The sequence below is a fragment of the Xenopus laevis genome, chromosome 9_10S (genome assembly GCF_017654675.1).
Source record: "Xenopus laevis strain J_2021 chromosome 9_10S, Xenopus_laevis_v10.1, whole genome shotgun sequence".
Taxonomy (NCBI): Eukaryota; Metazoa; Chordata; class Amphibia; order Anura; family Pipidae; genus Xenopus; species Xenopus laevis.
Window position 1 is genome coordinate 39,758,343 of NC_054388.1, and position 65,651 is coordinate 39,823,993.

The 65,651-nt window shown below is 41.6% G+C and overlaps 2 protein-coding genes across 5 annotated transcripts in view; one reads left to right on the forward strand and one right to left on the reverse strand.

The window, feature by feature from the left end:
- The first annotated feature begins 5,780 nt into the window (after positions 1–5,780).
- itgb4.S (integrin subunit beta 4 S homeolog) lies at positions 5,781–55,755 on the forward strand. Of its 3 annotated transcripts, none has more exons than XM_018238526.2 (41): positions 5,781–6,186; positions 17,007–17,099; positions 17,900–17,982; positions 19,818–19,919; positions 20,674–20,878; positions 21,184–21,280; positions 21,693–21,864; positions 22,287–22,550; positions 22,925–23,014; positions 23,757–23,879; positions 24,624–24,791; positions 24,944–25,020; positions 28,182–28,393; positions 28,795–28,898; positions 31,932–32,030; positions 32,188–32,317; positions 32,792–32,911; positions 33,165–33,271; positions 33,840–33,873; positions 34,026–34,211; positions 34,557–34,660; positions 34,854–34,912; positions 34,999–35,022; positions 35,124–35,272; positions 35,366–35,545; positions 36,156–36,304; positions 37,564–37,771; positions 37,854–38,002; positions 45,585–45,765; positions 45,928–46,065; positions 46,259–46,441; positions 47,019–47,150; positions 48,747–48,941; positions 49,266–49,430; positions 52,360–52,476; positions 52,556–52,705; positions 52,906–53,094; positions 53,374–53,529; positions 53,719–53,883; positions 54,579–54,695; positions 55,253–55,755. In XM_018238526.2, the coding sequence occupies exons 2-41, from the start codon at positions 17,015–17,017 to the stop codon at positions 55,390–55,392; spliced, it is 5,508 nt and encodes a 1,835-aa protein (XP_018094015.1). In that variant the 5' UTR covers positions 5,781–6,186; positions 17,007–17,014; the 3' UTR covers positions 55,393–55,755. The 3 variants fall into 3 exon arrangements, with proteins under 3 accessions (XP_018094015.1, XP_041434267.1, XP_018094013.1); XM_041578333.1 differs by lacking the exon at positions 48,747–48,941 and adding an exon at positions 49,993–50,139; XM_018238524.2 differs by lacking the exon at positions 48,747–48,941 and having other exon boundaries at positions 5,782–6,186; positions 55,253–55,754.
- Positions 55,756–63,616: 7,861 nt separating this feature from the next.
- Positions 63,617–65,651, reverse strand: part of h3-3b.S (H3.3 histone B S homeolog) — a 13,163-nt gene continuing 11,128 nt past the window's right edge. For both annotated transcript variants that reach the window (XM_041578909.1, XM_041578908.1), the window contains exons 3-4: positions 65,383–65,536; positions 63,617–64,338 (exon numbers count right to left, since the gene is read on the reverse strand). In XM_041578909.1, the coding sequence (XP_041434843.1) occupies positions 64,210–64,338; positions 65,383–65,536 (283 nt within the window). In that variant the 3' untranslated portion in view covers positions 63,617–64,209. The remainder of the gene's footprint in view (positions 64,339–65,382; positions 65,537–65,651) is intronic.

The following is a 65,651-nucleotide window of genomic DNA, read 5'->3' on the forward strand; positions in this document are numbered from 1 at the left end:
AATAACGACGATAGTTTTTTTCCCCAAGCAGATTCCATTTGCAGCTTTCAACTGCCATACCTTCCACGAAGGCTCCTTTGATCTGTTGGTTATAAGAGAAACACATTTCCACAGGGTTCTCGGGTTAAAGTGGTAAATTTAGTGGCATAATAAAGATTAAATTAGAAATGGTCAAAGACTACCATTTGGATGTAGAAAACCTTTGTCACTGGAGCAGCTGAACACTGACAATGTAGAGGATCATGGGTATTGCTCAAGCCTTGGACACTGTTTGGTCTGTAAGTTGTGCAAGGAATGTTCTGACTCCCTGAGAACAAATGACAGTTGTGTGGGAGACTGGCTGTCAGTCGTGTTGCATTAAGTGGGAGCAGAAGTAAACAAAACAAACCCAGCCCTGTTGGTAGGGGGAGACTTGAGGAAACCCATGAAGAATCGGTCTATGCAGAGAGTCTCTTGACACGTGTTAGAGCTGCTCCTCCCTCATTCCCCGAATCTGTCATCTCTGGCAGCACAAGCCTGGGCACATAACATACTCTTAGCTCTGATAGGAGGGAGCATTCAGTCACACTGACAGTTGGCATAAGTTTCTGTGTGTGTTACAGGGAATATCTTTATTCTTTTGAGATGCAACCAGTCTATAGTTTTTTTTTTTAATGCATACCAAATCCTTCACAATGTATGTCCGAAACCCTAATTTGAATATTCAAATCTGCGAAAAAATACAAAAACTGTGAACATAACCATTTTGTGGGGCCCCTTTAGTTACGCCAGTGACAGTAACCAAGATTAAGTGATGTACAGTTGTGTACAGAATAATAGCAGTCTAACCACTAACCTGATCAATCACTGTTTTTGGTAGAAATTCTATTTCTACATGGCAAATAATTTACTAGTAGATGTAGTAGAGTAATAGAAAACCGACAGACCCAACAGTCATGACATGCTGCTGATTTTGTGTAATTGAATCATTAATTGAGGCATGTTCCAAATAATAGCAGTGGTCCAAATAATAACTTGTTCCAAATAATAATAGCTTGTTCCAAATAATAGCAGTGCGCAGTTCAATTAGTGAGGTCATTCATTCTGTGAAAAAACAGGTGTCAATTACAGTTAGGGTTGCCACCTTTTCCGGAAAAAAATACCGGCCTTCCTATATATTTATCATTTTTCCCTATTAATAACATTGGGATCAATCATCATTTTTACCAGCCAGGCCGATAAAATACTGGCCATGTGGCAACCATAATTACAGCCCTTATTTTAGAAAGGAAAGCAGCAAATGTTGTGCATGCTGATTATATTGCATTTCTCTCTGAAAATCTGAGTAAAATGGCTCGGTCCAGACATTTTTCAGAAAAACGTAATTTAATTAAAAAGTTGATTGGATTGGAACATATAAAGAAGAGCAGAAAATGATCGGCTGCTCAGCTAAAATGATCTCAAGTGCTTTAAAATGGCAACCAAACCCTGAACGACATGGAATAAAAAACAGAAAACTGCCATTTGAAAGGATAGACAAATAGGCAAAATAGCAAAGACTCAGCCAATGATCAGCTCCAGGAAGATCAGACAAGGTATAAACTTAAGAGTTAAATGGCTCGTTCCAGACATTGTTCGGAAAAACAACAAACTTTGATTGGAGAGGGGAAAACATATAAAGAAGTGCAGAAAATGATAGGCTGCTCAGCTAAAATGATCTCAAATGTTTAAAAAGAAACCATTTGAATGGAGAGAAGAATAGTCAAAATAGCATAAACTCAACCAATGATCAGCTCCAGGAAGATCAAAGAAGGAGTAAAGTTACCTGTGATACTGTTACAATTAGAAGACGACTATGTGAAGCCAAACTATCGGCAAGAAGCCCCTGCAAAGTCCCATTGTTGAAAAAAAGACGTGCTGAAGAGCTTACAATTTGGCAAAGAACACACTGACTGGCCTAAAGAGAAATGGCACAACATTTTGTGGACTGATGAAAGCAAGATTGTTTTTTTGGGTCTAGGGGCCACAGACAGTTTGTCAGACGACCCCCAAACACTGAATTCAAGTGACAGTACAGTGTTAAGACAGTGAAACATGGCGGCACACGCATCATGATATGGGGATGTGTCTCATACCGTGGTGTTGGGTCTATTTATCACATACCAGGGATCATGGAGCAGTTTCAATACATCAAAATACTTAGTCATGTTGCCTTATGCCTAAGAGGAAATGCCCTTGAAATGGTTTCAACAAGACAACGACCCCAAACACAGCAGTAAATGAGCAACATCTTGGTTCCAGACCAACAAGATTGACATTATGGAGTGGCCCAATCCCCGACCTTAATCCAATAGAAAACTTGTGGGGAGACATGAAAAATGCTGTTTCTGAGACAAAACAAATAAATGCAGAAGAATTGTGGAATGTAACAGGTGCCAGAAGTTGGTGGACTCCATACAACACAGATGTGCAGCAGATCTCAGAAACACTGATTATACAACTGAATATTCAGTGATTCAAAGGAAAGCAAAATATTGAAACATTTTTCAGTTTATACAGTGAATGTTTGAGTTTGTAAAGAAGAATGCAGACACTGCTATTTTTTGGAACAGCCTAATATTTCCTTTTCTTCACTTTCTGTAAAGGAATAACACAAATGGGATACATTTTTCTTCATGTTTTGATTTGGAATAGAACGTGCAGTGTTCCCAATGCATTTGCGTGTATGGAAAGAAAAGCTGTCTATTTTTTAAACACACTGCTATTAATCTGAACACAACTGTATATGGAGTTCTATGAAGATGGAGGTCTAAACTATATTTCCCAGGTTTGGCCCACTGAGAGGACCCGACATGAATTTGCTTTGAAGTCGTTGGTTATAGTTTGGAGTGAGTGTGAATTCTGCCAGTGGATCCCTATCTAGAGACATTCCATCACTCCCTCTTATAGGCCAAGTAGCTGCACTGGTCCCTCCTGTTCCCATACATTCTCTTCCTTGGCTGCACACAAAAGGTCATTGCCCGATCAGCACAATAACTTCAAGCAGTTCAATTGTGATTCAAATGAGCCACCCTCCTGCTTCTTCAATGGCTTCAGTGTGCAGTTAAATCCAGCGCTTTTGCTCTCCCCCTGCTGAAGGCAGAGCCCCTCACAGTTTGATTTACTCTTGACAGATTAGATGTGAAGAACAGTGAGGCCTAGAAGCTGCACATCCCAGCCAGTAATGCTGGAGCTAAACAGCAGCAAAAATTCACAATATTTTCAGTAAATATAATTTTTTTTCCCTAACTGCCCTTAAGGGTGGCCCCCCCTTCTACTAATTTGGCCCAGCCATACAATTTCTATGGAGACAGCATAGTATGACAATATCGTTCATTTTTTACACTAAACATGTTTTTTGGTAGGGTTGCAGTTGTGTTTGAAGTAGGTGCCCAAGCCTTGGAGAGCAATATGCTTACAGTTTATGTTTAATTGCAGCAGTGCGGAGAAGCATGAAAACACTATGGGGATGATATTAAATATCAAGTTTGAGTTTTTTCTACAATGCAGAAATACAAAGATAGAATAGAATTCAGTGGGAATAGCCTCTAACAACTTTTTTATTTCCCCCCTTAAAGGACCAGTAACATCATTTTTTTTTTTTTAATACGTTAGTATAGAGAGGGAAAAAAAACACAAAGACAAATTAAACTTTTAAATCTCGAAGTCTTTATTAAGAAATAACTTGCCTAAACTCAGATTGCGCTCCTCTTCAGAAAAGGCGACGATCCATCATGCGGCGCTCGATTTCTCTGGCTATCTCCTATAAGGAAGGCAGGGTGGACAAATCGAGCACCACACGATGGATTGCCTTTTCTGAAAAGGAGCGAAAGAGGAGTTTCGGTAAGTTATTTTTTAATAAAGACTTAAAATTTTAATTTGTCTTTGTGTTTTTTTTTCGTTCTATACTAAAGAATTTAAAAAAAAAAAAAAATTGATGTTACTGGTCCTTTAAAACATTTGAAGTTTTTAGCCTCATTTAAATGAATGGAACAATGTGATTGTCACTATTCCATCAGTTAAGATACTCCAGCACTTTATCTTTTTTTTTTTTCATAATGTACTGAATGTCCTTTAAGGGTAAGGGCACATGCTAAGATTCGGGGAGATTTAGTCGCCCAGCAACAAATTGGCTCTTCTTCGGGCGACTAATCTCCCCAAACGGCACTCAAGAGTATTTTATTTTCCAAAGTTGCCTCGCGAGGAAACTTCAGGCGATTTCTCTATACAAATCGCTCAGAGTGCCATCCCGCCGGTGATTTAGATTCTAGCCGACGGGAAGGCTTTTCAGGGAGATTAGTCGCCCGAAGAAGAGGCGATTTGTCGCCGGGCAACTAAATCTGGCCCGAATCTTAGCGTGTACCCTTACCCTAAATTTCCAAAAAGGGTCTGGCTTGTAAAAGCTTTTATGCCTAATTAAAAAGGCCTGCTATAGGATACAGATGAATATGTACTGTATGTATAGTCTGTAAACATCTTAATCATGATAAAAGGGTCAGCCAATAAAGAGGGGGGTAGGTGTTTGTGTAAGTCTTTATCTTGTAGTTTTTTTTTTATGGATCACTTTTCCCCAGGATTCACTGATAAGTGACTGAGGAACAATGGCAATAACAGTGCATGTCCAATTAAGATCAGAGGACTGGGATTTGACGAGACCATGCTAATTTACAGCCAGAGGGCAGATCAGGATCAGGAAGGATCAGGTAGCAGATAGGGTACACTATCCAGATTCTAATAACTTAACTACCCCGGCTTCCTGCCGTCTTTACTGAGTTGGAATTAAAAACCAAGTCTCTTCCTCTGAGAGCACTCATTTTTATTTGTGACCTAAATTCTAAATTGAGGACAATGTTTTGTGGAATTGACACTGCCTGGTAGGAAATGGCAGGAGATAATGATGAAAGATTACTCTTTATTACTGAATCCCTTTTTATTTAACTCTTACAGTATATTTTCCCATCTGACCCAGCCTGGCTATTTCCTACCAATCATTTCATTTTTATATGCAGAATGAAATGAGAACTGGCCCTGGGGGTTTAGATTTCCTTTCTGTGTTTTCTTTACCACTTCTACTCACACATTATTCCATATTTCCACCACGCCACAAAGTCTCTTTTCAAACTGCTGAGTTCTTTCCTGACACTCTATTATGCGTCAAGTTTAATGGTTTGTTTGTTCTGCCTTGACTATGTTTTCTTATCTCACCCACTTTTATTGCTGATCTCTTGAGGCTCCATTGCGGTCACATGTACACAGATTGCATTGTACCAGTAGGCTGTTGGAGAATGCTAGGAATTGTTGTCCCACAAAGTCTGCCATTTTCATCATCTCTTCCACTTTAGTTTTTTCGAGTGATGCTGGGACTCTAGTCTAGAGTCTAGCAATCTCTAGTCTAGAGTCTAGCTAATCCTTTGCATTTGACCTTTATCTGTGCACTTCTTTGCTCACCTGAGGAATAAACCTGCTGCTCATGTCAGATCTTCTGCTTCCCTGTTAGTTGTTGTACAATACATGATCTAAAATAAACTAAACACACAGTTATCACAAACAGGTTGGCACTGTTGCCAAGTTGATCCAAAATCTGTATTAGTAGGGGAGGGAGGTTGGTGTGTCATTGCCTGTTTTGCCTTTGTTCTGTCTCTCCCTCTCTCCCCCTGCCCTTCCCTTCTCTTACTCTCCACCCCCCCCCCCAAACAATCACTTTTCAGTAACTCTAGTCAAAGAGGCTGAAACCCCATCTCACTCCCAGCTTAATCCAACAACAGCATGGGTGTGGAGACAAAGTGAGCGGGCGCAGAGGGGGGGGAGTGTACAGAACAAGAGTGGAAGGGATGTTCCAAGTGCTGTACCTGCCCTGCAGGTGTGCTTACAGTTCTCTGGAATGTCAGAAACAGCAGTGCAAGGTCTGAGTTACGCACAGAAATCCATAAAACTCCTTTTATTCTCTCCTTGTCTGTGCATTCTCCCAGGAGGGGAGGGAAAGACCTCTTCTCTTGCAGATCTTGGACTGGAGTGGGATACCATCAGTAGGGACGGATTTACCCAAGTGAGATTTGGTGTTGATCCGTGCACGCTGTGGATTCTCCAGTTCTGTGTGGGATTGGAGAGGGAGTGCGCTAAAGTATATCCTTTGGACTTTGAATCTAAATCTCAGGAAACCCACATTCGGTAAGTCCAAAAGAAAATATTATTTGTTTGACTTGCAGGGATTGATATATGTTTTTTGCAGTACAAAGACAATGCCATTAAAATATTGCTTTATTGCTGTTTTTATTGCCTTAAAAACATATCCGCTTCATCCACAATGCTTCTGATTTTATTTGTAAAGAAAAGTAGTTAACTGCAAATATACTGTATATGAGAATGTTCCACTGACTACATAGTTGTTACTGGCATTTGGCTTTGACTCTCTTCTCTACTCCTGTGGCTTTAGGCATGTCTATCCATTCCAAGCACCAAAAAATAAGATTGCAATCTCCGTGAAGCTTGTGACAACTGGAAGCTTTGATTTGTTGGCACTGGAACCACTGCTCAGCTTTACCATAAATGTGATATATAATAATAGGTTGACAGTGACACTCTAGTCTTTGGGTTATTTGTCTGATTTCTTCATGTGACAGGCAGTCTGAGTTGGCCATATGGTTGACTAGAATGTGTAGGTTAATCAAGTGGGCTGCAAATTAGGATTTCAAAAGAAGTGGCAAAAAGGTGCAGCCCAAATTAATTTCATGGGATCATAGAGGGGAAACTGTTGAAATTGCCATGGTGCATGTAAATGTAGCCAGAAGTTCAGCAATTTGGTCAAACTGTCCCTGCTTGGTATGGGTAATTCGTATAGTATACACTTTATATCAAGAATGAGGAATGCCAAACTCTAGGGCAGCCCTCTGTATTGAACTCCCAAATCTCAGTGAGACTTCTGTAAGATGTACAGTAGTTCAATAGGAATTCAGTTCCAAGCATTACTCCTTTCTGCTGCAGACTGTAAGCTCTTATGACCAAAGTGTCTGCTACCTCCTGTTTCATTCTGAACTTGTCATTTAGTTGACTTTGGATAAAACTGACCCATATCAAGAGAGACATAGAAAAATTTGACTGTAAGCTCCACTGAGCAGAGACCAATGCAAATGATTAACTTCTCTGTAAAGAGCCATGTGTATAAATAAAGGGTTGTGCTCATTTTGTGGCTTAGTATTGAGGGTTGCAATCCTACAGCACAATACAAAGTAACTGCAATAAAACTCCTGAAGGTTAAACAACCACAAACTAGAGATCCAGTAGTAAAAGACCTGCAAGATAGCCCCTAAATATATTAGTTTGCAGGTAAAACTGAAGTTCTGGGCTTGAGATTATACATCAGGTTTAGCAATTGATAAATTTACTGGGACAAACAAGCAGGTTCTTATCTTTTATTATTATTCCTGGTTTCTGTATATACCTGATTGTACAGCAGCCACTTTATAGAACCCTTTTTGATTGTAGATAAGGCAAACTTTTCCTTGGTACAGCATAGTAACCCCAAGGTGGACTGAAGCTGGGTCCCATTAAAAAACAATATTAAAGGGGTTGTTCCCCGTCAAACACTTTTTTCAGTTAGTTGGTTTCAGATAGTTCACCAGAAATAAAGAATTTTTCCAATTACTTTTTATTTTCTATTTGTAAATGTTTTTCTAATATTGAAGTGTAAAGTTTAATTTTTTACCTTCTGAAGCAGCTCTGGGAAGGGGGTTGCCGACTCTTTAACTATTTTAAATCTATTTTAGAATCCCTGAGTTATAGTGCTGCAGCGGGTCGGGTACCCGCTGGTTACCCACAAAAACCTGCGGTACCCTGCGGGTTGCGGATAGAACTTCCGGGTGCAGGTATAGATGCGGGTCGGCGGTTCTGCGGGTTTGCGGGTTGTGGGTCGGGCTGGGGTCTTCTCAATAGCGATTTTTACTCTTTTTTTCTGATCATGTCTACTTCCAATGATGTCACTTCCAGTTTATAATGACAGCACTTCCTGATTCTTGATGGCCAGCGGGTCGCGGGTCCGGGTTGCGGATAAGGTACTTGCGAGTCGGGTAGCGGATCCAAGCGGGTAAGAATGCATGTTGCGGGTCCGGGTTGCGGATTGCAGGTTGCGGGTATGGGTCGGGTACGGGTTCCAAAAAATGGACCCGCGCAGGATTCTACCCTGAGTTTCATTACAGGCAGCTGTTAGAATTGATACAATAGTTGCTAATATTCCACAGATACTGCTGAGAAATGAAGTAACTGATTGTATTAACTAAATGTCTCAAATTGTAACAGTTCAGATGCTCCTGGATCACTGAAGTGCCAGACTGAAACACCAGAGACAGGAAACTTAAATTTCAATATTGGGAAAACGGTAAAAAATAAAAGATGGAAAGCATTTGAAAAAAGTCTTTGTTTATGGTGAACAATCTGAAAACGACTCAACTGAAAAATGTGTTTGGAAGGTGAACAACCCCTTCAAGGAACCTTGTGCTACACCCAGGATGTGAAAAAGGCCAGGAATGCTGGGAGTTTCAAACAACAGTGGGGTGGCTACAAATTGAAGATGACTAGCTAAACAAGCAACCATACTGTTGGTGCCTCAATCATCAGCAAATGTAAACATCAACATAAAGAGATAAAGTCAGCCATTGTTAGTGCACTGCATAACAGAGACTTTTGGGGGTCAAGTACAACATTTAGGCTTTCTCTTATGGAACCTGTAAAACGGAAGAATAGCTAAAGCATACCTTTGAAACAATGTCATTGCTTTGCTCACCTTTCTGTCCTGCACCATAGTGCACATATCCCAGGCTGCACTAAAGATGGCCATACATGCACAGATATTATCGCATAAAACAAAATTTGTACAATATTCAGGAGACAAGGGAAGCGATATCGGCAAAAGACTTTGGTTGTCTCGTTGCTTGGCCAATATGGAAAATTTTGATCTGGTGCCTTTGATGGTACCCAAACATTGGCCAGGGTTTACTACTGAATGGTCATTTTGCTATGGTTCATAATATGGTGTTGATCTGTTGATTGCAGACAGAGACAGTGAGTCGCCTCTAGCACCCATTTCAACCCCCTACTTGATACTTGACACTTAGTGGGCGTACACCGGTGCCCTGTGTGTGAGAGACAAAAACTTCCCACCATGGAGATATTGCTAAAAGCAACACCTGAATTCATGCTAATAGTGTTGAAAATTGGGTACAGGAGAATAAGTGGTGTTTAGGGATTTCTGGGAGTTGGAATACTCAGGATACAAAGCTTTTTGGTGTTGGGAGATGGATAACAGTTTATAAGAACCAAAAAATATTTTTTTGGCAGCAGGATTCTTTAATTATATACAGTATGTAAAACTCTTCCTGTAAAATGTATGTTCCAAACCTGTAGACAGGGCCACCAACAGTAATCATAGTGCCCAGTAGGGCCCTCCCTCCAAAGAGACCCAGTTATTGGCCCATTGGTCACCTGGGCCCACTGCTAACACTGTCAGACTGGGACACCAGGGGCCCACCAATTAATCTTAGACCAGGGGCCACTCTCAATACTATTTTTCTTCCTCTCCTCACTCAACCTCTATTCTCCTAGTCTCTTTTCTTTACATACTATAATCTATTATTCCATCTATTTAGCTTCTTTGTTCTCATAGAAATAGGGAATGGCCATGAAATAGGCCATATGTTTAGCAGCACAAGGGCCCACTGACACCTGGGCCCACCAGGACTTTTCCTGGTATCCCTGTGGGCTAGTCCGACACTGCCTGCCAATAAGTAAAATGGGGCCCCAATAAAAGAAATGCCCCTTGCACACAGTCACACCCATTATCCACCCAGCCACTCCCCAAATAATGCCTAATCCCTACCCATGATCCACCCAGACACCAGACACTAACCCATAAACCCCACCCCTTTTGAGTCCTATGATTTATACTTTTCCATCTCAGGGCCCCTCTGCCAGGGTATCCTGACTGCTGTATCCCCCTAATGGAGACCTGCCTGAAGGGCTGCTATTCTTTGGTGAAGGCAAAGAAATCTATTTGGGAGGGGGCAGCCTAAAGGCCAGTTAATGTGAGATTTGGGGTATACGTTTTGCTACCATTGAAAACCACAGACCCAGGGATTTGGTTGTGTTGGAAATGTTAATATGAGGGAATGATTACATTGTCACTATACATTGTGGGTTGGTTGACTGCTGTCTCCGTAGACCAACTCATAACTAACAATCCTCTGCTGAAATTAAGTACATTTGCTGCTCAGCAAGAGGATCTGCGTGTCTTTAGTAATGACGGGGTCCATAGCGACACAGCCATGGTGGGCTTTATTATAAATATAAAGTATGACTGTGTAACCTGTAGCTTTTCATCTGAGGGATAACTGCCTGCAATCCATATAGTCACCTTCTGTCATATGGAACAACTGAAGGGCAATATTAATATAATGTTTTAGAGTTACCATCTTTTTATGCTGTCACTAGGGGTGGATTAATGAACAGGCTACCCTAGGCTATAGCCTAGAAGCCCATCGTGATCATGACCCATCGTGATCAGGGCCCATCTTACTTTTTTCCAATTATTATTTTTATTTTATTTATTTGTATTTCTGCTGCTGGGTCCAGTCCGGGGCACCTCCTGGAAGAAGAAGGCAGGAGGGGTGCCAAACCCAACCGGGTGTAGAGAGCTTGGGTGCACGAGTGCCTGGATCTGCATGCATCTGGACCCAGCAGTTGTCTAGAAGGGGGGTATGTGTGGATGTAGCCTAAGGGACACATATGTCATAAATCTGCCACTGGTCTATTCTTACAACCTACAACTGTTGTTTGGCAAGCCTGCTACAAAAATTAGTGGAGTTGGGCAGTTTTTTCTATTAGGAAAAATGCTAAACAGAGCTCTGGTCTGATTTACTGCACAAGAATAGAGGGGAGTGCTTGATATGTAATTAGCTCTAAAGAACAGATTGGTGAGTACATGATATGACTATTGTACAGGTGTCTGAATTCTTATTGTGGGTGTGATCCATTTAAACCTATACTCCCACCGAATTATTTCCTGCAGTACCTGGATTGTATTAATGTTCTTCACCCCCAGCAGCAGGCCTCTAACAAAAAATCTTAAAAATGGCTCTCAAAGTCAAACACATCTGTAGTGAGCTCAGTTACCCTGCTCCAGGAGAGCTACAAAGCCATTTAAAGTACGTTAGAAAGTTTTGTGGACATTCTACAAAGAATAAATATATCAAGTTTCGTTCTCAGGTGTCTTATTTACCCGCTCTACAGTAACTCAAAAGAAGTTTGTTTAATTCAAAGCCAAACACTACTTGCCAGACATCATTGCAGTGCTTGGTTCAAATTCCAAGGTGAATGAAGTGTGTAACAGCACCTGGCAAGGTTGTCCTTACTTGTAGCTGTGTTTGGAATCTCTACTGAGACTGTGATCATTTTTAAGGTACAATAATTCTAATGAATAATATAAAACTAAAAGCTGGAAAATAGGGGGGCATTGTGCACTTTTCTGCTGTTAAGTTCACCTGGATCAGGGATGTCAAAGTAGAGCCCTTAGGACCGAATGTGGCCCTTCAAAGGGTTTTTATGGTCCACATTCTGCTAACAGGCTCCATAAACTTTTTTTGTGTGACATCATCAGTTTCATATAATTTGGCTCTTAACACATAATTGGTTTACTACGTGTAATAATTTGGAGAGCACTGATCTGAGCTTTGCTCATTTCCTTACATTTCACTACACCATCCATTTGCCAAGAATGCCCAAAATGCTTATTTCAGAAATCACAGATGATATATGAATTAAATGCAGTTTATCAAAGATTGAGTTGGGGGAAGTTCATCAGAGAGGTTAATGAGAAGGAAGTAACCGAAAGCTGCCCAAAAACCAGCTGAAGCGGAGTTCCCGGGCACCATTTTCTGCCCGTTCATATTTTTTTGGGTCTTTTTTCCAACACCAAGCCTGCAGGAGCATGCACAGTTGGGCCCAGTCAGGAACTGGCTTCAACTGCGCTTGGTCTTGGCGGTTTTGAGACCAGAAGAGAATGCAAACTGGCAGAAGATGGTGCCCGGGAACTCTTCTGTGCTGCTCTGAATTTTAGGGTCAGGTTTTTTTTTCAGGGGCTTCTGTTTGACTAATGCACAGTGCGGGGAGGGAGCTGGGGCGATGGCAGTCAGTTAAGGGGCTTTTGAGGAGTTTAGTTCTCCTTTGAAATTGAAAGCAATTGAAAAAAGTAATTATTTCTGGTGAACAACTGAACTGCAAAAAAAAAAGTGTTTGGAATGTGAGCAACCCCTTTAATCACCAGAACCCTGTAAGGATTTAGTGGAAGAGCAGCATGTAAAATGTTTGCTGTCCTTCATAATTACATAGCAGCATGCAATGAATGAGTAATACAACTCATTAAGTAATAGGATATGTAATGGTAACAAGCTCTGTCTTGCTTCTTCCTCTTTTCCTCCACCAGTCTCAGGCTGTTGATGATGTCCTTTCCCTACAGGCCTGCATACGTCAACATTACGATACAAGGACCAACCTGGTTTGGTCCGCTATATCAGGCAAAGGCCCTCTTGTTTGTAAACCTTCTAAAATGAGTTCATCTTTAAAGAAGAAACAAACCCCTTATTAAAAAAGCCCTAGCCCCCTACCCTTCCATCCAACCCCCCCAGCCTAGCTGTTACCCTGGGCAAATGCCCCTAACTTTGTACTTACCCCTCGGTGCAGATTCAGGGATTGGAGTTCACAGCAGCCATCATCTTCGTCTTCGTGTCGTCAATTTTGCCGCATGCGCAGTTGTCGCGAACTGCGGTCTCGTTGTCAGATTACTGAAGACCCAGAAGATGACTGCTGCGAACTCCCTGAATCTGCATCGAGGGGTAAGTAAAAAGTTAGGGGCGTTTGCCCGGGGTAGCAGCTAGGCTGGGGGGGAGGGAGGTGGTCTATGTGGGGTAGGGGGTAATTTTTTTTTTTTTAAATAAGGGTTTTGTTTCTCCTTTAAAGGGATACTGTCATGGAAAAACATGTTTTTTCAAAACGCATCAGTTAATAGTGCTGCTCCAACAGAATTCTGCATTGAAATCCATTTTTCAAAAGAGCAAACAGATTTTGTTATATTTAATTTTGAAATCTGACATGGGGCTAGACATATTGTCAATTTCTCAGCTGCCCCCAGTCATGTGACTTGTGCTCTGATAAACTTCCATCACTCTTTACTGCTGTACTGCAAGTTGGAGTGATATCACCCCCTCCCTTCCCCCCCTCCCCCCCAGCAGCCTAACAACAGAACAATGGGAAGGTAACCAGATAGCAACTCCCTAACACAAGATAACCGCTCACTGGGAGATCTAATAACAACACTTAATAGTAAAAGCCAAGTCCCACTGAGACTGATTCAGTTACTTTAAGTAGGAGAAATAACAGCCTGCCAGAAAGTAGTTCCATCCTAAAGTGCAGTCACTGATGTGTTTTGGGAAAAAACATGTTTTCCCATGACAGTATGCCTTTAAGGACAACAACATACTGGACAAAATAACCATGAGCACCTTTCCATTAAAGCACATCATCCAAGGACACCCCTTTGTGCAAAAATGCATCAAGGGACATTTTTATGGAAACTGTTATCTAGAATGCTCAGGACCTGGGGTTTTCTGGATAATGGATCTTTTTTAATTTGGATTTCCATATCCTAAGTCTACTATAAAATCCTTTAGACATTAAGTAAGCTAAATAAGATTGTTCTGCCTGCAATAAGGATTAATTATAACTTTGTTGGGCTAGTTATGGGCTAGTTATTATTACAGATAAAAAGGAAATACTTTTTAAAACTTCAAATTATTTGATTTAAATGGAGTCTATGGGAGATGGCCATCCAATAATTCAGAACATTCTGGGTAATGGATTTCTGTATAATGGATCTCATGCCTGTACTGAGAAACCTTGATATGCAATGAGGGGCATTTTGCCACTGGGGATTTCATGGAGTTGACTAAGCGTCACTTTGCACTAAGCGTCATTTGTGTCATCATTGCCCTTAGTGTATGGCTACCTAAGGGCAATGATGGTCCTTTGTGTCACTGGTATGTCAGCCTTGCAGCCCAATGATTCGTTTAAACAAGAAACATAGTGAAAACTAGAAAGCAAACAAATGAACATAAATATAGAATCCCTGTACCCCAGCCTGAAATGCAATAACACTGAAATGAAATATGACCGACCATGACCAATTTTCTTCTATACAGATAATGAAAATCCTATGAATGGGAGGTAATCATATAAAATATATCCTAATGCTCCCAGAAAAAAGTGTTTTTTATCGGAGGGGCATGTTATTATGCCTATAACAAATTAATGAGTTCATTAATTCATGAGTTAAAGCCCGTAGCAAAATTAAGAATAACCAGACTATATGATCCACAAACACTTCCATTAACCAGTATGCGGCCACCATTTCTAGCTGCTTGTGTTTGCCCTTAAAATATAAAAAGAGACACTGAATATCCTTTGACATTATACCACTTACTCCACTTTTCCAGTGACACAAAACAAGTCTGAGCTGGCATGGAACATAATTAGCAGAAAACAAAGTATTCTTAATGCTCGAGTTTGGCAGGTTTTCATAAATTCCTTAATACTCTTAATGTTCCAGATTAAATCAGGTTCTTTTATCTCCAGGTTTCTGTTCCAGTTATTACCATGGCTTATTAAAAATGTATTGTGTGCTTAAAATATTATGTAGAACAGGAGTGTGAGCCGCTGTGTATGCTTGGAGTTGTAGCTGGGGGATTACGGGATCACATATCACTTTTTATTTTAGGGCAGTGGTACACAGGGAGATTTGTTGCCCACGACTATTTAGTGCAGGTGACAAATCTCCAGAAAATGCATCTCCATTGGAAATAATTGAAATCGCTGGCAGTATGACCAACATATCACTAAGTCACGCAAAGTTGCCTCTCGAGGAATCTTCGGGCAACCTTGTGATATGTCATACTGCCAGCGATTTCAATTATTTCCAATGGAGATGCATTTTAGGGAGATTTGACGCCTGTGCTCGCTCATAAATAATTGCGGGCGACAAATCTCCCTGTGTGCCACAGCCCTAAATCTAGAAGTGTCTGTGACTGCCTATCTTATCATTTAATAGTTTAAGTAAGGATCAGACTGGGCCGACCGGACACATGGAAAAAACCTGGTGGGCACCTGCCCTCATGGGCCCCTGGAATTACAGACCTGCTCCCCGGCTGCCCCATGAAACATGCTCCTGCGCTGCGGCAATGATCACACATGCGTGTCATTCGCATGTTCACGTATGTGCGTCGTCCACGTGGCAATGCTAGACTTTGGAGGTCGGGAGGAGGACCCGGGACTGCCAGAAGAACCCTTAGTTTTGCATCCCCGGTGGGCCCACAAGTCTCCACTCCGACCCTGGTTTAAGTCTATGAGCTATGGTTCTTTGGACATTTCTGTTTGTTGTCCCATGGTCATGTCTTTTGGAATTTACATGGAATAACAGTTGTGTTTGTGTTTAAAAAAAAAGAGGAATAAAGCTCAAAATCCTTATAAAAGCTTTAATTTCTATACACGCAAATGCATTGGTAACACTGCACATTCTATTCCAAATCAAAACATGAAGAAAAATTTATCAAATTTGTGTTATTCCTTTACAGTAAGTGAAGAAAACATTAACTGTATAAATTGAAAAATGGTCTGGAACCAAGATGTTGCTCATTTACTGCTGTGTTTGGGGTCGTTATGAAACACCCATTTGATGGGCATTTCTTCTTTTGCATAAGGCAACATGATCTCTTCAAGTATTTTTGATGTATTGAAACATGATCCCTGGTATGAGATAAATAGGCCCAACACCATAGTATGAGACACATCCCCATATCATGATGCTTGTGCCACCATTTTTCACTGTCTTCACACTGTACTGTCACTTGAATTCAGTGTTTGGGGGTCGTCTGACAAATGGTCTGTGGCCCCTAGACCCAAAAAGAACAATCTTGCTTTCATCAGTCCACAAAATGTTGTGCCATTTCTATTTAGGCCAGTCAATGTGTTCTTTGGCAAATTGTAAGCTCTTCAGCACGTCTTTTTTTCAACAATGGGACTTTGCGGGGGCTTCTTGCCGATAGTTTGGCTTCACATAGTCGTCTTCTAATTGTAACAGGTAACTTTAAACCTTCTTTGATCTTCCTAGAGCTGATCATTGGCTGAGTTTATGCTATTTTGACTATTCTTCTCTCCATTCAAATGGTTTATTTTTAAACATTTGGAACAAGTGATTATTATTATTATTTTGAACATGGCTATTATTTGGAACTATCTATTTTTATTTGGAACAAGCCTCAATTAATGATTCAGTTACACAGAATCAGCAACATGTCATGACTGTTGGGTCTGTTGGTTTTCTATTACTCTATTACACCTACTAGTAAATTATTTGCCATGTAGAAATATAATTTCTACCATAAATTGATCAGGTTAGTGATGTCAGACTGCTATTGTTGTGAATACAACTGTATGTTTAATACCTTTGTGTTACTCAGATTTGACCTGTTGCTTAGCATGGGAGCCATAGTGTTAGCCATTGTTTGCTTAGTCACATTTCAAGTGTTCTTCTGTGATACTTAAACAGTCGCAGAGATAAGGCTAGAACACTTCCGCAGCCTGTCAGACATAAAAAGAACTGGTAGGTAGTTATGTTACACAATTACCCGCTTTTGATAAAGTCACTCATTTGAAACCTGAGTAAAGAAACCAACAGGCTCTTGAAATAAAAATAGCAATAAAAACCGCAACTGCAGTTGGCCCTTTTTAGTATATATATATATATATATATATATATATATATATATATATATATATATATATATATATATATAGTGCATAGGAAACATGGCATTATGATGTGTTGAGAATATAAGCAACAGTTATATTTGTGATAAGTGTGTATATTAATAGGTATGTTTTATCTTCAACAGATAGGGAGATGCTGAACCCTCATGTGTCAGGGGGTTTCCTCCTGCTGGTCCTTCTCTTAGTTCTTCCAGCTTCCCAGTCTCAGAGCAACAAATGTAAGTGCCCTTTGTAAGGTAACATGCTCATAGGGGCTCCACGTATTTGTCAAAATACCTCATCAATGACTCATTAAAGGCAATATCACACAGTTAAAATACTTAATATAAACAAATTATTACAGGCACCACCTACCCTTTCAGGGTCAACTGGGGGGCCCGGGGGCCCACCAGGGCTGCTGCCTCAGGGCCCCCTTGCCACAATGCTACTTCCCCAGCTGCTAGTTTTTTCCACGACCTGCCAAAAAAGGGAGGTTGTGGCAGGAAGGAGCAGTTCTAGGCCGACGGGGGCCCACAAGAGCTTTTTTTTTCCCAGTGTCCTGCTCTCCAAGTCCGACCCTGATCCACAAAGACAACCCACATGCCATGGGTGGCACTTTTCCAGTGAAAAAAACCCAAGCTGCATTGACCACACCAAGCTACTGTATACAAAGCATCTCACATAAACTACTTGTTATAGGTTCCTCACAACTGCCCATCTTTCTGAAATCTGAATGTATGACTAAATGGTAAATCCTTGAAGAACACCTTACATACACTACTTGTTTTCTATTTCTTTCAAATCCCCTTATGCATTTTTACTCCCCTTCTTGCCATTCACCAGTTCCCCATCCTTTTCTCCTGGATGTTCCTCAGTTCCACCTGTACACAGTGAACTTTTATGGTGGATTAGGTATTGGGTATCTTAGGTTTACAACATAAATTGCTGTTTTATACTGAGCAAAATCTTACAGTTTAGCCCAATAATGTTAACTTAGATGTTTTTTTTGTTTTTACTGTGTGTTCTTTCTTGCATACAGATAACCCCTGTGTGGCCTCTAGAGCAACCAGTTGCTCGGCCTGTATCCGGGCTTACAAAGACTGTTCCTACTGCGCAGATGAGGTGAGACAGAGTGGTTATGGTCCATAATCCCTGAGCCAGATGAAAAATGGGACAGAAAGATCCAGAAGTGGGTGGGAATTACATAAATCAGGGATTTCATGCAGTTACAACAATCATGTTTCTCTAAATGACAACTATTGACTGCAAAGGGTGATAATAACATATAATTAAATTAATTAAAAAAATTATATTTATATTGATATTTCATGGTTGTTTCTGCTTCTAATTTTCAATAACTCTGGTACGCATTTTAATATCCCAATATGCAGCATTGTTTTGTTACTGTAATGCAGTAGGAAAATGTAACTTCTTTTTAAAAGTTTTATTGGGTTTTACAAAAACAAGCAAGATATAACATTGGTCCATTGAAGGACTATAACACAAACTTATACAGCTTAGAGAGTTAGGTGTCCTAAAAGAATTTGATGGTGGAGAATACACCTAAGCTGTTATTAGAGCTAAGTAAGAAAACTAAAGTAAAACAAAACATACTGTATTAACGTAATAATGCTCAGCTAATCTTGAAAGAAATAAAGATATTATTAAGGATATGCCAGAACATGTAAGTGACCACAAACACATCACAAATGTAAATAAACATTTTGAAATGAGTTGCAAACTATAATTATATATTGTAGCAGTCCAAGTGAACGGAGTTTGTTAGTAGAGTAAAAAAAGTCCCAATATAATGACTAGTAACGTATCTAGAGGGGGGCGGGCCCTGGCGTGGGACGCACAGCCGGGCCCCCCGCCGCCCCTCCGTACACCCGGAACCGCCCGGGAATCAGCCCAGAACTGCATGGAATTTGTGCCACGCAAGCTGCCGGGGGGCCCTGAGGGGGTGTGGGCCCTGGCCCAATTGCACCCTCTGCTCCCCCAGTAGTTATGCCACTGATAATGACCAATTGTTATCGCTTCTTGCCAGCATAAGTGATTTAAGAGGGACAAGATATCCTTTGTTGAAGGTGTAGATACAGATAACCCGTTTAAGTAAAACAATTTCTTTGTAGCTGCTGTCAACAATGTAATAACGTTGTTAAGATTATTGAATAAAGATTTTGGGTGTGGCTTCAAAGATGAATCAGGGTAATTCAGGTGTAGTAATGCCCAAACTGGGTTTAGTTTGATATGGAGGTTAAGTTTGTGACTAACTTTTCCAGGGGAGCCAGACTTTATGGGGTAAATTTATCAAAGAGTTAAGTTCCGCCACTAGAGTGAAATTCCGCAGCTCTCCATTCATTTCTATGAGATTTTGAAAGGCGTATTTATCAATGGGTGAAAGTGAAATTTCACCCTTTGATAAATACGCCTTTAAAAACCCCATAGAAATGAATGGGAAGTGGTGGAATTTCACTCTAGTGGCAGAACTTCACTATTAACTTCACTCTTTGATAAATATACCCCTATGGATTTCAGGGCAGCTCCACAAGTAATGAAACAAGTCAACATTTAATTGAGTACATTTAGAACAATTAGGATTGGGAGCTTGAACCTGAAAACTTTTTGAACATTTTCCCATAGCCCAAATGGACCATTTTAAAATCTTGGATTCTCCTATTTTCAGATGTAAAGTTCAAGTTATACTTATTAATGGATTGAGAAAGTTGGTTTGGTGAGATTTCTGTTTGTAAATAACCCGACCTGATGATGGCCATAGTTTTTGAGAAATAAAATGTATGTTCAATGGATAGAATTTCTTTATTGAGTCAGCAACCAGTGTTTCTGGAGGGCAATTGACTCTCTAGCAAACCACTCTTGATAAACATGTATATGAAGTGATGAAAATGTAACTCCATGTTGTGGTTAAAAATCTTTTCTTAATTTTCCACTTTAAGGGTTTCTCTAGTGTACGGTGTGACCTGGCGGAGAATCTCAGACGATATGGCTGCAGCGAGAGAGGGATTGTTTACATGAGAAGTGAAGTCCAGACCCAGCAGGTAGGATACTGCCTTTCCAGAGATGCCGGCCAATATGTTCCTTGCACAAATATATCACTCAATCCAGTGGCTTAACTAGATGTTAGTGGACCCCACAGCAAATTAATTTGTGGGCCCCCAACATATACAGAAGTTGTTCTGTTTTACCAATATATATGTTGAAATTGCTCATGAATTCATACCTCATGGGGTCCCCTACACCTCCAATGCCCCCCTGCAGCTGCAGTGTCTGCTTCCTCTATAATTATGCACCTGACTCAATCTGCTCTTTAACTCAATGACAAGACCCCTAGTGTCTAACTCCTCACTCATATCCAGCTCTTGACCTCAACACACAGTGGCACCTCTTAAACGCAATACCCAGTCCCAGCTCTCTAATTTGACACACAGGCTCAGTGCAACAGGCCAATTCTCCATCCCAATACCTAGGTCTGGCTTTGGAACACATTTCTCCTTTCTGGCTCTCTGTTTCATTGGCTATGTCCAAGTACCCCTGTCATAATATGATCCCTGCTATTTTAGCAATGAAGTTTCCTCCCCACCCCCATGATGATATTATTGCCACTTCAAGATCTAATAGGTTATTAAACAGATATTATGCAAGTTAAGTATTCAACTTATTTACTAATCCCCACCCCAGGAGTTAATATAGTGTATGACCTACACACCATTAAAAGATGCCAAACCCTGGAACACTGTTCAACATGTTGCTGAATTAAACAATGATCTAGTTGTGAATTTGACCTCTTTACAGAACTATGAAATTAACACTCTTGTAAGCAAAACTCAAGTGTCCCCTCAGAGGATGTCTATGAGTCTTCGTGCTGGGGAGGAAACCTCATTCAACTTGAAAGTGTTTGAGCCACTGGACACCCCTGTGGATTTGTATATCCTGATGGATTTCTCTCACTCCATGTCAGATGATTTAGCCAACCTAAAGAACATGGGTCAGGAGTTAGGTAAGTGAAAAAGGTCTTGTGATATAGGTCTCAGTGTCAAGATCAGTCTCAAGACCATTTGCATGATGCTGGTCTTATCTCAGTTTTGAGTATTGTTGTATTTGATCATGTCTTGGCAAATGAGGACTTGTAGTCTTGCTTCTGATATAAGGAGTGATCAATATGAAATTATAGAAAACAATTAGTCTTCATTGACAACATTGACAACATTGACTTGTCATTCTGTTGCCTATGTGTTGATTTGATCTTAAAGCCTCTCCTGGCTTACTTATGTTTTCCTCTTCTTGTTCTTCTTGTCTTGATAGCCAATGTTGTAAGCACTCTCTCCAAAAATTACACCATTGGATTTGGGAAATTTGTGGACAAAGTGACTGTACCACAGACTGACATGAGACCTCAGAAGTAAGTTTTTGGGAGACAGCATAAATATGTGGGTACAGGAGAAATGATAAGAAATGACCTTGATGCAGGAAAGGGTTCTAGGTAGCACAAGTAAACAATCAATAGCATTTAAGTTCTGAAAATACTATTTGGGTTAAATTTTTTAAATAATAAATGCAATATTTTCCTGACCATGCATTCCACTGGTGAGGAAAATCATTGATTATGTAGAAGTGACTTTACTTGTCAAGTCCGCAGGACAAGTCTATATTATTTAACCACTGTATGCAAGCATTATACATTTATGGTCAAGCCAAACACTGCCCTGTAAAGGAAGGCATGAGCCAAAGTTTAAAATCTTCTGGGTTGCTTAATTTCTTGGATTTCATGGTAGGACCTGGCTTGTGTAATATTTCCCCCATTTTTACCTCAGACTAAAGCAACCCTGGTTAGACAGCACTCCTCCTTTCTCCTTCAAGAACGTGATTCGGCTAACAAGCAACGTAGAGAAATTTAGAAGTGAACTTATGAAAGAGAAAATCTCTGGAAATCTCGATCCTCCAGAAGGGGGGTTTGATGCCATTCTACAGACTGCTGTGTGCACGGTGAGCTTTTGAACGTTAAAAGATATTGTAGCATATAAAATAATATATCATGGTGCAGCACCTTTAGTAAATCTGGGCTATTTCAAAAACAATGGACTGCATGGGAATGCTAGCAGTTTGGAATTACGTAGTTTGGACATTCTGATGCTCATGTGTGGAGACAAAAAGTTGGCAGCTCTACTCAATATCAGATCAGGACCCATTCAAATATTATGAAAACTAAAAAATCTGGTTGGAACCACATTTAATATTCTCCCAAAGGAAATGCATGGCATCCCATCCCACATTAGTTTGATTTAGACTATCATTTGACAACTTTTGCTAGATGATCAAAGTTATCAGCCGTATGGCCAAGTTTTGTAATTTTTTGAATGAGGTGTTTGCATACTGTGTGTACTAAAGATGCTTTTTTCGACCCCTAGAGTCAAATTGGCTGGAGAAAAGGAAGTACTCATCTGTTAGTTTTCTCTACTGAATCAGCATTCCATTATGAAGCTGATGGGATGAACGTCCTTGATGGGATACTGAAGCGGAATGATGAGCAGTGCCACTTGGATGCCTCTGGATACTACACACATGACACTGTTCAGGATTATCCATCTGTGCCCTCACTTGTTCGACTCCTAGCAAAGAACAACATCATCCCGATCTTCGCCGTCACCAACTACTCCTACAGTTACTATGATGTGAGGGTCCAATCTGGTGAAACAGTTGGGGGTTCTGCCTTATGTGAAAAATGGAAATGAAACTCATGACCTAGGGGTTAACCACACAAAGTGGGAAACAGACAAATGAGCAAATTGTAGCCTCGGCGTTAAAAACACAAAGTGGAAAATCAAACTTTAAGTATAGTAACACTAACAGGTCTGAGACTGTAGGGAGCAGAAACAAGGTAATTTAACCCAGGTCCTATTGACAATACCACCATTCCTAACTGAATGGATGCAGGAACACAGTTATCTAAATCTAGACAGCTCAATTTTTCATTTTATAAGCCACAGAAAATGTCCCCTTTCTCCGTCCAAGTGATAGTGATGTTTCTCTTTTCTTGGTCCTGTAGAAGCTGAGCAAGTATTTCAAAGTATCTGAAATTGGAGAATTGAAAGAAGATTCCTCCAACATTGTGGATCTCTTGCAGGAGGCCTTTACGGTATGAAAAGAATATACTATGGAGGGTGAAAATTTTACACTGTCATATTTTCTGAAAGCTGGCTATTTGAATTAGATTACAAGCAAATGTCTGCTTGGTAGGAACTTAATATATAAAATGTCATTGGTACAGGGGCATAGCTGTGCTTTGTAGGCTTTTGTTTTCAGTGGCATGTGTATAATGCCATTGTTGTGCCGTCAACTCTTTAACCAAGTAGCTTCAGGATGCAACATCTGGCCATTGGGTTATTTAGGTTGATAGTCAATAGAGGAGCACAGAGGTAGGTGGCTTGTTTATCATAACATATGCATTGTTATTAAAAATTTACCTCTTTGCTAGAAAGTCTAGGACCTTTCCAACCAAGCAAGGGTTTATCCAATGCTGAACTTCAAGTAGCGGATTTGGCATCTAGTCTCAAAATGATTCCTTGTAGGTTTGTCTAAATGGTTGGTCTGCTTCCACTAACCAAAATCCATTATTCATCAAACTTTGATCATCCATCGAATAATTCTGATTGGACCTGCATGTGTGTGTGCATCCACCTTCCTAGAGTACTAGTGAAGCTATAAACCATGCTACTGTTTAGCCCAACATTTGTAGTGTACCCAATTACCAAATAAACATTTAATGATGTGCATAATTGATGAGTTATTAGACACTGAGACATCAAGCAAACTCTGAGCTTTTACTGCCTTTACCTCAGAGAAGATTACATTAAATGTAATTTTTTGTTTTGTTAAAGCAAATTCGCTCCAGGATGGATATCCGAGATGATAACACTCCACGTGCGATGGATATCTCAGTCTCATCGGAGACAGCTAAAGTTACTGAAACAGGATCGTTTCAAGTCACCCGGGGGGAGGTGGTAAGTGCCAACGGCCAGAACTATGGGTAGGCAGAAGAGGCCTGTGTTTAGGGCACAACTAGAGGCGGTTCAATTCCAAGAAAAAACAAAAGTTCCTGGGAGTAAAGGGGTAAATGAGGTCATCCTGTGTATTGGTTTCAGCAGACCATTAAGACTAGAAGTGAGGAAGAGCAGCATCAGTGTAAGGAGTGAAGTGATGAGCAGAGAAGCAGGGTGGGTGGGGTAGGGGGAAGTGTTGGCATAAAGGGGTGCATATACTGTGTATAGATATATGTGTGTGTGTGTGTGTGTGTGCAGGGGTGCTTCGCCAATGAGGCAAGTTGAGGCTGTCGCAGGCGGCAGAGGGGCCAGGATCGCCCCTGTGTGTGTGTGTGTGTGTGTGTGTGTGTGTGTGTGTGTATATATATATATATATATATATATATATATATATATATATAGTGTATAAAGTACCCCTTATTGTAAGTTACCGAGGAGTTCCATGACCATATATGACAAAAATGACATCACTAAGAGACGTTTATAAGAATATAATTTAAAGGATTTTCATGTCTTTTGCGTTATATATATATATATATATATATATATATATTGTTTACCATGAGAATGACACATTGTTGATGTTAAAGGTTTTTTTGGCAGGGAAACTTTAATGTCCCCAGTCATCCCGCCTCAGTTGGTTGCCCAGATTCAGAAGTTCGGCTTTATCTGCTGCCGACTGAAAAATCCCAAATTTCCTTCCAGGGTACCTTCAAAGTGAAGGTGAAGGCTTTAGAGCGGGTGGGCAACCAGCATGTGTGTGAACTACCACCACAGGACCAAGGGAGCCAAATTCTCCTCAAACCTTCCACCTTTACAGATGGCCTTAAGATTGATGCTTCTCTGATCTGCGACAGCTGCCCCTGTGAATTGGTAAGTTCAACCTATAGAAAATGTTTTAAGAACAGAGCTGCCTTGTATTTGTAATGAGATGATGGCCAACATATCAAACTTCCTAGTTTTCTCAGTTCCTTATACCTTCACACTTACAAATCAGCCGATACACTCTTCTGTTTCTTCTACAGCAAAAGGCGTTGAATTCACCCAAGTGCAGCTTTAATGGTGACTTTGTGTGTGGACGCTGTGAGTGCAGGGACCGCTGGTGAGTTTCACTCGTGTAACCGGATATGTAAAAGCTTTCCTAGAGGCTACACAATGTATAAGCTCAGGGTGTGTCCCAGGTGATAGTATACTAAGGTGTGTACTTAGTTCTGGATTAAAGGGATATTGATATCAGTTGGCTTTTTTTGCTGATTGCTTTTAAAGTCTCTACATCCTTTTTTCCAATAAAACATAAAAACTAGTCCCCAGGGCACAAGTGCAAGAGCATTATGGGTCAGGGCACACAGGCAGATTTGGGGCGACAAATCTCCTCTTCTTTGGGGTGACTAATCTCCCCGAACTGCCTCCCCTGCCTTCCCGCTGGCTAAAATGTAAAACACCGGCAGGATGGAAATTCATTTTCCGAAGTCACCCGAAGTTTCTTCGTGGGGCACAAGAACATGGTCCATTATACTCATCTATGGAGCACTTACTCCCAGGGGTCCTACTTTGTATCTTACCTCCTGCCTCTACTGAGCCGAGTGCTACTTTAGGTGCAGTCTTCAGGTCTCTGCACTTCAAGACAGAGCTGTGGCTGTGGCTATTTGCACAATGCCTCATGGACAATTGCATCTTTTTGTTGTACTTTGTCCACAGCGTGTGGCATTGTACCTGATCCCTAAAGTCTCTCCTTGCTTTATGGCAGGAATTCCGAAGAGTCAGTCATTCTTTATCTGGGCCCTTTTACATTCTTTTTACTGCTTTCTTTCCTAAATATCATTATTTTTTATTTTCTCCTGTTGAGAGGAAGGATAAAGTGGCATAAAATAACACTGCCTTTGTAGAAAAAATAGCTTGCTTTATAAGGGCTTTAGCTCAATGGCGGATTCGGGGAGATTTAGTCGCCTGTCCTCATGAGTCCACTTCAGGCGACTTCGGAAATCTAAGCATCACGAGTGTATTGCCGCAGGAGATTTTTCATTTTAGCAGGGGGAAGGCAGGGAGGGAGAAGGGAGAAGGGGAGATTGTCACCCGAAGAAGAGGCGATTAGTCACCAGGCGACTAATTCTCCCCAAATCTGCCCATGTGCTAAAGCCCTTAAAAGGTGTAGCTGACAGCTACATAACACCTGTTGCATTTTTATTATTTCAGTTGCCACAAACTCCTTGTGGGATATTACCCTTAACATAAAGGCATTATGCAGAGTTTCCTGTTCCATAACTGTCCCAGTTTGCATAACAGTATTTGCTTAAAACAACAGCTGTGCTCCCGCTTGATTAGGTTTTATTTACTTTCATTATCACTGCCTCTGTTTTTTTCTATGTGATACAGCGAATGCCTGCATAGTGAACAGGGCCATTTCTGGGTTAAATGCCACCTGAGGTAGCCAGCATAATGCTCTGCTTTGTTGCTCTGTGTTCTGCGTTGAGACAAATTTCTGGTTAAAAAGTGAAGCAGAGAAACCGACCAGGTTAGGGTGAGACGGGCTAACAAATATATTCAGTTCCTTTCTAGCCTTTGGTATGTCCCCTTCTTCACTGAAACATGCCAGTGTCAGAGGTACTCATAATTCCTTAATTTGACCTTAAACCAGTGGCACGCAGAGGCGCCTTGTCGTCCAAGAGAAATGCAATTTTGGCAGGTGCAGAACTCCCAAATAGACCTTTGTAGAACTGTGTTATCAGGCAAAAATGCAGAAGTTTCCACTGACAAGAACAGAGTGAGTTTAGTCCTCTTCAATACAATGGTATTTTGGGGGCATTTTGTCTGCATCTGAAAGGTGCTATTGTGTTCTATTTCTGTAAAAGCCTTTCATTGTTCTGCACCTGACTAACAGAGGTTTTTCTGGGGTTGATTCCACCTCCTGCATGTACTGTACAATTTTAGTGCTCTAATTGGAGAAAAATTGGCTTTTGGCTCCAGGGCGGAACTAGGGGTAGGCAGATTAGGCACGTGCTTAGGGCGCAAAGCTGGGGGGGCGCCAGGCACGTACCTGCTCTGTCGCCTACCCCATTGTCTGGTCCCGTCTCTCCCCGACTGGCGCTGATATTTTCTCCTCATTTGTGCTTCTGCGTATGTGCGCTCGAGCATAATTTCGAACACATGCGCACCTGAGAGCAATTTTGCGCATGTGATCGTAATTTGGCGCATACGCACCTGAGCATAATTTCGCGCATGCGCACTCCAGCACGCACTCAGACGGCGCTGTGACTTCCCAGGTTGACTAGGGTGCCTGGCCGGGTTGGCCCGGCTCTGTTTGGCTCAGAGCAAATCTACAAAAAATGCAGGCTGAGAGCAGCAGAGCTAACAGGCCATGTGCCCTTGCCCTTAAAGTTACTTAGGGTAGCTTTTTGCCACCCCAGTTACCTGTACTGTTCCATTACCCGACCCAGCATTTTAAGCCCTCCATCTCTGCTCCCGTCACATACAGCATCCCAACCCTTCCCTGATCTATCCATTCCCTGCCGTGTGACTTCACTGCCCAGACAAAAGAATATCACCCTCAACCACAATTCAGATTAAGCTGACCATAGACGTAAAGATCTGATCGTACTAATCATCGTACGATCGAACTTTCCCATCTCCCGACCTGTCACTAACCATTCCGATCAAATAAAGTAGTAAAAGAACAGATCAGCAATGTTCTGCCCCTGACAGCAATCGTACGAAAGTTATGTCCGACCAAAGCTAGTGACAGTCACCCTCTGAAATTCGCACGATCGGCAATACATGCAGAGATATTATCGGCAGCCGACAGAAGTCTTTTAACCTGTCCGATCGACCAATCTCCGGCGGATGAAAAATGTCGGGACTCTCCGCACTCTGTCCGAAAATCGTAGGAATCCTCAATTCGTACGATCACATCTTTGCGTCTATGGCCAGCTTTGTATTGATAAATACTTTTACACTCTATAAAAGTATCTAGGGAGTATTTCACTTTCAAGTCTAAGTCACAGGTAAAATCCATATACCACCATCTAGTGGTTTGAAAAGCATACTACATTACTTTATGAATAAAATAATGGATTCAGTGTACGTCACACATCAAATGCCAGGCAACAATATACCTTACTGTGAATACACACAAAGAGTGCTATTCCATAAATATGCTACATGATAAAATAACATGCCAGCTTTTGTTTAACTATAATACCCATGATCCAAAGCTAGTGCTGCCACCCTCCTGTATTTTTGACTGCAAATTGTCTATTTATCTTTCAGGAGGGGAGAATTCTGTAACTGCTCCAGCACAGACACAAAAAGCACCCAGTCGTGTATTGCACCAGGCAGTACGGAGATTTGCTCCGGTAGGGGTGACTGCCTCTGTGGTACCTGTCAGTGTCACTCAGAGTCCCCAAGCCAACAGTACCAGGGGGAGTTCTGCCAGTTCAATAACTTCCAGTGCCCACGATTTCTTGGATACATGTGCAATGGTAAGAAAGTTAGAAAATGAATACATTTCTTTTCATAAAAAGCTCCAAATACTTTATATTGGGGAGTCTTATGCAGTGATTCAAGTATGGTTGCAAAGAGTTTTTGAGCACTACCCCCAATCCCAATAATACATATAGTACTAGTACAGAAGATCTCATGAAGAAATCACAAATTTGGAGAAAAACTGCTGAATCTAGAAAAAGGGGCTTACGTATTAATGTAAGTGTTAAAATGTACCAATCAGAAAGTATTCATTTGTCTACCTTGGAGTATACTGATTGGGATTAACTGCTGATTGGTTGCTACCGGTATCTACCCTAGTGCTATTTAATCCGCTACATTGTAATATTAGATCTCGATTTCTTCCGGGTTACTATGATTTTTAATTTGTTACCTACAGACAGAGGGCGTTGTTACATGGGAGCCTGTGTGTGTGTTGCTGGATGGGAAGGAGACAGTTGTCAGTGTCCTACCAGCAATCAAACCTGCCTTGATAGGAGTGGGGTAAGTGAGTGGCATATGAGAGACTGGGTACTGTGTATGGCACATGGGTTGTTACAACAATGCTGCATATCAGAGGGGGGTAAAATGAAGTCCTAAAGATTTTATTAGACTACAGCTACCAGCACCAACAGCATTAGACTAGTGGTGGAATACTGGTATATGCAGGCCAATATACATACATGCTACCAACTAGTACTTCATAGAAACATACACATATACATCCAAAAATAAAGGTGCACTCATGGAACCTTTAAAAAAAATATTTAAAAATCCATAATTTTTATTTAATACATTTAAAAAAAGAGGGTTAACGTTTTGGTATGTTCCTAAGACTACTTTGGGTCTTAGGAACAGATTGCAATGTTGACCCTCTTTTTTTAAAAAGTATTAAATAAAAATGATGGATTTTGAATTTTGTTTAAAGGTTCCCCGAGTGCAGCTTTATTTTTGGATGTATATGTGTGATATTCTAAACAGATTCTGCATCCCTTCACAAAATATCCATGCTCAATCCCGGGCCAACCCAATATTACATCCCATGAACATAAAGCACAATGCAAAGGCAACTTTGTGTATTATGCCCCCCAGAGTACACAGTGTCAATTTAATACATATTACACACCAAATTCATGGTCTAAATGTTTCATGTATAATTCCAAGAAAACACAGTAGGATGAATTTAGTGCCAGATTAAAATATATTACCCTAGAACACATGTCAGGATAGATACAGTGCCAGATTTATATAAAATACTATAGCTTGGAAGGATACATATGGGGGCAGATTTAATAAGCTCGAGTGAATAATTCGAATAAAAAAATATTTGAATTTCAAAGTAATTTTTTGGGTACTTCGACCATCGAATTGGTCAAATTCGATCGAATTCGATCAAATCGAATGATTTGAACGATTCGAACGGTTCGAAGTAAAAATCGTTCGACTATTCGACCATTCGATAATCGAAGTACTGTCTCTTTAAAAAAAACTTCAACTTCATACTTCGCCACTTTAAACCTACCGAAGTGCAATGTTAGCCTAAGGGGACCTTCCAGAGCACTTTTCCAGAGCAGTTTTTTTTTGTTTGAATAAAAATCATTCATTCGATCGCTAAAAATCGTTAGAATCAGAGCATGATGTTGAACTATATAATGATAAAGCACTATATGTACTGTAACTCTCAGTCTCAGAACTTCTCCCTCACAATTCCCTCTCAGTCTCAGAACTTCTCCCTAACCCTTCCCCTGTTTATTCATGCTCTGTGTGAGTTCCTTATAATTCTGCACAAACTCCTAAGGGTAGCGAGTATGACTGCTGATTGTGTTTGTGCTGGAGGAACTGGAAAGCTGGAAATTAACCCCCCTAACTTTCATTAAAGGGGTGGTTCACCTTAAAGGTAACTTTAAGTATGTTATATGGGAAATTCTAACCAATTTTTCAATTGCTCCATCGCCAGGTGGGCACAGATTGGGATTAAAACTCTTGGTGATATAGTCACTGGGGGTGACTGTAAAACGTATGCCACAATCCCACAGGAACTCCACCCCCACCCAGATATGCTGTTTCGTTATCTGCAATTACGCCATGCTTTCAACGTGCAATTTCCAATAAAACCTGTAAATTTAAAGGTGACGACCCTTGAGACCTACTTACACAGGTTAGACCTAAAATAACCCCAATCCTGGTTGTATACGATATTATCTACCGCTGGTCCCTCTTCTCTTGAGAGAGTTAAGGGCAAATGGCAAGAAGCAGTGGCGGAACTACCGGGGGAGCAGGGAATGCGAGGGCCCACACCCCCCTCAGCGCCCCCCGGCAGTCCGTGCGCCACATACAAATGCGGCCAAATGCGGCCGTACGGAGGAGGGCGGGGCCTGGCTGCGCATCACGCACCAGGGCCCGTCCCCTCTAGGATCGCTACTGGCAAGAAGATATCCCTGACCTAAATGACAAAAAATGGAAGGATGCACTACAGCTTGTAACAGAGATATCTATATCTATGAGGGACAGGCTTATACAAATTAAATTTTTAAATAGAGTTTGCAGCTAGGGGGCTGCAGCTACACTCCTATGCTAAAATATGTTACCTACAGCTCCTGTATTATGCCAAAAAAAGCCATATTAATGCACTGGAAATCGCTCAACCCTCCTACATTACAATACTGGCAAAAACTGATAAATGACTCTCTCAAACCAGAAACTGACCTATCTTTCAAGAGGCTGCCCCGGAAAATTTGAAGCGATATGGGGTACCTGGCTAAATGTGCAATCTGGTTAACTGCCTATATACTAATATAATGGATATGACATTTTATACCTTACCTCCCCTCCCCCCTTCTCTCTCAACTTTCTCTTTTTTACTATACCTTTATTGCTCTTCTAATTGTATTATGTTTAAAACTTCAAATAAAAAAACAAAAAAAAACAAAAAAAAAACAAATGCTGTGTAAGGCTAGAAATGTACAGTTATTGCTACTATTGCTACTAATATTGCTATTTTTATTACTAATGTTTCTATTCAGGCCCTCTCTTATTCATATTCCAGTCTCCTATTCTAATACAATACATGGTTGTTAGAGTAATTTGGACCCTAGCAACCAGATTGCTGAAATTGCTGCTGGAAAATTGCTGAATAAAAAGCTAAATAACGCAAAAAACGCAAATAATAAAAAATGAAAACCAACTGCAAATTGTCTCAGAATATCACTATCACTGTTTACATCATACTACAAGTTAATTTATAGGTGACTCCACCTACCAAGACATATTCATTTCTGTCCCATGTCATTCTCCACCTCTATGATTTATAGACATTTCTATCAGTCTTTGTTTATATCCATCAATACAGCATGTGGAGGACCATAGGGTGCTTTTACAGATTCTACAGTAGAAGAGAGAATAAGGTGGTTACATAACAAACGAGGCACAGATCTGGCTTATTTTACTTACTTTTCTCTTGCTAGTACTTTCTAATAAGTGTATAATGCACATATGTTTGGGGTAGTAAAAAAAAAGAATCACCTTCTTTATTCTCAGGGTCTGTGCAGTAATCGTGGGAAGTGTGTATGTGGGCGCTGCCTGTGTGATACTGTGTCGCAGTATACAGATGCCACATGTGAATTCTCCTATTCACTGGTAAGTGAGTATTAATGCATTCTGAAATAATTATATAAGTGAATTTTGTTTTTGATGAACGCACTTTCACATATTGTGGTGCTGTTGGAGCTGGTATTTGTCTGTATAAACATCTGACCTTAAGTGTTCATTCTGATCTGTGCCGTTTTATTGGTAGCGCCAACTGGGCGTGTGCGAAGATCTACGGACATGTGTGCAGTGCCAGGCCTGGGGAACAGGAGAGAATAAGGGCAAAAAATGTGAAGCGTGTGAAATTATGATTAAAATGGTGGATGAGTTGAAGAAAGGTAAGTGTTTGGAGATAGAGCTGCCTTTGCAGTTTCAACTCATAAATTACACCCAGTAACTACATTTATTACATAGAGTATATTTCAGCTATACACAGAACCCTGATTGGTTGTTCTGAGCTAGAAAATCCATATATCACCAGGGTTAGGGAGATGCCTACATCATCAACCTCCCAGCTGCCAATCAAATCCAGTTTTAGTACAAGTGCGGTTGTTTGCCCTGAGACTTCAGCTTTAGTTAGGGGCCCCTAGGGGAAAAAAGTCAATAGAAAAAAAATCAATAGACACTTTTCCATTTATGCCTTACACATCCAAGCCAAATTTACCTGTTTTCAAGCGTTACCCCTGCATACCCCAACAGCCTTTTTTTGGGGGGCATCAGCTTTCCTGCTTTGTAATTGGTCTGTCTTTTGTAACTCCTTTCCTGGGATTTCTTATTTCCATAATTTCTCTCCTTTTCTTCTATTGTGGCAGTGGATGAAAGGACCGAGAACTGCACTTTCCGGGACGAAGAAGACGATTGCACCTACGAGTACACAGTAGACCCAAACGCAGTGCAAGGAAACTACACTGTGCTGGTCAAAAACAAAAAGGGTAAACCTGACCATTCTGCTCTGCCCCAGTTCTTTCATATACACTTCACAGTTCATCCAACAGTTATTTTATTTCGCTATCCTCCTGATAACCATTCGCTGTTACCCTGCCTGCTCTATTGGGCAACTTGTCAACTAGTTAATACCGAGTTACCTCTTACACTTCCATTATCTCTGATTTACCTCCATGTGCCGAGAACCTTGTCTCTACTCTTAAACTCCCCTCCCAACCATGACGTCTCTTTATTCAACAGAATGTCCTCCTGGAGCCTTCCTATGGCTTATTCCTCTTCTCATCTTTCTGATGCTTCTGCTTGGGCTCTTATTGCTCCTTTGCTGGAAATACTGTGCCTGTTGCAAGGTGAGTATGATATAGAGAAAAGTAGATGCATGATGCAGAACTGACAGAAAAGCTCCCTTCATAGTGGATATTGGTTGTGATGAGAGGACAGTAGTACAAAAGCAATGAATGGGAATGAGGAGATGAGGGCATCAAAGGATACACTCTAGAACAGTGATCCCCAACCAGTAGCTCGTGAGCAACATGTGGCTCTCCAACCCCTTGGATGTTGCTCCCAGTGGCCTCACACCAAGTGCTTATTTTTGAATTACTGATTTGGAGGCAAGTTTTTGTTACATAAAAACTGAATGTACAACCCAGTCTCATGTAGGTTGACAATCCACATAGGGGCTACCAAATGGCTAATCACAGCCCTTATTTGGCATCCCAAGAACATTTTTCATGCTAGCATTGCTCCCTAACTCCTTTTACAACTTAATGTTGCTCACGGGTTCAAAAGGTTGGGGATCCCAGCTCTAGAACAATTGGAGACATTATGGATCGTTTGTAGCAAATGTAACTTGTGCACTCAGTTTAATAGCATCACATTAAGAGAACATTGGCTTATAAAAATAACTTTATTTTTCAGGCTTGCTTAGCAATGCTTCCTTGCTGTGGACCAGGTAAGGGGCAAATTCAACAGGCAAATTCTTGCCTATTAATAAAATATTTAAGTCCCAAAAACTTTTACAATGTTTATAACAATGGCACTGCTCTTCCCCAGCAACTGTATGATGCAGACAAATATACTGTTTGACCTCTGATTCTGTTACAGGACGTTCAGTGGGATTTAAAGAAGACCACTACATGTTGAGGCAAAGCCTGATGTCATCTGATTACCTGAATACCCCACTGGTGCGCTCAGGGAACCTCAAGGGTGGGGACACAGTGAGATGGAAGATCAACAACAATGTGCAACGTCCACCCCCCTCCTCTGGAGATCTGAACCCCAAGGAGCTTGGTAGGTATAAGAAAGCTGTTGGAAAATTTAGAATTTGCTTAGCGTCACATTATTAAGCAGCTTACTTCCTCAAGGTTCAATAATCCCAGCAGTCTTCATGTGTACACATGGGTCTAAAAGTGGATACATATTCCTGTAACTTTTACCTGCCTTCTACTGTAGGCTGTGCTTGGACATAATATATTCTTGGTAGACATATCTAAGTCAGCACATCATTAATTTTAGTTAGGAAAAGAGTGTGACTTTGTGTTCCAGATACTGTACTTCAGGGTTAATGCAAAATAAAGCACACCTGAAATATTATTAAGAGGAAAAACTGTGTTGTTTTCTTTTTTTCGATGCAAGTCCCATATGGAGTCTCACTGCGTCTTGCCCGGCTATTCACTGAGAACCTGTCAAAGCCACAATCCCATGAATGTTCCCAGCTGCGTCAGGAGGTGGAGGATTCGGTATGTAGGAAAACAAAGGAATGTGTATTGCTAGGGGCTGTAGCTTTTGGTCTTCATCCATCTTTGGTCTACAGAAAAATTTGATTTATTTCTCCTTTTTTGACCATTTTCCAGTGTTTGCTCTGTGACTGTACTATATAAATCACTCCCAAAGCTTTGCAGACTATTTTTCATTGTATCCTATCTTCCCCAGCTAAATGAGGTATACAAGGTGATACCTGGGACCCACAAGTTGAAACAGACAACTTTCAGGTTAGCTCCTTCCATTTATAAAACTATCCTGTTGGTTTTGTTACTGAAATTAGCCAAATTGAAACTTTACTCTTTTTTCCATCCAGGCTTCAGTCCAATGCAGGAAAAAGGTATTGCCTATATTATTTCCTTTTATCTTTTCTAGGGCCTCTTAACACTCTCCCAACCTCTTTTTGCTATGACTTATTGTTCCTTTGCCTTCCTCCCCCAGACAGGATCACACTATTGCAGAGACCATTTTGATGGCTCCCAGGGAGGCTGAACCTGAGATTGTAAAGGTGACAGAGAAACATGTGACACAGGAGGCTTTCCAGAACATGAAGGTTTCCCCAGGATACTATACGGTGACATCAGACAGAGGTAAGGAACTGATGTTCTTTATTTTTTATTTCTCCCTCTATGTCACATGGCAATTGTCCATCTTGCCCATCTGACAAATCTTTCTCTTCCCAGATGCTCATGGACTTGTGGAGTTCCAGGAGGGAGTTGAACTGGTAGATGTGCGGGTTCCTCTCTTCATCAGGGAAGAGGATGATGATGAGAAGCAGCTGTTGGTGGAAGCTCTGGAAGTTCCCACAGGAATTGCCGGTTTGGGGAGGAAACTGGTCAATATTACTATTATCAAAGAGCAAGGTGAGAGAGTGGTGACCTCACAGGCTCACTGAATGGCATCATATTTGCACACCCATATCACAGGTACTGTACACTAAGTACACTTTGGCGAAAAGGGTATGGTTCGCACTTTGATAAATTACTGGATTTTCACTAGAGAATTTTTGCTAGTGAAAATTTGCGCGCAAAACAGTGCGAAAGTTCTCTAGTGCTGAGGCTTTTTCGCTAGCAAATTGTCATCTTTGCCTTTTAGTAAATTGGCGAATTCGCTGCAAATTTAGGAAATGTGCCCCTTAGACTAATGTCAGACCATTGGTTTCTCCACCAGTGTATTTTTGCCAGCAGATAAATGTCCCAAACCCGCTGTGCTGCCTGTCATCGAGTTTATGCCAACCACCCATCAGTGTTGGAAGAGGCGCTTTTTGGCATGAAGACGCTCAAAAGTGCTTTAATAAACCAAAATCCACTTGCCATTAAATGCATTGGCAAGTGCCACAGACACTTTTACATTTTTTTTTCCACCAACAAACACATGTTGACAGAGAAACCATCAAGTATGATATTAGCATAATTCTAAACTGTGCTATCAGTTATTCTAATGTCATGTCCCTCCTGTGTCTATTTGTCTTAGCCAAGAGCATAGTGACGTTTGTGAAACCTGCCTACACCTACAGCCGACATGAACAGGTTGCTCGTGTCCCAGTCTCTCGTGAGATCATCCAGAATGGAAAGACACAAGTCACATATCGTTCCCAGGACCTGACTGCTCGGGAGGGGAAGGTAAAGATGGCAATGGAAGATACACAAATACTTGTACACTTGTACACAAAACACAAAAAAAATTCCAGCGCTCAGTCTAACCCACACTGTGGCGTTGACCAGCTGCTATAAACGATAAAAAGGCAAAATTTGAACACAAAGAGAAAAATTGGCAGCGCATGGTTTGCCTTTAAAAATTATTTTTACAAAAAATTAGGTTTTAGTACCACACTTTGGCCAAAATATGTAAGCTCACATGTCATGTCAAGGCCCCTCATTGTATGCAAGTCCTATAAATCTGTGAGCATTCTAAGTTTGTAGTGCATTTAAAATCAAGTTCCCCAGACTGAGTAGTAAGACTATTGTGCACTAGCTCTAGTGAGAAAGCAGGGAGCTTTCAAGCCCCAGCCAACAAACATACACCTGTGAATATTTCCCTTCCTCCATCTACAGGCCCGATTTGTGGCAAGGCCACAAAGGCCTGGGCCTAGGCAGGCAATATTTTAGGGGTGGCATGTCGCCCAGCCACATCCTAAGGAGCACTTGGGACTCAACGTTCCCTAGTGCTCCGGAGCTTGACAGTGCTCACGTGCGCATTAAGGGAGTTGCATGCACTAATTGTTTAGCACTAGGACCATGCAGCGGCAGGGGAGGCGTGTACGCGCAAATGCCTGGCGCTGGGACAGTGGGGCCTTGGAGCACCATGCTATCAAATCCGGCCCTGACTATCTATTAGCATTCTAAGTTTGTAGTGCATTTAAAATCAAGACCCCTAGTAGACAAAGTGACTGCGTAATAAGACCATAATGCACTTCCCTTTAACTCAGGAGCTATAGTGAAAAAGCAAGGATCTCTTTGTTCTCATACAAATAAGGAATGGCCATGAAATAAACCAAATGTTTTGAAGCAGGAGGGCCCACCGGGAGTTTTCCTGGTATCCCTGTGGGCCAGTCCGACACTGTTCAGGACTTATCTGTTATCTACTGTATCTCATGTGCTTGAATGGCTGCCCCCATGGCTATACAACAACTTGTTTATATAGATTATAGTAGTGTTTCTGAAGCAAACACACCAGTTTTACCAGTGCAGAGCAAAAGTACAATATAGTGTCATCCCTTTGAAACACTTTCATTTATTGGTGTTTCTGATCCTTTAATCAGTTGATGTAATCCTAATAATTCTGGTTGGTAGAAGTTACAAGGCTGGAGTAAATGTTAATGTTATACCCTGCATTATTCTCGTGTTATTTGCTCAGTTCACTGTAGCCTGTTTCCCCTTAGGATTATACATTCTCTGAGGGGGAGCTCACCTTCCAGAAAGATGACACACAGTCAGAAATTCTAGTCCCGCTACTTGGTCGTTCAGAAGTTGACACTCTGCTGGGAAATAGACAAGTCAAACAGTTCCTTTTAGAACTCAGTAATCCTAAATATGGAGCCAAGATTGGCAAATACCCACAATGCACCATCACTATTGATGACACAGCAGGTAAGACAATGATCTGAGGGAATAGTGCTGGGAAAATTTTTGGGAGTGAATGAAATGACTAAATTTTTTCCTCCCCCACCAGATGTTATACAAAAAGCAATGGCAGTCCAGTCTGTTCAGTCACCCCGTGGGAAGACAGGTGCTCCGTTCAACCTGAACGCCCAGGCTCTCAGTGCCAGGAAAATTCGACTCAACTGGATGCCTCCTCCTGGAAAACCCACAGGGTACAAGGTAATTAATTCACTTAATAACGCACTCACATAATTCACATAGTAATGACAGTATTACGAATCTTGATCTTACTCTGTTATACATCAACTAAGAATAATTTGTCCATAGAAATCTGAATAAGTATACAAGAGGCTGTTGTTACCACTAACATCCCTGTATGGTTGACCAGACCATGCCTCTGGGCTGCTACTATTATGGCTTGGCTTTCAGGAATATGTAGGAGAGCAAATAGGCCCTACCATTGACTCCCCACTCCAACTATTTTGGAACCCACAAAGAGGGGTCAAGGATTAAAAACCTTTATTGTAAAAGGATTACAAAAACATTACGGCAAAGACATGTGATGCAAAGGTCTGACCAGACTTTCTGAAACAATTGCAGCATGAAACTGCAAACTGAACCAGTAACTATCCTCCCCCTCCCAGATCTCTTATTAGTTTCAAACCTTTCTTTGTATCTGATAAATAAGTGGCTGTGTGTCACGGCCGGCACCCAACACCAGAACAAGTGCTCGAATCCTGGGTCTGAGCTAAGCTTCACCAGTGGTGTGACCACCTTTGAGCTTCGGGAGGAGCCCTCAGCCTAATCGGGTGTCACCTGGTCTTACGAGAGGTTCAAGCAAGTGTTCTGGCAGGCAATGGGGCACGGCTGGTAGCTAGAGTCTTTGGGACCGAGGATCACGGTAACAGACAAGGATAAGGCAGAAGGATCGTCAGACAGGCTGGGTCGTGGCAGGCAGAAAGCAAGGGTCGTCAGGCAGGCAAAAAGGTCAAAACCGGGTATCAAGCAGGAAGGGTACAAGCAGAAGAGTAGTCGGATATCAGGCACTGGTCAGGATACAGAATTCGGGATGGTCAAGGTACAGGCTGGGTCAAACATGGATAATCAGATTCAAAACAGACAAAATAGCACAAGGCTTCAGAACAGAGCACCAGAAACAAGTTCTATCACGGGCAGTTTGCTGGGAGTGGAAGTGGCCTATTTATACCCTGTTTGGACGCCAAGGTTTTCGCGCCAAAATCGGCGCACACACGCGTCAGGATCGACGCGCGCGCGTCCGCGTCAATAAAGGAAACGAGACGCGGGCGCGCGCGTCCTAAGGAGGCAAGATGGTGGAACCACGAGGCGGGCGTCCCCGCGGCCGATTTACAGCACCCCCAATCCCAGGTAAAACAGATTTCCTTACATTACCCCCCTCTCTAGGGGGGGACACCGGACCCCCAGGCTTCCCAGGAAACTTTACATGGAACTGCTTCCTAAGACGATCAGCCTTGATGTCATCAACTGAGACCCAGGAGTTCTCCTCAGGACCGAATCCCTTCCACCTAGTGAGGTACTGGAGTTTGTTACGTACCATTCGGGAATCAAGGAACTCCTGGATCTCAAATTCAGGCTGACCGTCAACTTGCACTGGAGGGGGAACAGAAGTAAGGCGAGTATTAGCGGCAGGTTTAAGCAAAGAAACATGAAAAGAATCAGAAATCTTGAAATTAACAGGCAACTTAAGGCGAACAGACGAAGGGTTGATAACAGTAGTGATGGGGTAAGGACCAATGAAACGGGGACCCAGTTTAAGGGAAGGAACCTTTAACTTGATGTTTTTGGTAGAGAGCCACACCAAGTCTCCCACTTTATACTGGGGTGCTTCTCTACGACTTTTATCAGCAGCCCTTTTCTGAGCAGAAGTAGCAGTAGACAAAGAATCATGTACCTGGGACCAAATCATGGAAAATTGTTCGACAGAGGAATTAGCGGAAGGGACAGAAGAACCAGAATTAGAGAGGAAAAGGCTTTTGGGTGTAACCCATTAACAATAAAAAACGGAGACTCCCCAGTGGAGGAGTGGGTAGCGTTATTGTAGGCAAATTCTGCCCAGGGTAATAGTTCTGCCCAGGAAGATTGATTTTCGGACACAAAACATCTTAAAAATTGCTCTAAAGACTGGTTCACTCTTTCGGTTTGCCCATTGGTTTGTGGGTGATAGGCGGTTGAAAAAGAAAGATCGATCCCCACTAACGAGCAAAATGCGCGCCAGAACTTAGAGATAAATTGAACACCTCTGTCTGAAACAATATTACTGGGAAAACCATGCAACTTAAATATATGTTGAATAAAAAGTTCGGACAAAGTTTTGGCAGATGGGAGGTGAGGAAGAGCAATAAAATGACCCATCTTACTGAATCTATCCACCACCACCCAAATTACTGTCTTCCCCTGGGACACAGGCAACTCCACAATAAAATCCATAGAAAGATGGGTCCATGGTCTTTCAGGAATAGGGAGGGGAATCAGTAACCCTTGGGACAAATTTCTAGAAGTCTTGGAGCGTTGGCAGATAGGACAAGAATCCACAAAAGATTTAACATCTTGTTTACAGGTCGGCCACCAAGCACTTCGAGTAAGTAATGAAATAGTTTTACTTACACCAGGATGTCCTGCCATCTTGGAATCATGAACCTCTCTTAGAACCTGTTCTCTAAGGTCTTCAGGAACAAAAAATCTCCCAACAGGAGTGTTAGAGGGAGCGTCTGTCTGAACAGGGGATAACAAAGAAGAGAGGTCAGATTCCAAAGTAGCCACAATGACTTCACCCGGAATAATTGTACAACAGTCATCAGTTTCAGAATATATTGAGTCAAAGCTTCTGGAAAGAGCATCTGCCTTGACGTTCTTTGTACCAGGCCTAAACGTCAAGGTAAAGTTAAATCTAGAAAAGAATAAAGCCCACCTTGCCTGTCTGGGATTTAGACGCTTTGCTGACTCAATATACAACAGATTTTTATGGTCAGTGTAGACCGTAACCTGGTGTTTAGCCCCTTCTAGTAGATGCCGCCATTCTTCAAAGGCCCACTTGACAGCTAACAGTTCTCTATTCCCTATGTCATAATTTGCCTCTGCAGGAAGAAATTTTCTAGAGAAAAATGCACAGGGGTGTAACTTATTAGTTATCGGGTGCCTTTGAGAGAGAATTGCCCCTGCTCCCACCTCAGAAGCATCTACCTCGACTATAAAAGGTAGTGTTGTATCAGGATGGCGGAGGATTGGGGCAGAACTAAACTCCCTTTTGAGGAACTCGAAAGCTTGGATAGCTTCCGGAGGCCACATACTGGGGTCAGCACCTTTCTTAGTAAGATTTGTGATAGGAGCCACAATAAGTGAAAAATCTTTAATGAATTGCCTATAATAGTTGGCAAAACCTAGGAACCTTTGGGTTGCACGTAAAGAATAAGGTTGGGTCCACTCCAGGACAGCCCTTACCTTGTCTGGATCCATTTCGAGACCCTTGGAAGAAATATTAAATCCCAAGAACTGTACGGAAGCAACCTCAAAAGTACACTTCTCCAATTTGGCATACAGGTTATTAGCTCTAAGCCTACGCAATACCTCACAAACATGAAGACGATGATCAGACAGATTGGCAGAGAAGATGAGGATGTCATCTAGGTAGACCACTACGTATATCCCCAGCAGGTCCCGAAAGATGTCATTGACAAACTCCTGAAACACTGCTGGGGCGTTACATAGACCAAACGGCATAACAAGGTACTCGTAGTGGCCATCCCTAGTATTAAAAGCCGTTTTCCACTCATCCCCCTCCCTGATCCGAATGAGGTTATAGGCACCCCTCAAATCAAGCTTGGAGTAGATCTTAGCATCCTTGACCTGGTCAAATAGTTCGGAGATTAATGGTAAGGGGTAGCGATTTTTTACAGTGATTTTATTAAGCCCCCTATAATCAATACAGGGGCGTAAACCTCCGTCTTTCTTACCCACAAAAAAGAACCCTGCCCCCGCAGGGGAACAAGAGGGCCTAATGAAGCCCCTGTCAAGATTTTCTTGTATATACTCTTTCATTGCCTGGGCTTCGGGCAATGAAAGAGGGTAGGTTCTACCACGTGGAGGAATTGACCCAGGAACTAAATCAATAGGGCAGTCATACTGCCGATGCGGAGGTAAGGTCTCAGCTGCTTTTTTAGAGAAAACATCAGAAAAAACAGAATATGCTGTCGGTAACCCCTCAAGAGAAGTAGTGGCTACTACAGAGGGAAAACAAACCCCACTACATCCTGTACCCCATTGAGTCACCCCCTTAGAAACCCAGTCTATCAGAGGGTTATGCCTCTGGAGCCATGGTAAACCAAGAATAAGAGGAGAGGAAGCTCCCTCAATGAGGTATAGAGCTATCTCCTCACAGTGTAGATTATTAGCACACATAGAAAGATTTGTGGTCTTTTGGGAAACCACCCCTGATCCCAAGGGTCTTTATCGACAGCCAAAATTGTCAAAGGAGGATTGAGGGCAACCAAAGGAATTTTATTTTTAGCAGCGAATGCTGCGTCCAAGAAATTACCCTCCGCCCCAGAATCAATGAAGGCTGACAATTTTAACAGTGCCCGTAGGCCAGGTTAATTTAAAAGATAATAGGACCTTGGAGGCAGATTGGGGAGAGGAAACGCCTGCACCCAAATGGAGCTCCCCTTCTCCATTTAGGCTAGGGCGTTTCCCGGCCTCTTGGAACACTGATTGAGGAAGTGACCCTTCTCCCCACAATACAAACACAACCCAAGAGACCGCCTCCGTGCCTTTTCCTCAGGAGTAAGGTGAAAAATGCCCAGCTGCATAGGCTCCTCCTGAGGTTGAGACACAGAGGGGTTTGACAACTTAGCACTAAAATTATGCTTATACAAAGAAGAAGTACCCTGTTCCTCCCGATTTTCCCTCTGTCTCCTATCTACCTGGATAACCAGAGACATTAGGTCATCCAGACTGGTAGATCGGGGTAATTGACCAGGCTGTCTTTGACAGATTTGGCTAGACCGATGCGGAACTGGCTCCTTAGAGCTGCATCGTTCCAGCCAGTCTCCACCGCCCACCTACGAAACTCTGTGCAATAAATCTCCACCTCCCGTTTACCCTGGCGTAGTTTGCGAATAGCGGAATCGGCCGAAGAGGCGCGATCCGGGTCATCGTAAATAATGGCCATAGAGCGGAAGAAAATATCTAAAGAGAAACGGGCAGGGTCAGTGGCTGGCAATCTAAGTGCCCAGACTTGGGGGTCACCCACTAATAGGGTCATTACGAACCTGACCTTTTCCTCGTCAGAGGGAAATGAGTGGGGGAAAAAGCTGAGGTACAGCTTACAGGCCTCTCGAAAAACAAAAAACTGGGTTCTGTCCCCACCAAACTTGGCAGGAAATGCAATCTTGGGTTCCTGAGGTCTGAATACAGCACCCCTATCGGACAGGGAACCCACAGAAGGAGTAGGAACAGAACTGGCTGGCTGCTGCGAGGGTTCCAGCTGGCGTGTTAGGTTATGAAACCCCTGGAGCAAATAGTTCTGCTTTTGCTCCTGCTCCTCCATGCGTTGCAGCAGAGTAGTTAGCAACAGCTCGGAAGAAGATGGAAGTGGAGCAGCGGCAGCAGCTTCGGTGTGATCGTCGTCCTCCATGGCCCGTGATAATGTCACGGCCGGCACCCAACACCAGAACAAGTGCTCGAATCCTGGGTCTGAGCTAAGCTTCACCAGTGGTGTGACCACCTTTGAGCTTCGGGAGGAGCCCTCAGCCTAATCGGGTGTCACCTGGTCTTACGAGAGGTTCAAGCAAGTGTTCTGGCAGGCAATGGGGCACGGCTGGTAGCTAGAGTCTTTGGGACCGAGGATCACGGTAACAGACAAGGATAAGGCAGAAGGATCGTCAGACAGGCTGGGTCGTGGCAGGCAGAAAGCAAGGGTCGTCAGGCAGGCAAAAAGGTCAAAACCGGGTATCAAGCAGGAAGGGTACAAGCAGAAGAGTAGTCGGATATCAGGCACTGGTCAGGATACAGAATTCGGGATGGTCAAGGTACAGGCTGGGTCAAACACGGATAATCAGATTCAAAACAGACAAAATAGCACAAGGCTTCAGAACAGAGCACCAGAAACAAGTTCTATCACGGGCAGTTTGCTGGGAGTGGAAGTGGCCTATTTATACCCTGTTTGGACGCCAAGGTTTTCGCGCCAAAATCGGCGCACACACGCGTCAGGATCGACGCGCGCGCGTCCGCGTCAATAAAGGAAACGAGACGCGGGCGCGCGCGTCCTAAGGAGGCAAGATGGTGGAACCACGAGGCGGGCGTCCCCGCGGCCGGCGTGGCGGGCGTCCCCGCGGCCGATTTACAGCACCCCCAATCCCAGGTAAAACAGATTTCCTTACACTGTGCATGTGTCCAGATTTAACTGGAGCTTTACTGGCTGGTTTGAAATTTTGCTGTGGTATTTGCCTCCACTTTTCTAGCTGTAGTTAAAGATCTAATTAAAGTCACGAATATCGTATTCAAAGGGGGATAAAAAATTATTATACACAGTAGTCATGTGCCAAAGTACCCCCAATCCAAGGGTTGTACATAGTTAAATAATCTCAAAAGGAAAAAATCGGGAAAGACTTACTGGTTAGTGAAGACAGAGCCCAAATATTATAAAAATGAAAAAACTTTATTAGGAGATACAATGGCCTGACGCGTTTTGTGCCAAAGGTGGGCACTCTGTTGGTGGAAACATGAATCACTGCTTTTCTAGTTTTTTTTCCATTGCAAACTTAAGTTTGACCTTGCTGGCAACAGCTTCATTGAGTGTTTATTAATCTCTGTGTTGTATCTGAGCCATGTGCTGAAATAGTGTCTTAATCCAATAAACCATTTGCATGCCTCTTTATAACCAGAAATATAAACTATTTGTTGGCTGCTTGGATCAATGAATTCAGCAGCCATATATCAGAGTTATTGAGAGGCTGGACTGAGATTTCTACACGGTGGTATTTTCCTACTAGATGAATACAATGACCAATCAGTTGAAAATGTAGAAGGGTTCTGTCTTTTAAACTGAATTATAACAGAGAGCTAAACAGTCATATCCCCCCCCCCCGCCAACTCACCTATCTGATTGCCTCTGACAAGTGTTTCCCTATTAACTCTCCATAGGATTAAGTTGTGATCATCTGGAAAATATAGGGATGATTTAAATAAAACAGGGATGAGCCAAATCCAGTTTTTGGTTCAGGATTTGCCAAATCTGATCCTTTTTCAGCACGATTCAGATTCCAAGAGCCTGGCTGAACCAAATTGGAACCCGACAAAGTCTGGCCAAACCATATGAAATCTGGCTGAACCGAATCTGAACCCCATAAAACACTTGTGCCTCTGTTCATCAAGTGTGTATCAATTATTTGCTGTAAAACACCTATCTGTGACCTTAGGGAAAGTACTCGAGATTCAGCCTGATCTCCAAAAGTAGGATTTGGTGCATCCCTAAAAAACCCCATCTTTTTCTATATAGTCACCCAAGGACCACCCCAAAACCTATATGAAAACATAACCTGGAGCTAAGGGGCCCCAGCCTGAAGGCCAGTTATGCTGAGTGCTTATTTGCTACCCTGGGTATCCCTGGTAACTAGAGCAGGAAACTGTTACCCCAGTGTTACTATGTATCTGTAATCTTGGTTGGGGACAAGCCTAAAAGCCAGTTAGGTTGAAAATAGGGTTGAGGGCTTATTATAATAGTTCAACTGCCCAGCACTACAGGCACAAAAAGAGTTTGTTTCTGTAGGTACGTTACTGGATTCAAGGAGATTCAGAGTCAGATGCCACTGTCCTGGATACAAAAGTGCCCTCTGCAGAGCTGACCAATCTGTACCCATACTGTGACTATGAAATGCGGGTATGTGCATACAATGCTCAAGAGGAGGGTCCCTACACTGATATAGTCACCTGCCAGACCTTGGAGGATGGTGAGTTGCACACTATGTGGTATAAACCAGGGCAAGGGATGTGCTTCAGATATGATTCAAATACTTCCAGTTACCCCCAGGCAGCCTGCCACTTACTCACGCCTGAACGAATAGAACCTGTACTCATTGTATGATATTTCTCTCTTCCATCGCTAATTTCAGTACCCAGTGAACCTGGCCGTCTGGCCTTTAACGTCATTTCAAGCACAGTGACACAGTTAAGTTGGGCAGAGCCGGCTGAAACCAATGGTGAAATCACAGCATATGAGGTCACCTATGCAATGGTCAACGAGGACAACAGTAAGATGGCTGCTTCCCCCACTCCCTGTCTAGTCTGCCCCCATTTTAAACCTGAACTGGATTCATTACAAGTAGCTTGGGCTCAAGTTAAAATTTCCATACCACAGAACCCTAACAATGTCCCTTTGTTAAGATATTAAAAAAATATGTATTTCTTTATTTCCTGTGACTTATATCTTGTCTGTACTGGCAGAACCCATTGGTCCCACAAAGAAAGTCCTGATTCAAGATCCAAAGAAGCGCATGGTTCTAATTGAAAACCTACGAGAATCCCAGCCATACAAATACACAGTGAGGGCCAGCAACAAAGCTGGGTGGGGGCCAGAGAGAGAGGCCACCATGAACCTAGCTACCCAGCCCACCCGCCCAATGTCAAGTGAGTAGCATAACTAAAGAGAAACTAAATGTTGTTGTGCAGTACAGTACAGAAAGACCCTTTTATTACAGCAGGGATTGTGCTCTTTTTGGGCCCAATATACAATCATCTCTACATTTATACACCAATGGCTTTTTAAGTAATAAAACAAAATAGACCTCCAACACTATTTATAAATGGTTTCACACCCAAGGGGCTACAGGAAAGCCAGTTGGGACCTGAAACAAATATTTATTATACCAAAGTAAGTCTTCCCCACCCCCATGCCTGTATTGGTGTGTGGGGTGCGGTTGTCCATGGATGTCAAGTTGCACTTGAAGAATACTGTTCTGCCACAAGACCATTGAGATAAAAACATTTATGCACAATTATACTACAGATTCCAGTAGGGGAACAGTACTTGAGTAAAGTAATATGGGGCATTTACAGTCTGCTTCTAGGGAATGGGGACCACAGATTGGCATGTATCAGTAGAAATATAGACGTCAGAAGAGAAAGAAAGCCTCGGGTGTCTTCTGAATGCTCTTTTGCACTATTATGACTACAGTAAAAACACCTCCCTGTCTGTTCTCCACAGTTCCTATTATTCCTGATGCTCCTATTATTGATGCTGAAGCTGGGGAGGAATATGACAGTTACTTGATGTACAGCACCGATGTCCTGCTCTCTCCAGTGGGCAGCAAGAGACCCAGTGTATCCGACGAGTCAGGTAAGGATACCCCTAAGCATAGCATAGTCTAGGGGATGGACTTTAGACAAATGGGTTCATTGCAATCCTCTCTTGTGCTGTTGCGGTTATCCATTATATTGGACCTAAAACAGAGACCAGGTGGTAATAGATCTTGCCAGACTAACTTAATTTCTTTTTACGAGAATGTAAGTAGAGACCTCGATTCTGGGATGGCAGTGGATGTGATTTACTTAGACTTTGCTAAAGCATTTGATACAGTGCCACACAAAAGGTTACTGGTTAAATTAAGGAATGTTGGCCTGGAACATAGTATTTGTACCTGGATAGAGAACTGGCTAAAAGATAGACTACAAAGAGTGGTGGTAAATGGAACATTTTCTAATTGGACCAGTGTTGTTAGTGGAGTACCGCAGGGCTCTGTACTAGGTCCCTTGCTTTTCAACTTGTTTATTAATGACCTGGAGGTGGGCATTGAAAGTACTGTTTCTATTTTTGCAGATGATACTAAATTGTGCAGAACTATAGGTTCCATGCAGGATGCTGCCACTTTGCAAAGTGATCTGTCTAAACTGGAAAACTGGGCAGCAAACTGGAAAATGAGGTTCAATGTTGATAAATGCAAGGTTATGCACTTTGGCAAAATAATATAAATGCAAGTTATACACTAAATGGCAATGTGTTGGGAGTTTCCTTAAATGAAAAGGATCTAGGGGTCTTTGTAGATAACACGTTGTCTAATTCTGGGCAGTGTCATTCTGTGACTACTAAAGCAAATAAAGTTCTGTCTTGCATAAAACAGGGCATTAACTCAAGGGATGAAAACATAATTATGCCTCTTTATAGGTCCCTGGTAAGGCCTCATCTGGAGTATGCAGTTCAGTTTTGGACTCCAGTCCTTAAGAGGGATATAAATGAGCTGGAGAGAGTGCAGAGACGTGCAACTAAATTGGTTAGAGGGACGGAAGACTTAAATTATGAGGGTAGACTGTCAAGGTTGGGGTTGTTTTCTCTGGAAAAAAGGCGCTTGCGAGGGGACATGATTACACTTTACAAGTACATTAGAGGACATTATAGACAAATGGCAGGGGACCTTTTACCCATAAAGTGGATCACCGTACCAGAGGCCACCCCTTTAGACTAGAAGAAAAGAACTTTCATTTGAAGCAACGTAGAGGGTTCTTCACAGTCAGGACAGTGAGGTTGTGGAATGCACTGCCGGGTGATGTTGTGATGGCTGATTCAGTTAATGCCTTTAAGAATGGCTTGGATGATTTTTTGGACAGACATAATATCAAAGGCTATTGTGATACTAAGCTCTATAGTTAGTATAGGTATGGGTATATAGAATTTTAATTAAAAGTAGGGAGGGGTGTGTGTATGGATGCTGGGTTTTCATTTGGAGGGGTTGAACTTGATGGACTTTGTCTTTTTTCAACCCAATTTAACTATGTAACTATGTAACTATGTAAGGATGCAATTAACTGCAGACCCGTTCTGCTGGCTGTTAGCACCCACACGCTAAAGTTCTAGTCAGTGGAACTCTATTGCTTCCCCTTGCCCTCTTTCCTCCACTCTGTGCCCCTCTCCATCTAAGCCACACCCTGTCCCCTGAAGGCCGGCACTGGAAGTATGTTCCTCTCCTGGGCTCGGAGATGGACCTGCGACGGGTCACCTGGAAACTGCCTGTAGAGCTCATACCACGCCTGTCCATCAGCAGCAGTCTGTCCACTGACAATGAGAGTTTGCTGGACCAGCCTGTGATTACCAGCTCCCTGACGAGGAAAGGGACCATGCGAGCAAACCCAGAAGGTGACAGAAGGAAGAAAGGGATTCCTTTTTTTCCTGCCGCCCTTTTCCCATTGCTATCAGTGGAATGTGCTAACAGCCTGTATGGGGATCTGGTGTACCTTGCATGATGCTTACAGGGTGTGCCCTACTTGTTTGTATCATATTTAGAGCAGTGGTGGCCTCCCCCTTTTGGATTTAGAAGAATTATTAAATAATGATCTATTACCACCTCTTCTAGACTATTTTCCCTCATATGTCACCCTTTTATTTATTTTCTGAATTTCAGATTTATTGTTCACTGTAGAGCCAACCTGTTACTAAAATGTTGGTCTTTCTCTCCTTTAGAGCAATTACTTAATGGACGCACAGAATTTTCCTACTCGGGGGGCAGTCTCAACCGTATCATGGCATCAGGATACCAGAAACTCAGCCCTCATGTGCAGAATGAAACCTACAGGTTTGGTAGCACCAGCTCCCAACATACAACCACATCAGTCATATCAGGGCAAGGTGAGAAAGACATTTCGGAAGGGTTCTATTTATATTTCATATTATTTTTTTTTTCAACACATAATTCATCCCAGTCTCATTATCTAGTGTTGCTACCACATCCCTTTAATACAGCAGTTGGGTTGGAGGCTTCCATTCTCACTGCTGAAGTTATTGCTCCCCTGCAGTGGTGCATTACAAATGTCCTGTTTAAAAGTTAGGTATTATGTGGCAGAAGCTTTTAGAAGCTCATACAAAAGTTCCACCGAACACAAGGTGTTGTTTTTCATAGCCACATGTGAAATCAACTTGCTGCATCTGTATTTGGCACATATTGTATGTGACTGCACTAAGCAGCCTAGCAACATACACAGTCAATCATGAAGCATTAAGATTTCACATGTGGCTGGTATTAAAGGGGTGAGGTGGCAACTTTACCCTTTTCATTTACCATGGTTTCTGTGCACCCATTTCATCCTACAAACTCCACTTTGTTTCTGTCTTTCCTTTTCTGAAACACCATTTGGTCTCCTGTCCCTTCCTCACAGTCTCCCGCTGTCTTTTTTTCCTGCCCTTCCCGCAGAGCGGGTTGGTTGGCCCCTGCCACCCGCGCAGGAAGACCCTGAGAGAAGATTTTTAGGGACACAGGTGATGGGTTACAATGGCACCTGCAGAGTCCGGGACACAATAATTATGGCTGAATGTCCCAGAAGCACACTCCTGGGAATAGGTACCATGGAATTATATCATCCTCATGCTGATTAGTCATTGCTTCCATGGATGCTCAACCCCAACCCGTGAATGCTGAATCCCCAATCAGTTTGATCCATCCTCCCTGCTAGAGAATGTGCTGCATAAGATAATAATACTCAGTATGTATAGGCAATCATCTTCAAACGTTGGCTTCCCAGCTACTGTTAGACGACATCCCACAACATCCAAACAACTGCCAACAGAGGGGAAGCCATATATTGAAGATCTCTGTTATATAGGTATGGTCCCCCTATAAAAGAAAGAACTTAAGGTTAAGAAACACTGTGTTACAGCAACTGGTGAGAACTAAACTGTAAGGAATTTTCAAAAGGCAACCGGGCTGATGTTCAATCTAGAGTTGGTCATTCGAGAAAGTTTTTGCTCCACTGCTTTCTCAGGTCCTTTAGGTATCCATGCAATTTAAATAAACCAGTTAGGATTTTCAGACTGGTTCAAGAACAGCAGCAATCACAAAGAAATAGGCAGGACTGCCATGAGTTTACAAGAATTTATGGGGGGGGGCTAAATTGCCTCAAAAGGTTTGTGGGTTGATATGGAGTTTCCATGGACCAGGTAATGTCCATGCGGGTGTAGGTTGCCTCAACCAGGGTAATTACATGGGGAGACTGGATTAACTTTTCCAGCTGCATGATCATAGTGGCTAATGCAAAAATGCTCTGTACACTAATTTGGGTCTACCATTTAACACCAACTGTCATTTATTTAGGATTCTGTCTTAAAGTACGATTGCTGGGTAGGTAATTTCTGCAGCAATAAAATCAATACAAATGACAATAATCAATACAAATAATATACATTGTATTATTATAGAATGCAGCACAGTTGCAGTCAGGGAATATATTGCATGAGTCACTCCTTTTACCCATCTGTTATCAGAGGAGCTGGAAGAGCATGTGATGTGTATATGTATTATACCCACAATGCACAGCAGCCCCACTGAACATAATCTTGTTGCCTGGCTAAATAATCTACCCTGAACCTTACGCTCAGCTGCTCCACCCACCCCTTTATCCCACTGCCAGAGAGACAACTCATTGCTGGTGTCTCTGGCCTGGGGAGGGGTTTAACCTAAACTGCTATAACCATCATATTCAGTCACCTTGGCCTGGGCATGCATGTAGGCCAATCTTATCCAGCCGTGTCTTACCATAAAAACAAAATGGAGGGTTTCTCTACATTAGCTGTGATAATGAATTGCAGTAATTGAGAGCCATGGGAACAAGGGTATCTAATATAGATTTGAAATCCCCAAATCTTTAGTGAGTGTTCCCTGGTAATTCAGTAGCCAACAAATATATTCGATTTTCACCTTTGTTCATCTGGGATGGCAAGAGACTGGGATTCAACTGGGCCCCCAACTATGGCATCTTAGAGAAGCCCCTCATTTGCACAAATCCACAGATTGCCAATCTGGGCCTGATATGTCCTACTATAAGATTTTAGGTTAGGAACCATTTGGAGCAGTAGTAAAGAGAACAGATACTTTTGAAATCTACAAAAAATCCACACTGGGAAACACTCTGTTCCACGTCATTGATTTCCCCTTGAAGACCAAATTATTACAGCTACCATGAAGAGGCATTTGATTCCCCTGAACTATCCTCAGGGCCAGAACTAGGGGTAGGCAGAATGAGCACCTGCCTAGGGCGCAAAGCTGGGGGGGGTGGGGTGTCAGGCACGTACCGTCATACTCCTAATCAGGTCCCCTCTCTCCACTCTGGCCAGAGAGTGTGTTCTTTTTGACCAGAATGCATGCGTCCTTTTTTTGACACACATGCGCGCACGCCTGTTGGGCACTTTGACTGACTAGGTTGCCTAGGACGCCTGGTCGGCCTGGGCTGGCACTGACTATCCTAGTTTGTTCAGAAAAAGCAGCATAAGCTGAAAGAGAATGAATGAGTCCAAATAGCCTTCCCCATGAACTTGTTAAGGTCTGTAGAAGGAAAATGCTTGTCATAGCAGTAAATATTTAGGTGGGAGTGGTAAGGTAAGAAAAGGCCTTTTACTGTCCGTTTTTTACAAAAACAATTTCTCTTTAAATCATGAAGGTTTTTGTACAGTTACAATAAGATTTACAGTAGTACATTCGATAGTTACTAGTGGCAGTTTAAAATTGTGTATTCTTCAATTTTGATAACTTCCCGTTTGGCCCTTCTCCGTCCCTCTCTACAAACAGGTGCATCAGGGCAGAACAGACTGGGGCTACCCCCACTTGTGTTAGGAGTTGGAAGGGGACGTACCCACTCAGAGGATGTGAGGGATGCTCTGACGAGCTTGGATGTGGCTATACAGGGTGAGAATATCTTCTCAGCTGGCCAAGCTTATGTTTGCCTCTAACTGAATGCAATATTTACTATATCCTCTCATTGCAGATACACGTCTTTCTCCAGGGGTCCCTGATACCCCCACACGTTTGGTATTTTCAGCCCTGGGACCCACCTCCCTTAAGGTCAGCTGGCAGGAACCACAATGTGAAAGAGAGCTTCTGGGGTACAGAGTGCACTATCAATTACTGAACGGAGGTGTGTATCAGATTACAGATGTAATAATACAAATAAAAAGTGGAGGCTCATTGAATCTGTTGCTCGTATTAGGCTTTATACTTCTTTACTGGAGACTGTATCCATCTGTCCATTGCTATTGTTAAATACCCATAACTCTCCCACCCAGTAATGATATCATACCTATAATACCATAACTAGTACAATGACTGTCCATCCAGGTGAATCAAGGACCATTGACGTTACAAACCCACGGGAGAACTCAGTAGTGGTGGAAGACTTGCTCCCCAATCACTCGTACATGTTCCGGGTGAAAGGACAAAGCATGGAGGGTTGGGGCCCTGAAAGAGAAGGTGTTATCACTATTGAATCACAAGTGGATCCTCAGAGCCCACTCAGCCCTGTTCCAGGTACCTTCTTGGAATGACATCTAAGAATAACTACCTGATTATGTTTGTCTACACTTCTGTGCACCTCACAATAACCTTGTACCAAACTATTTTGGCCCTACTATTTCTATAGAATGTTAATATGTGCCTCAGCTGAGACATGTAATATGGCAACTCTCTCTATATGCAAAATTATGTGTCTACGGGCAAACACTATATGGACAGAATGTTCATACACAGAATAGGATATTATAGATTGTTTATGCTGTTTTTTTTTTGCATATGTGCCTACCTTGGCAGGATCTCCGTTCACCTTAAGCACCCCCAGTGCTCCTGGACCACTGGTTTTCACAGCTCTGGCCCCTGACTCCCTGCAGTTGAGTTGGGTGAGACCTCGAAAGCCTAATGGAACAATACTGGGGTACCTGATCACTTGCGAGATGTTGCATGGAGGAGGTGAGCACTGATAGAAGTCCCCTTTGACAACCTCCTGAGTGTAAAGTCTAGTTGATAAGAATATATCTGGAAAAGCATATATATATATATATATATATATATATATATATATATATATATATATATATATATATATATATATATATATATATATATATCATTGTAGCCTATTCCTTTTGTCTGTTCCAGGAGAACCACGAACTATCTACATTGAAGGTGACAAACCAGAGACTTCCCTTACGGTTCCTTTCCTGAATGAAAATCTGCCATACAAATTTAAGGTCCAGGCAAAAACAACACAGGGTTTTGGACCAGAGCGAGAGGGGATAATTACTATTGAATCTCAAGATGGAGGTGAGAATGAGAATTTAGGCTTTCATAAAGGGTAATCGTCAAAATAAGCTTCTGAAAATCACATGGTTTGATCACTTTCTCATTTTAGTAAGACATATACATATCTCCTGTTTTACGTCATGTTACATATTTCCAACGTGTCATAAATCACCAATCCGGTCATGAATTACTGCAACAGAGTTTCTATTAAAGTATGGAGAGGCAGAATAAATAAAAGTAAAGAAAAGCTGCTGCCTCAAGGATGAGTATGACCAGGCCCTCACTTTGAAGGGTGTTAAACTATTATTATTATTATTATGTATTTTTAGAGCGCCAACATATTGTGCAGCGCTGTGAGATAAATGTGTTTATACAAAGAAATCACATGAATTATATACATAGAACATATAGCGTTACATACATCATCACCAAAGGTGAGGAAGGACCTGAGCAAAAGAGCTTACAATCTAAAGAGGAAGCCTATTAGCTTTAACAAATCACCCCACTCTTCCAAACAGTCTTCTGCGGCTTCCCTTTACTGGTGTATTCCATTAGTTGTTCCATTTACATCTAGCACCTTTTCTGAGGAGGTAGAGTGTACTTACTCAGCTCTATAGGAAGAATGAATATCAATGAAAGCTCTTCTGCTTCTTTTTCACTCCCTCCTCTGTATAGGATGTTTTGCTCCCTCTTACTACCTACTCTGTCTTCCACAGGAAGCTTTTCTCAGTTTGGAACACAACAGATCACACGTCGGGAGGTGTACAATCTCCCAGGAGAATATACTCAAAGAAACATCACTCACTCCACCCTAACAGAACCATTTTTTTCAGGTAGGGAGTTTCCAGGTATTTGTATTCAGAGGTTCAGGTAGCCATATACTGTGTTGGTCAGGAGCTAACACTCCTTATCGTGAGTTTTATCTACCAAAGTTATAGGTTGGGGAATTTGTGGTGTTGAATTACACTCAACAATGGGGCTGGGTGTGAAATCATATGGACTATTTTGGGGAACTGTGAGCTAGTAAAGGAGGTTTCTGAATCCTAATATGGAGGTAAAAGAGGCAATGTATCAGAATTAGTTTCCATGCAATGTCTTTTACCTGTAGTTCAGGGGCTTTAAGGTTTTTTCTTTCTGCTTTTTGCTGTGGGGCCAGTTAAGCTTTAGCTATGTGTTTTCCAAAGACTACTTACCTTAACTGCAGTGGGATGCATCCAAGTTTTATAAATATCTTGTGTGCAGCTACACATGCCCCTTTATCCCAGGAAAGTCAATCTGCTACAGTTTACTGTTGCTGTACTACAATTCTCAGCTAGGTTAGGGATGTAGGGTAGCGTGTTGGACTATCCATTGTCGGCTCTATCTAAAATATCTCCAACTTCCTCTGCAGATGGAATGACCGTCACCTCGCGCCGTATCGAGGGAGCCAACACAGTTACACAACAGGTCACCAAAGAGTTTGTCACACGGACCATGGTGTCTGGTGGCTCCCTCAGCAGGCAAGTGGAGCGCCAGTTCTACGAGGCATGAGAGGGAAATCTCTCATCATGTGACTAATATGGACACTGGCTTATCACTTGCACTTTGTCGCCAAAGCCGCTTTAAGCCTTTCCCTCCTGCCAGAATCTAAACTGAGCATCTGATCCCAAACCCCTGGAACTGTGGTGATATATTTAATAAGAAATGGGAGCGCTGAAGAGGGTGGTCAAAGCCCTCCAACTGTTGGAAACTACAGCTCACAGCCTCCCTTTTCAGACTTGGCTAACTGAAGTTGCTAGAAACTGTAGATTTTAACACACCTACTTTAAAGGAGAAGGAAAGCTACTGAAACATTTTATTGCCAATAGATTAGCCACAATAGTGCAAGCTATAAGACTATATTTATTCTGCAGAATGCTTTACCATACCTGAGTAAACAGCTTTAGACAGATAGCAGCTGCAGTAGTTGCTTGGTGTGACATCACTTACAGCAGGGAAGGGAGGAGCAAACTGAGCATGCTCAAGCCTTAGCCCTGGAAGTTTAAGCTGAAAACAGGAAGTCTGATACAGAAGTCCAAGTGTACACAATAGAAGAAAGAATTGCAGTGTTTCTTTTGACTCAGAGCAGCATTACTTTGAGGGTTTAATGGTGTAGTTATATAGACCTTTCCGATAAAGCTTACTTAAGCCTTTCATTCTCCTTTAAATAATTTTTATTATAAATTCCCATTACCTTATGTTATAAAGCCAAACAATGCATAGGCAGCCTATTGCTCTTATAAACAGTAACTTCAATAATTCTTTGCTTGTGGTTGCCTACGAATGATAGGAGTTGTAGTTTAACAGCTTAGTTTAATGAAAGCATAAAATGCCTCACTCTAGCAATGCTACATGATCAACTCTGCTTCTTGGGCCATGGGAACTGTCGAGATTGAAACACAATGCATGCTTTAAACCAAATCCTATTTAAATACTTTTTTATTGTGTAAATAACTTGTCATTTTTATAATGCAGTTGGGTGAAGTGGTGGAATAATATACTTTGTAAATTAAAGGAAGAGGGCAATGCAGTTGCCACAATGGGGCCTTTAATAGTGGAACGATAAAAACAACCGGAAACTTTAGTACGGTAGAGTGCAACACTACATTGCTTATTCCACCATGAACAAGCACTGGAATCAATATTAATATAACTAAACTCCCTTATCGTCTTGTCTTTTTTGTTCCTGCTGAGAGATCGAAAGGAATAGCAATTCTAGTCTCAATTCAGAAGTTTGCTTTAATATCCTTCAGCACCCCAAGCCACTCTGCTCTTTGATTCTTGCTCTATTCAACCAATTTAATAATAATCCAGAAAAGACAGAATCTGTTGTTTTCCTTAAGTATATAATGTGTGTCACCTATACAAACCAGAGGAAAAGCAAAGTGGTACACTACTCTAAGTTAATGTAAAACTCAGTTCCCAAATGCCAAGTCAAAGAGTTCTGTCCATCTCTATCAGCTGGGGATGACAACTAGATAATATTTCTAATGCAGGTTTAGCAGGGGTTATGGTTCTATAAGCATCAGGATCAGCTTGGTAACGAGAAGAACTACTATGGGAGGGGCTGAGTAAGCCAGTCCAACTTTCCTGCTTGCACGTCCTCCCTTCCTCCTTTACTCTTATTCTCACTGGGAGACATTGCAGCACTCCAAGGGGCCCATTTACTTAGTTCGAGTGAAGGAACAGAGGAAAAAAAGTTCGAGTTTCGAATGGTCGAATATGGCTACTTCGACCATCGAATGGGCTACTTCGACCTTCGACTACGACCTTCGAATCGAACAATTCAAACTAAAAATCGTTCGACTATTCGACCATTCGATAGTCTAAGTACTGTCTCTTTAAAAAATTCTTCGACCCCCTAGTTCGCCACCTAAAACCTACCGAGGCCAATGTTAGCCTATGGGGAAGGTCCATGATTGTAGGAACAGAGGTAAATCCTTCGACTCCGATATTCAAAGTCGAAGAATTTTACTTTGACGGTTGAATATCGAGGGTTAATTAACCCTCGATATTCGACCCTAGGTAAATGTGCCCCCAAGTATTTCCAATTGAATAGTTTATTGTTACATCACTCGTGTATCCAACGTTAATGTTGGAACTATATATACAAAGATTTTAGTTTATATATATATATATCTATATATATTTCAAAATGGACCATTGAATAGTTTATTGTTACATCACTCGTGTATCCAACGTTTCGGCCCTCGTTGGGGCCTTTATCAAGGATAAAGTGTAAGTGATCAAACTGTGATATATATACCCATAAATCCCCAACCCCCATTTCTTGGTGCCTTTTTTTTTAAATGGGGGTTGGGGACTTATGTGTGTATATATATCACAGTTTGATCACTTACACTTTATCCTTGATAAAGGTCGAAACGTTGGATACACGAGTGATGTAACAATAAACTATTCAATGGTCCATTTTGAAATATATATAGATATATATATATATAAACTAAAATCTTTGTATATATAGTTCCAACATTAACGGGTAAAGGGTAAACGGCAGAGCTCAAGAGGTTGTAATACATGGAAGGCTGTCGTAGCAGAACAGACTTAAAGGGACTAGCTAATTGGTATTTGTATACTTAAAGAGCTTAATTTGCACCAAATGCAGCAGCCAAATCCAAAAACACGTTACCTATACATTTTTATTGAGTGTTTTATTGAGAGGATCCCTAAACACTATATAGTCATAGTAAGCGCTAGTCACTTTTCATTATTCATTTATCTCATACATATAATGGTGGTGCTATGATGTTAAGGTAAAAGTCAAATACTTTCTAGGATAGACTAAAAATTCTATTTATTATATTCCAAAATGCAAATTGTCTATTGCACCACACATATTATACAACCCCCATTATTGTAGCATGACTCATTCATTTCAGTTGGTTAATCACATCTTCTGTATCTCCTAAGTAGCTTATAACTTTGCTTTATTCAGCACCAATCTACACTACGTTGTTGTGAGGACTTTCTTGAAGTGGATAGTTGCAGTCCAACTGTTGCAGTGAAGATTTGCTTAAAGTTTGGTCTTATCTTTTGAATCCTAAGTAACTGACTTTTTTTTATTGGTAATAAAGTAACTGCCAAGTAAATGTGCATTTACAACAGAGACAGAAAGAAACCTTAGACTGTACAAAAAGAAGGACGGTTTAGTTTACTTGTAATGGCTGGCTCATTCCTTTGCCTCTCTCCTGGTTACTCCATCATTATGCCATAATCAGTAGAAGGTTTGGTAATGTAGAATGTAGTAGAGCAAGCAGAAACAAAGGGGAATGTTTATTATGGCAGAACAAGGAGAGAAAGAGGACCACAGAACTCATAAATTGCAGGATTTGTATTTTTGTACATTTACAAATGCATTTCTAAGTGTCATGCGTTTTCTGCTTTGTTTACGAATTGTTTTATGTAAAAAAAAAAGTTTTAACTTGTGACAATAAATTGCATTTTCATACAAAAACAGAGGATCATTGTCTTCCCTTATACAATAGCACAGCACTCTAGTGGTCCTCAATCTGAGATGAACAACACAGTATTACAGTAGGGTATTTCAGATGACAGATCAGACTGCTGCTCTTCCATAACAACACCATTTAGATTCAAAAGGACATTCGATCCACGTTATATGCAGGGTTGCCATTTTTTTTTGGTGAAAACAGGCAGGGAGCGGGCCAGTGATGTCGGGGAGTGGCCCAGTGACGTTGGGTGGCGGGAAGATGACATCGGGGGTGGGGCAGGTGATGTAGGGAGGCGGGGTGGGTGATGTGGGTAAGCGGGGTGGGTGTCATCAGGGGCGGGACTGATGAAGTGGCGATCGCCATGTCATTCACTTCAATGTCCTGTCTGAATTTCCTAATTTGGAAATCCGGACAGGAACTTTTTACTAGGGCAGCCCTTCCAAAACCCCAGGCTGTCCCAGTGAAATCCGGACAGGTTGCAACCCTAGTTATATGATACTTTCACAATAGGAACTTTTTTAAAAGGTAACAGTAACACCAAAAAATTAAATTGTATCAAAGTAGTTAAAATATAAAACTGTTGCTCTGCACTGGTAAAATTGATGCGTTTGCTTCAGAAAGACTACTATATTTTATATATACAAGCTGCTGTGTAGCCATGACGGCAGCCATTCAGTTTGATAAAAGGAAGGTTACATAGCAGATAACAGATAAAACACCATTGTATTGGACAGGGTTTATCTGTTATGCGCTGTGTATCCTGTGCCTTTCTCCTTTTTTTCAGCTTTGAATAGCCTGCCCCCATGGCTACACAGCAGCTTATTTATATGGTATACAAACTATAGTAGTCTTTCTGAAGCAAAAATACACTCGTGAGGCAACTTCGGAAATCTGAAGCGATCCAGCCGGTGATTCGTATTCTTGCCGATGGGAAGGCAGTACAGGGAGATTAGTTGCCCGCAGTAGAGGATATTTGGTGCTGGGTAACTAATCTCCCTGTCTAAAATCACCCTTAAACTTTACATGCACCCTTGTCTTTTAATCATTCACTCCATTGCATTTGTAAGATTCTTTTTATCACAGTCCAGCCTGCTCTTTGCTACCATTTCTTTGATCTCTCTGGCTATTTGGAGAATGCAGGAGCTCACCAAAAAGGAACAGGTGGCAGTTATCCTTTAATTCTTACAAAATTCCTGGCCATAGATTCCTTGATTTGGAGGGACAGTTTGGCTGATTTCCTCCTGACTGTCTGACCATCTGGGTTTGTATAGAAAGTTCTGCCTGATAACCCTGTGAGACTGGTGGATTAAGGGCCTTAAGGGAAATTTGTCATTATCTTTCAGGCTCCTCTTCACGTCCTGCTGCTCTAATTGTTTGGTATTCACGTGATTGGCTCAAACAATGGAACAATGCAACAGTGGCCATGGATGTGTATGGCTCCTCATATGATATCTGTCTGCTTAACCCTAAAGGCAGAGACAAACGCTCAGATTTGGGGAAATTTAGTTGCCCGGTGATAAATTGCTTCTTCTTTGGGGCGACTAAACTAGAATCTAAATTGCAGGCAGAATGGCACTCAGAGCACTTCGTTTTCCAAAGTCGCCCTAAGTTTCCCTAAGGTGGACTTTTTTTTTTTTTCTTGGCCCCTAGATGTTTCTAGAAGTACAATCTCTTCTCCTCTTGGCATGTGTCTCTAATTTCTTCATTAAGTTCCCAGCACCCTGTAAGATTTGTGTTTTCTATCCAGAGAGCCGTTCCTATCTCTAATTTTGCCTTGGGTCTCCAGGTATGACAGTACTAACATGCACCCTTGGGAATTGTCCTTGATATTGATATATTTCTTACTTTGTCTTCAGCGCCAAAGCGAACAAGTTTAATCTGTTTATATGGCAAGCTCTATTCAGAAGTCTGTCCGTATGATAGGATCAGTTTATTGTACACATTTTTTTTAGCTTTTCTGGTTACCTTGAAACCAATGAAGTCATCAGAAGCTATGGGCTTATCTTGATGACACCATTAGCCCACTTCTGACGTATAATAGTAGCATTAAAAAAATTACATTCTCAGTGCTCAGATAATCTCCTTGGGTAACAGAGCCCAGGGTTAAGGGAGGGGGATATATACTGGGAATGTTTCTCCCTTCCAAAGACCAAACATAGAGTTGGTTCAGTTTCCCTTTTTAACTCAAGAAATAAAAATCTGAGCTTTTTGGTGGTTAAAACCATTGGAAAATGATTTTCAGCACAAACTCTATTCATTGCACTCATGCTGAATAAAGTGGTATACAGATGTAACCCCCCTCCCCAAATTATGTAAATGATGTAAAATCAGAGCTCTTAAATAGTTTTTATTTTTAGACATATTTAAAAAAATTTGGAGCATGTTGGTCTCATAAAAACCTTGTGTGTGACATCATCACTTGCTAGCTATTTGTCTGTTCTGTTTCAATGTTTCTTGAACTGATGACATCATTAAAATGTATTGGCCTGTCGGAATTCATTAGTTGCTTGCTATTTGTCTTTACAATGCAAACTTTTCTTAGTAACTAATATCATCACCCAAAACATTATTTGTGTTATGTCATCAGAAGCCTTGTAAATGCCTGTGTAATGTCGCTAAAAACAAACACCCCCTGATTGGATGATGTCACTGGCAACATTGTGTTTGTTTGCTGCCATAACAATTATGCTTCCAAGGAGAGAGAGAGAGGTTGTGGTTCCCCTTGCCATGATACATTCCAGCTGGAGTCGGGAAAGTAAGTATACACAAAAGAGTAAATTTGCAGACACTAATCGATTTCTCCATTTTACAGTAGTATTTAAGCCAGCAGGACATTGGTCTGTCTAGTTTCTGAGTTATGGTTAACCTGCAGATTTTGTTTGCTTTTTTTGTTCTACAGTTTGGTGGAAAAGAGGTCCTAGATGTAGGAATCACTAAGGTGCAACAGTTAAACTGCTCCCGAAAGGTAAGATGTATATGGAAGTGCAAATATGTCCAGTATCTTGGCACAGTACTATTGTGCTACTGCAACCACTGTATTAAATACAGGCATGGTCTACTTTTTAAGTTTGACTTTCTGGTCTCCTTTAGGCCATCATCTTTTTCATATACCGTATATACTCGAGTATAAGCCAAGGTACCTAATTTTACCTCCAAAAACTGGGAACGCTTATTGACTCGAGTATCAGCCGAGGATGAGAAACGCAGCAGCTTCTGGTAAGTTTCCATCAAAAAATTGAGGGTTTCTGCTCCCATTGGAGGTGCCGGTGTCTCGTTTTTGGATGCCGGCGACCATTCTTGGACGCCGGCGACCGTTTTTGCGCTTGACCCGAGTATAAGCCGTGGTAGAGTTTTTCAGCATATTTTGGGGGCTGAAAAACTCGAGTATATACGGTACACTGTAATAGGCTGACCTGATCAGACACCAGTTCTGATCAGGTAGCCATTGTTTTTGCACATCCATGGGCCAAAGAGTTGCTGCACACAGTGGCTACCACAGCAAACAATATAAGTTATGTCCAACTCTCTGATGTCTTATTCATTAGTACAGTGATCCCCAACCAGTAGCTCGTGAGCAACATGATGCTCTCCAGCCCCTTGGATGTTGCTCTCAGTGTCCTCAAAGCAGGTGTTTATTTTTGAATTCCAGGCTTGGAAGAAAGTTTTAATAAGAGAGCGTATTGTAGGCTGCCAGTCCACACAAGGGCTAACCAATTACAGCCCTTATTTGGCACCCCTACTCATCTACTTCGGGAAAAAAAAAAAAAAATAAAAGTACTACACTTCCAAGGAAAGCAATATGGCACTTCATAGTGAGGCTTAAATGGCTAGACTATAACTATCCTGTGTATTAGGAGGGGATAACACAGGTTCTAAATAAGAAACCTTTCCAAGTAATCTTATTTGAAGTAGGTGTTGACCAGCCAATAAACTCTCACAAGGCAAAACGTTGGAGCGGAAAGAGAGATGACTTAACAACCCTTGTACTACTACTACTACTACTTGTGGGTGTTTTCCCTGTTCTTAATTGCAGCTTTAAGCATACAGAATGGTTTGTGTGAAGATGACCTTAGTCAGGAACAGTGTACCTGCCATGACTGCACTTCAGACTCCTGCCTTGGATTTGTGTAAAGTAAAATATATTTTTTTTATTTATTACACAAAAATTACTTTCCAGCCTAATGTGTGGAATGCCTACTGAAAGAATCCGACAAAAGACCACCATGAATGTAAAACATTTAATTTAAAACGTCAACACTACAATATATATATATATATAAAATAGCTCTTGAAAATAAACATTTGTGAGCTGTAGCTGCCTGGCTTACACATTACCTGCTAAGCACCTAAACACTTTCTCCCACATAGTTAATTTGAAAAGGGACCATGGTGGTAAATTTCGATACTAGAATGGGGAAAGCAAAGCCATATTCATTCCTGTAATACTTAATTTACTTTGCATAGTGTAAAATATAGAAACAATATACACACCAACTCTATCTGGAGCCAGGTGAATGCTGTTGTATTGCTTGGATAAATACCTGTTTGAATTAAAAACTATCGAAAGTGAGGCAATGAATAAATTACTAGCAAATAGTCATGTTACTTTCTATGGGTTTTATTGCAGACTTTAAGACCCACATTTCTTTTATGCTATCGCATTAAAGCAAGCCAGCTAATTTGCAATAAGTCAGATAATCAGCATAGAGAATAGTTTGCTAGTGGTCTACAAAAACACGAGGCAGGCGATTGGGCAGCTCATGGGGTTTTTTTTTTTTTTTTTTAAACATAAGTTTCGTTTACGTGACTTATAAAAGGTTGTGTGATCAAGCCAACAATCTAAGGACAAGACGTGGCCATACAGCTGGTGAAGTGTTTTGTGCTGTGATGTCATGCTAACAGTCCACGATTAAGACAGGCAGTTTACAACAGGAGCTGTGGGGATGGAGAACACTTACCCTCTTAACTGTACGATAAAAAAAAAAAAAAAAAGCCACTTTTTTTGGTGCTCCTGTAAGGCCATTTCTGAAAAGAAAGATGGTAGTCTAAGGGCTGGACCTTAGCACCATTTGTTCCCAGCCCTATAGTTTTGCCATGTTTTTCTAAAGAGTCACAAGCTGAGAAATAAGGGCAATTAAACAAAAAAAAACAAAAAAACCATGCACAACAAGCTAGGAGCACCTACCCCCTGTCATCTCTACTCTTCAGAGTAATAGGGGGCATCTAACAAAATATGGATTTACCCTGAGTGACAGATGGAATGGTTCTGGAGACATAATAAACCAGTCATACAAAAACATTTCACAAGAAGTAGAATACAGAATTTACTACAAGAATGCCATATGTCAAGAGTGCACTATGCTCGTTCTCCCCGTATTCTGCGGGCAAGCTGGATATCCTTGGGCATGATGGTCACTCTCTTAGCATGGATGGCACAGAGATTTGTATCCTCAAACAAACCAACCAAGTAAGCTTCGCTAGCCTCCTGCAAATGCGAACGAGAAAAGATTTTAAAATTATGAAAAAATAAATTACACAAGTCATAGCTTTTAAATTTACTCGTCATAAACCAAGGAATCAAATATGACAGAAAAGCAGCTTTATATTATGGTCACCTTTCTCAAACAGGTGGCTAAATGTAGTTCTGCATATAGGAGTGATATAAATGCACTTTATTATATAAATAAACCATAGTTATGGACCTGCTCAAATCAGTTGCTGTACTAGAATGAATTTTCTTTGGCAAAAAAAATTTGCAGAGGAAACCAACCAATAAAACCACACCCAAAGCAGAGAATGTTCTTAAGTCCAATCACACTGCCAACTCAACCTGTATGTTTAAGGGATCCTGTCATCGGAAAACATGTTAGCAAGTTAATAGTGCTACTCCAGCAGAATTCTGCACTGAAATCCACTTCTCAAAAGAGCAAACTGATTTTTTTATATTCAATTTTGAAATCTGACATGGGGCTAGACATATTGTCAATTTCCCAGCTGCGCTTGGTCATGTGACTTGTGCCTGCACTTTAGGAGAGAAATGCTTTCTGGCAGGCTGCTCTTTTTCCTTCTCAATGTAACTGAATGTGTCTCAGTGGGACATGGGTTTTTACTATTGAGTGTTGTTCTTAGATCTACCAGGCAGCTGTTATCTTGTGTTAGGGAGCTGTTATCTGGTTACCTTCCCATTGTTCTTTGGTTTGGCTGCTGGGGGGAAAAAGGGAGGGGGTGACATCACTCTAACTTGCAGTACAGCAGTAAAGAGTGATTGAAGTTTCAGAGCACAAGTCAAGACTTGGGGCAGCTGGGAAATTGACAATATGTGTAGCCCCATGTCAGATTTCAAAAATTAATATAAAAAAAAAATCTGTTTGCTCTTTTGATTTCAGTGCAGAATTCTGCTGGAGCAGCACTATTAACCGATTCCTTTTGAAAAAATTTTCCCCATGACAGTATACCTTTAATGATCAAGATTGCACACTAGATTTGAATACCAATTCATATTAAGAACTCTATGCACAAAGGTATTTACCTGTAAAGCACCAATGGCTGCACTCTGGAACCTCAAGTCAGTTTTGAAGTCCTGGGCAATTTCCCTCACTAGACGCTGGAAAGGCAGTTTACGGATTAGGAGTTCTGTGGATTTCTGGTACCTACGGATCTCACGAAGAGCTACAGTTCCTGGCCTAAAGACAAGTATTTTATTAGACAATCCATTTTAACTTTATGGTTAAAGGGGCTATTCACCTTTTAGACAATAGTGGTACTTTAGCAGTCCATGTGCAAAAAAAAAAAAAAAAA

Coding starts and splice junctions, on each gene's coding strand:
- itgb4.S (XM_018238526.2), top strand. CDS start 17,015: ATGCTGAACCCTCATGTGTCAGGGGGTTTCCTCCTGCTGGTCCTTCTC. Junction 17,983..19,817: donor GTTCCTACTGCGCAGATGAG/GTGAGACAGAGT, acceptor TTCCACTTTAAG/GGTTTCTCTAGTGTACGGTG. Junction 34,661..34,853: donor GTCAGGAGGTGGAGGATTCG/GTATGTAGGAAA, acceptor TATCTTCCCCAG/CTAAATGAGGTATACAAGGT.